This window comes from Haliotis rufescens, unplaced genomic scaffold, assembly GCF_023055435.1.
Source record: "Haliotis rufescens isolate VD_foot unplaced genomic scaffold, xgHalRufe1.0.p SCAF_66, whole genome shotgun sequence".
In the NCBI taxonomy this organism is placed as follows: Eukaryota; Metazoa; Mollusca; class Gastropoda; order Lepetellida; family Haliotidae; genus Haliotis; species Haliotis rufescens.
Window position 1 is genome coordinate 1,831,316 of NW_025964357.1, and position 56,937 is coordinate 1,888,252.

Below are 56,937 nucleotides of genomic sequence, written 5' to 3' on the forward strand. Positions count from 1 at the left end.
TGTCTGGTCCCCATACAAAATCCCAGGCGTGCCACTCAGAATATCAAATTGTCGGTCCCTAAGCAGAAATTATTTCCTTACATGTGAGCGGGTCCACAAGATATGCATTGCACAGGAACCAATGAATGATGACACACTGTTATTGTATGCGCATGCTACCCTTCTAGCAATCTCATTAAAATCATATATTTTACCTGTCTACAGCACAGAGAATAATGAATCGGACCAGTGGGCTATCAAACAGAACAATGGTAGAGCAATGAATACTTACACAAGTCAACATCATTTGATGGCATGGATTAGTGAGGCAAGTGTAAAAATCACAAGAAACAGTTTGAAATGACTAAATATGAATTTATTATGCATTCGTTGAAAAACCACAATACAGATAATGAGATGTAATTTGGCAAACAAAGGAAGAGCGCAAGTCTCTAGCACATGGGTTCACCTCCTTCCAGATGAATTTGGACACAAAGCAAACTGGGTACTCCAGCCTCTAACACAAATACAAACATAACAAGCATAATTTACTATAAAAATCATATAAAATCAGCTCCCACCCTTTCAGTGATTCACACATTCTCAGTCACACACAAACATGCATTCTACTGGCTGCTGCTGGCTGGCTGGCTGGACGTACATGCAGGTATGGAAATAACATCTACATCCATGAATGTCAAAGTTTAAAGCAAGCCCCTGTCTGAGAGAACACAACCACCATGTCTGAAATGGAAGCATGAGACAATTTCTTGCCATTCTCTTAGTGTATGTGTGCAGATATTTTGCTTTACAACTTGTACACTATAAATGTTCATGAAACATGAAAGACAATGTAGCTACTGAAAATGTGTCTACTGATACCAGCTACTTTCCTTGGACACAGATACTGTTAAAACTGAAAGACTATCAGGAACAAAAAATAATATTTTTGGAAGCATTTCAAAGTTTTCAACTGTATATAAAAAAGGTAAGAATGGCATTATTTTCATTCCATCTGAAATATTCAAAGAGGCTTCTTACTCCCTAAATCTTCAAGGTTTTTGCTGGGTTTACTGACAGCACATTCCAAAAGAAAGCAAAGTATTGTTTTGAAATATTGAAGAGCAACATTTCAATCCTGGAGACCATTCCTGCTTCAGCAGCAACAGCAACAACAGCAACAGCCATCACACAAACAATGGAAGGCCAAAACAAATGTCCTTTTTCTCTCGTGCAACATCATTTTCCAAACCTGTACCAGAATGTTCTTGCATATAAACAGGAGAAACAAATACAATTTGTTTTGGCCTTTGTTGTACACTGTAAACACTATCAGGCAGTATCTGCCATTGTTTGACTCACTGAAACTAGTAGCACCATCCGAAATATACAACATTTCAAAATGACTTCATCTACTTTAGCTGACTGACTTACACTACACAACATAAGTGCCATATAAATGACATTTGGGAATACAGTGTAGAAAAGGGAGGTACTTTGAGGTAACGCAACTTTCAGTAGTGTTGAGAGCAACATGCTTGAACTTGGAATATGTATAACATTTCCTACACAACTTATGGCAGTGAAATAATGTACCATTAAACCAGACCGTGGAACGTGAACAGTGTTATAGGTGGCAAAGTTCATGATGGGTTGTAGTGGTTGAAGTAATACAGGAGGAACTGATCATGGACAACATTGCATCCTTTCAGCCGAGTGCTTTCACTGTTTGTACCAATCATTAAATATCAATACTGTTGTACCAAAACAATATTTTCCAAAATTAACAAAACCAATCTACAGGCCTAAACAATTAATTTCCTGTATGGATAAAAAACTGGGTGAAAAATCCAAAATACTTGATAACTGCACCTAAAAGCCTAAACATGTACCAGTGTGTGAAACTAAAAGCTTTTCAAAACTAGGCTCTGCTTACAGAGACCATGCAGCTGGGCACCCCCAACAACTGTTCGGTAACCTGTCACTGACAGAATCAAATCAGGATTACAATAATCCATTGTTCCACATAATGAAAAGAAAATACTTCAATGTTACCTATTCCCAGGTAGCAAAAGGTATTCTGAAACCATACAGTGCCATACATACATATATCCAGGACTTGGCAACACAAACCATCTCCAGGCACCTGCATCAACAGGAATCCATCAATCTCACTGTATATTTCAACAACAAATCATTAAGCTATCAACACAAAAACATGAAGAATTTGATCCCAGTACATTCTGCACAGCACCATGATGAGACTAAAGCAATGTGTTCTTTCTAATCATGGCTATATTCAACCATTCTATATGAACAAGAACAGTCACAAACAAGCCTGCTTATGGCTTGCAAGCGTTAACATGTTAGTCACAATAGGGACACTGGTCTTTCTTCCCCATCAACTACACAACCACCATACTTCTACTTTTCAGTAGAAGCAGAACGGCCAGACATGTTAAATTCAGGGGCACACCTTCAGCGGCCCTGAAACAATGTCAACAAGCTAATTAACGCCTTTTATGGATACAAAATAACTATATAGGACAAGGGTTTGGAGTTAATAAGAGCTCTAGCCATTGAATATATCCCAATTGTGTGTACTGTATTGTTTGCTTGCCAACAAGGTCATGGTGAAGTTACTATCTAAAGGCTATCATTTAGTCAGTGTACATGAGGTTAAAGACGTTCCTCCTGTGGTGTGTGATGACAATATAGGTACAAGAGCAGCAGGGTAGACACCCCATCACTAGCCCTACTTCTTGCACTACTACTACAAGTACCTCCGCACTGTGTCACACATGTAGACTTCACTGTTGTCACAAACCTGGCATTATCAAGCATAATTCTCGGCATTAAATGAAGATAATTCGCTCCGACATAATACCTTTCTGCATGAAGATCTGACAAACCCTCTCTTGGAGGTCACCTCAAGTTAATTCTTTGACCACCTAAGCTAAATAAAGGATGTTTGGGCTCTGGCTTGGTTTCATATTTTTTACCACCTCAATCTGTAAATTTCAAGTTTAGCTGTAAAAGTCCACTCAACAGAAATATTCACTCTAAACCTTTGTGTGTGTAGATGTTATGGCACACAGAATGACAGAGGAAAATAAAACTACACAACATATATATCAGCTCAGCCTACAATAGTTTCATTGTGGTTGTTTATGAAATTCAAAATCAGATAAGCTGCTCTGATTGCTTAACTCACTTGGACTAGAAAGTTCACCTGAAACTCCTATAAAGAGTTTTCAGATCTTCACTTACAGAGGAATTGTATCAGAAGTTAAACTCTGATCTTAATGAGATTGCACTACAATATTCTGTTAATGAAATGCAAATTTATATCAATGCAATAAATGTAGTAGATGTGATGAAATATTCATCATTGAACCCAGAAGTAGGCCATATGAAAAGCCAATAAAATCTTGCATCATACCCCTAAACCCTTCATATCAACAATCTCACATGTTTTGCGTAAATACAGAGTTTTTCTATAGAATTATCTTAATAATATTTGGTTATGATGAAGGTATACTAATGATGAGAACTCAGTGTTTCTAGAGGTACATAGATCCGATACTGCTGCAAAGTGATGACCATGTGAATGGGCCTTGACAAAGTAACTCAATCAAAATCTTGATCGGTATTGAAACCATCTAAGCACAACGTATGACAAAGTATACATGTTTATTGTAAGATTCTGATCTTGGCGAGTCCTCAATCTGAGATCCAGTTTCATGGGAGGAAAACATCTACAGTTGTGAACTTCTTGTTCTACTGAGGGCAGACTACACAGTCCTGATGGTTCTACCTGGACCTTTAAAGTTAAGAACAGGCATTTCTTTCCTGAAAGTTTCTTCAATGAGACAGTAAGGTCATTTTAGTGTGAAGATTTGCTTGAACTTACTATTTGATAAATTAACAAAAAAACTCAAAACATGTGTGTTCCTTATTTGTTTCCCTCAGTGTATATAATGCAAGATCTTGCACATGATAGCATATATTACATCTACATTTAATGCAGTTTCAAGACAATTTGACAATGGTATAAGGATCAAAACTGAAACATCTCTGTAATAGTATTTGTTGTCCATAAATTGTGTCTACTTTGTCATCTGCTAACATCTACAAAATGCCTATCAAACAGTTCTTCCTAGAACATATCACACCTTTAGACATATGTGTACAAAGTAGGTGATCCAGAGGGAACCTCCCTGGGGTGCAAAACCGTGTTGCTAACAAGCCATGTTGGACCTAATACCTCCAGAGATCAATTCGAAAAATATGTTTCAAGAGTAATAGGAATCATTTATCTACTGAACGGCTAAACAATGATAAGCTAGTAGAAAGCACCTCCATGTGAAATGGTATGTTATTGTGAGGTAGTGTTCACTGGAAGTTCAAAAAGAGGGGAATGCCCAACAGAGACATGACAATCGCAGCCTACAGTGTATTCTATTTTTTCATTGTTCAATTTTATACAACTGTGTTTGGCATATTTGTTGATGTGACCAAATGATATGCAATAGAACCATGGTAACTGAAAAATTAATTGTGTGTGACCAGGTTTTCTTCAGATTTTCAAATTAAAATATTAGTATAGAAATGGTAGTGAGCTCCTGGTCGAAGTATGGAATTGTTTAGGATATATATTCAGGAAGTAAAGGAGTCTGTGTTATATCACCAACATTCTGATTTCAGCTCTTTGAGCTTAAACAGACATGTAATATGTTTTCTTTTTCTTACTATCCAGTACACAACACAAGATGTTCAAGTCATAATCCCTTTACTCTTTCCCCAACCAACCAAGAATAGGAAACATATTAATATAAGCATAAATTCACAGAACTTCATCGTTTGCGAGACAATGCCAATTTGAAATTTGATACATATACAAACAAATAAATAAATATAAGGCAACACGGTGACAACATAAATAAGACCTTCCTAGAAAGACAAAAATGTCCAGTACATACATGGGACTCACAACAGTGCAAAAAGAGTTATCTCCCCTGCACTATGGCAAACTGAGCAAAGCAACCCATTGATATAATTAGTATTCCTAGGAGAGACAAAAATTTGAGCACACTGTTTAAAACTGCTGCCTTTTGTAGTAGCGGACAGTTACAGAAACAACGAAGGCACTGCTAGGTCACAAATAAATCACAATGCATGCAGAAGGCTATGTGTCTCCTAAGGAACCGGTACTCATTTTGCGTTCTCGCATTGAAAATTTCCTATCTTTGACCAAAGGAGTGGAGTTTTTACGAGTACACACACTGACACTTCGCCGAAGACTGTCCTCGCGAGACTGTGCATGCTCGATACCTGCTTGCTTCACCGCATGCGTGGCAAGCATGTCGATTGTTGCATATGCAATTGGTGTGGTGGGCACAGTTTTCTTTGGCTTTCTCTTAGACTCTGTTGGAGATGCTGCAGCACATGCTGTGGACAAGTCTATCTCTGCATAATTTAATTGGGGATTCACTTGCTCTGGTGGCATGGGGGACATTGGCACACGTGGGGACAGAGGGGGCGAGGCACTCCTGGTACATGAGGGGGAGTGTCCACTACTGGAGTGCAGGTCATCTTGCATGTCTCCTTCAACAAGGGAAGTGTCTCTATCACTGTTAGCTTTCCTATCAGTACTCAATCTGTCTATTTCAGTGTTGACTGTTTCTTTCTCTGGACTCTCAGAATTTTTATCACTACAGTGCAAAACCATATCAGTATCATGCTTGTCTGGGGCTTGTCCAACCTTGTCCCTTTCAGGACTTAATTGATTTTTGTCACCTTTCAGATTGTTTCTTGGGCTATGTAAATGCTCTTTTTCACTGTTTAATCTATCTCTTTCACTATTCAACCTGTTTCTCTCACCAGTCACTTTCTCTCGTTCACTGCTTCGCCTATCTCTTTCACTGATCAGCTTCTCTCGGAACGTCCTCTCAGGAGAGACTTCATGATCAGACACATGCTTATGGCTAAACACAGAATCCTTCGCACCTGTTGTCATATCCACATTCATGTAGGCATTGTACTCTTCCCCATGTGACGAGTTGGACATGGTACTTTCAAAACTGAAGACTGTTCCAGAAGACGGAGAGTAGGGCGTTTGGGGACTGGATGTACAGCTCTCGCTTGCTGTGTGTCGCCGCTCCACAAACTGGTAGTCTCTGCCTGACCTGGGTCGCAGTATGGTGGAGGCGGGGCTACTCCGTACAGTGTCTTCACTGCGAATACTGTGATTGTCACTACTCTCATGGGAAGAAACAGATATGGCATCCAGTTTGTCATTGAGATCATCCACAGAGACAACCAGAGCACTATAGTGTAAATTCTGGGTGTCACAACATTTGGCACTGTGAGGGGACGAACCACTGGCGGTTTCTGCAACAGTAACTGTAGAGTAAGGTCATAGAATATTTCATCTACATTAAGAGCACTTTTTGTAAACATTGAAATAATTTTTTACCTGATACATAAACGCAATTTCATCATACTTGCAACTGTAATGATTACATAAATATCACAACTAACAATTGAATTACACATGCCATTAACATGCCAAATAATTATCCAACGCACCAAGAAAGCAGAGCATGAACAAACATGTAAATGAAAAATTATATAATATTATTACATAATAACATCCCATGAACATGGACTATTTACATGAGGATGTCTTCTAACTTTCAATTTGATAATGCAAATACATATATAAGACACTAAAGAAGTTATAAAGAAGCAATCATATCAACCCATTTGAACCAATGATGCTACAAGTGATATTGAGGAAGTGAGCTGCAGAGGTGTGTTCATGCAAAAGTGTTTAGTAAGCAGGAAAACAGGCATACATGCTGTCAGGGCAAGCTTATCCTATTATGTATATAATCTTAATTGAAAATCTGTACTTGTAAAACTAGCAAGACTAGCTCAAAGTATCTAAGAATCATAATTCTAATAAAGTAAAACAAGTAACGTTTTTTTCCGGTATGAGGCGTACACATGAAGCAGTGTGTTAGTGGTGTACATGTTGCAGCTACATGCAAACAATGCTGTAACATGCACTGCTAGCTAGTTGGACGTGAGATAAGTAAGAAGTTACTATTTTAGTCAGTCTAACAGGAAGATACTTATCGGACACTCATCAACCAATACACAATCTAGAGGTTTTTCTCAAGGCCTGTGTCACTGCATCCTGTCATATGCAAACTCTCTTAGTAGACAACACGGAAACACATCACACAGTCAGGTTATAACAGAACACATGACATACAGATTAAACTACAAGACAAACATAGCCTGTCTTTCTACTTGATGCCTTAATGGAACTCGGATTATTGATGTGCTTTTCTATCAGTCCTTCTTGCAATAATGTCTACATATTATAGAGCTCTCTCCAAATCTCTGTACATATGGAATAAAGTTAGTTGCAATTAAGTGAAAAAAAGGCCAATAAAAGTATAAAATACATGAAAAACTGCAGACTACTATGAAGCTTCTGTGCGAGAGCAACATGATGATGCAATGGACAATTACTGTCATTCTCATGGCAAGCAGTGCACTGAGATTTGGAGAGGCAGTGGGCTAGCAACAGAAAGAAGTGGCAGGCTCCAAATACCAAGCTATCAGCATTCCAAACAATGCAAACCCTCATGCTGCACATACCTGCAGAGTTCAGGTTACTACGAGGGACCCAGATTTTCCCATTCTCATCCTCCACCGGTGGACAAATTCGGAGTGTTGCACGGGCTTTGTCCTTCTGGCCTGCAGGGTTTAGGGCAAAAGAGTCACTGGTGCTGGATGATCTTTTACTTGGGAGTTCTTTCATCTCTACATAGATTGCATCAGAATCCATCCCTCTGGGTGATAACTGTGATTCTATCACCGGAGACAAAGTTGAAGGGTATGGCTTTGTCTTGGGTGGGATAAATGGAGGCAGTGATGTAACATGGCGAGCAATCTCTGCTGCTTTTTCACTGGCACTGAGTTGTTTCTTAACAGGAAGTGGCAAACTCATTTTACTCTTCAGTTCTGACAAACATGCATAGTTTCCTTTCTCTTCCATTCCTAGCCTTGAACTACCACCATTCTGTAATAGTTCAATCAACTTTTCATCATCTGTTTTGGAGGATTCTGTCAATTGAAGGTAAGGATTTGTCAACTGAAGTTGTTGCTGTACATGCAGCACAGTCAAGACTCTCATCTCGGGTTTGGTTTCTTCTACCTTAAGAAGGGGTTCTGTGATGTTTCTCTTCAACCCTTGACAGTTACTGGACTTACTGATGATTTCCACAGGGGCACCAGGCTTATCATCAAGAGATAGACTTTTACTACCTCTGTATTCCCTGGCTCTGTTCCTTTCAGGTGGAAGAGGAGGTGGCAGGTCTTTGGGGGAAGGTGGCATTTTGATTTCAGTGTTAGCCTCCTGGTAGCTGAGTCTGTTGGGGAAGCTTGATGAACGCTGTCTGCCAACCTTTATGTGAGGAACAGTTTCTGGCAGTTCAGGCTTACTCTGTTCTCCTTGGTCTGACTGACTACGTTCTAGGTAACTGGCTCGACTTCTTGCCCCTGTCAGGTTTTCTTGACTTTGAGATGCTGCTTTTTGGTCTCTGGAGCTTCTCCTCATAAATCTGGCAAGAAAGCCACCACCTTCTTTTGGTGTCTCTTGGGATGGTGTATTTTCAGCTGCCTGGCTCGTATTAGAGCTGATGTTGGATTTTGATGGTGTCTTCTTTTGATCTGATTGTCTCTTTTGGAAATTGAGCAAATTTGGAAAAGGCATTGCAGGTCTGGTCACCTCACTATTAGTATTCTGATTCAAACTGTCCCCTCCTGGTGTTGAAGATACATATGTCTGGAGTGTCTGCAGGTTTTGCAGGACTTGAGAATTTCTGTTACTCTGTAATCCAGTCATCTCCATGTAGTTGCTTTCTTGCCTTGGCTGTCGCATGTAAGATGCAGCTTCATCTATCGGCTCGGTTATTCTCAATTCAACTGAAGGTCTGGGACTAGAGGAATATCCATAAAGGTCACTTTCAGATGATGATGAGTCTGAAATTCTTAACTTCGGACATTCAGGTTCAAACTGCCCCATTTCCATATATTGACTAGAATGTTCTGTGTATCTCCCTCCCTGAGCACCAATTATCTGTGCTCGAGATGTGACACTGGTTCTGTGTGAATCAATGCCAACCCCAAAAGGGTGTCCTTCTGTTGGTGCCTTATGCTCTTCTTGAAATCCCCCCATAAGTAGGTAGGAATCTTGTGGTCCAACTGATGATGTAGAAGAGGGTTTTGAAGTCTGGAAAACTATCATTGGAGCATTGTCATATCCATGCAGCTTACCCTGAGACCCAACAGACCGACTCCTATCTCTGGAAGGAAGAGCTGGTGGTGTGAGACTCCCACCAGGGTGAGCGGCTACAACAGTAGACGTTTTTGACAGATTCTTTCTCAACAATGCTGGCCCTTTGGGTGGCAGCTCAGGTGGTGGAGTATTTTCCTTTTTTATGCATTCATTGGCATATATTGGCTCTCTCTGCCACTGAGGACCCCTCTCCTCCTCTTCCTCCCACTGGCTACTTTTTAAAGCAATACGGGACTCACTGGACGACCTTGCTCCCAGTTTCTGTTTGATAGCTTGTGTATGAGGAGAATTCTCCTTGTTGAACACAGACACATTGCTCAAGCTGCTGCTGCAGGCACTGGAAACGACAAGCTTGTCTCCGCTTCCTGGAACACATACATGACTGGACTTGTCATCTTCATCATATTTAGACAGGTTTACATAGGGGAGTGGAGCAAGAAGTTTAGAATGAGAAGGGATTTCTCTCAGCTTGCTTAACAAATTAGGACTGAGACAGTTGGCTTCCATGTTCTGTTTTTCGGATCTTGTGGTTCTGAGCTGTGCTACTTCTGTGTTACACTTCTTGGTGTCTACCCACAAGTCTTTCTTGGTCTTCTGAGGTAGACTGGAAGATTTCTCTAATATGATTGTAGGAGCTTTGGTTCCTTTAAGGTCAACAGTTTTAGTCTCATCATCAAATTTACACACTTGCAAAATTTCATCCAACAGAGTGATTTCTCTTTGCAAGGAACTCTCTTCTCTTTGAAGTTTCTGAAGGGCTTCTTTCCTTTTAGTCCTGTCATTTGCCATTCTTATTTCATCTTCAATGACACTAAGTTGGTAGTTTCCCTGGCTTCCCAGACTTCTTGAGTACCCATGATAATCTCCTCTGCCTTGAAGCTTGAACAGATCTTTTGCAGAGCAGGCTGTGGACAGCCCGGTGACATACGGTTGAGAGCTGTTCTCATATGGAAGGGAGGAGTAGGAAGCACCATGAGAACATACACGAGATGTGTCAGAACCTCTACCTAGGAGAGCAGAACATGATACGCAGGACTTAGCACTGTCTCTTTCTGACTTCTGACCTACAGCTTGGGACACAACATTTGCTTCAACTTTACGAATTCGTTTAGGGGGGACATCATATACTGCCAACAGTCTTTGTCGTTCTAGATTTTCAATGCTCATTAACTTTGACTTCTCTGCTAAGGCTCCCATCCTCCTGTAGTCCATGACACTTATGGAGTGTCGCTTCTGCCACCCCCAGTCCTCCTGATTCCGCATATCGCCACAGCAACCCAGCATGCTGGGTGGCAGGCCATGGTTGCCACTTCCGAAAGAAGATCCCACAGAGTCAAAAGCACCAGGGATCTGGGAGCCTGTGGTGGAATATAAATGTCCCCATCACATCATTGCCATATGTGCCCTCTTTTCATCACAACATCAACATACACAACAATATGTCATCAATTTATAAAGCTAGGAAACTCAAACAATTCCACTACTGAAAGAGGACTACTGACTTGAGATAAAGCAGACCTAATGTCACCACTGCTTCCTTGGCCTAACATGTTCTCTATGCTACAAACTTAAATACAAGCACAAACTATCTACACAGGTAGTAGATCTAATATTTGATTAAATGCTACCTACATCATTGTACATATTCATAAAAAGAGGAATACTTGCTTCTTATAGCCCATATTTGAATCATAGTTCAGTAATTTATCACAAGCATTTCACAGTTCCTGCCTCACAGTCACTGTGTACAGAAAATCCATGTTAGAAATGGTCTTTAGCAGCCCATGCTTGTCTAAAGAGGTGACATTGCTTGTTGTAAGAAGTGACTAATGGGATAGGGTGGTCAGACTTGCTGACTTGGTTGATGCATGTCATGGTATCCCAGTAATGTAGATCCATGCTCATGATGTGAATCACTGAATTGTCTGGTCCAGACTTGATTATTGACAGACATAACTATGGGTTTCAATTAGAGGAACTAGGCTCTCTGCAAACATTTGCAAAACAGTGTCACAGTACTATTGTTCACCTAATTATATATTACATTCACTTCAATAGTTTAACATGTTTCCAAAGTAGTGACTTGGTTGGGATTCCTTCCTGTCAGTACCAAATTTTTATTATTTTTATAACTTTAAACCGTAACTTATCATTACTTAATATAACTTAAAACCTTAATTAGCACTACTTAACATAACTTTAAACCGTAACTTATCATTACTTAATATAACTTAAAACCTTAATTAGCACTACTTAACATAACTTTAACCGTAACTTATCATTACTTAATATAACTTAAAACCTTAATTAGCACTACTTAACATAACTTTAAACCGTAACTTATCATTACTTAATATAACTTAAAACCTTAACTTAGCACTACTTAACATAACTTTAAACCGTAACTTATCATTACTTAATATAACTTAAAACCTTAATTAGCACTACTTAACATAACTTTAAACCGTAACTTATCATTACTTAATATAACTTAAAACCTTAATTAGCACTACTTAACATAACTTTAAACCGTAACTTATCATTCCTAATATAACTTAAAACCTTAACTAAGCACTACTTAACATAACTTTAAACCGCAACTTATCATTACTTAATTAGGAGATAAACCTACTGTGTTTTGAAATTCAATATAGTCCCACTGTAGAATAGATACCTCTTTGTTATAATTTTGAACCAAGCGCTTTAGTTTGATAAGCTGTCACTTCAGTTGGGACATTGTTTTCATGGACTTTCGAAGGGGAGTGTTTTCTGATGGACTTTCAATTCCCCTCCTGACAAATTCTAACGGTGGTGGTTGACGGAGATGCAACGAATATCGATCAGAAAAGGTTTGTAAACAACATGTTGTCATGAATAAAGTTTTTATAATGTTATATTTTACTTTCATTGTCTGTTGTTTCAATGAGGAAATAGCTTTAATTGTTCCCGTTCTGGTCACCATAGAACATTTCTCTAACAGTTTCATAAACATTTCATTTGTATGCAAAAGATATGCCTTCGTTAAATCTTTTAATGTCATCATCAAAGCAGTCAGGATTGCGGCCTAGAACGCCCCAAACATCCGATATCAAACTACCGTATTTCCACTGTTTGACACTATACGCCGTCTATTAATTTTGCAAGATCCCTTGACTCGGCGTGTATTAGAGACCTGGCTGGTATTAGAGACCCAGCGTGTATTAGAGGAAATATAGATACGTTTTACAGTTCATATGGGAGTGATCGATCGGCAGCCATTTTCTGTGAACCGATATGTAGGCTATCTATGTATTCATACGCACGTTTTTTTTGTGAAAAGGCTTAATATATTTGAAAGGGGTTTCCGTAGCAAAAAGGAAACCTCTTTTTAACCAATCAGAATCAAGCATTCATCAATGTCATGGTAGAATATAACTTAAAACCTTAACTTAACATAACATAATATAACTTAAAACCTTTACTTAACATTACTTAATATAACTTTAAACCCTAATGTAACATAACTTATAATTAATAACTACAGATTATTTGAAAACATAGGCACACATCACCTCTTTGCAGTAGAGTTTTTCCTATACAGAAACAGAACCTACCATAACCTGAGTGTAATGTTATGAAATGCTATACTGGTATGAGGTACATGTAACTGTATGTCTAGGCACTGGTTGCTAGTGCCCTGCCTGCTGCAGTGGTGAACAGCCTGACTCTGTCCTCCTCCTCCATGCTAGTTACACGGTCTTTATCTTGACTGCACCAAATGGTTGTGTTTTGACATAATGGATAATGTGAGCCTAAACATCCAATAAAGAAGACACTGGGTCCTTGTTTGCACTTCCCATCAACAGTGATGAGGCAAGGTGCTGCTTTAACTCCAAGTCTTTCATCACTAGGTATTTGCCTACTTAGAAACATAAACTGTTATGATAAAACATCTGTCCTCCCCACACCGAGATAAGAGTACAGGTTTGCCCACATCCCAACCCTACCACAATACACAACAGGGGGAATTCATTACCATTCAAGCATGTTAACACAGATCAACACAAAAAAACACCAGGTGCCCAAAATATTATAAACAGGAGTAAATAGGCAATCAGACTCTCCATTTGAAACCTGTCCCACAACTCAAAACAACCTTATATGTTTTCCACAATCTGCAAGTCCATGCCTATCATGTTACAGGATGTTGGACTTTTTCTTCCTGTTGGCAAACGAGGCTGCCCAGTACTGTTTCTGCAGACTGAAAGCTGACAATGGGACTAATTGGAACCAACAATAACCTGAGGTGTGAGCTCTCTTGGGAACTCATTTTCTTCCAAGGAGAATGTTTCCCCATCCAAGATGAGAGATTAACATAATTGACGTGACAGAGGTGTAATGGCCTAAACAAACAAATTGTCAACCAGTTAATTCGCTAATGCATGAAATCATAATTTTAATTATTAATAGGAATTTCAAACAATGATCTATGCTAGTCACTAATGAGGGAAAATCCGTACAGTTTGTACAGCTGTTCCAATTATTTTCCTATAAATTGGTATCCAAATATTCTGAAATTGAATGAATAAAGACAATTTAATAAGAAAATGTCTAAGACATTACCATGAGAAAAAACGTTGTGTGTTCATCCAAGCCTCATTTGCCTTGAATGTAACAACTTAGATCTAAGCCTTGACAGCTGTTCACTGCAAGATCTGAGCCTATCTTGTCCTGGTTGAAACAGATGAGTGCCTCTCCAATGGCCTCCATAGAAAGGGAGCCGAGAGTGCCTGACTGCAGTAACTCAACACTGAGGTAACAGGACGCTGAAGGAGACCCCCCCTCCCCCTTGAAACAAATGCAGAGCCAGTATTAACTGTAGCCCACTATAAATACTGGCTACTCGTATATGATAGATAGGTTCATATGTCAGCTTCTTTCATCATTGTCTACTACTGGATCCCTGATACGGTGATTTCCTCTACTTTAAACTAAAACAATGGTCCTATCATACTGTTTTATATTCTGTTAGTGTTCTGTGCAAATAATTATGAACCACAATTATGTTATTTACGTGTAAAATATTCAAATGTTTGTTGCTAGTAGAATGTAAGTTCCATCACCATTCAATACAAAACTGTTAATTCAATGCTGATTTCACATGACGTTAACAATGAGACATTACTAGCCGTAACTTGTTATCACAATTGCAAAGCTCTACAAGCAGATATCGCTTAAGCTGAAAGAAGAGAGAGAGCAGCTGAAATTGATGCCTTGTCTGAAGAAACGAGACAGCCACTGCTCCATACCAGGACATGGGTGAGACAGGGACAGAGAGAAATGTATAGCCTTCTGGTGAAATCAATGCTCACAGCACACAGCCAGACTTGCAATATAACACTTCAGAACTCAGTGAAGTTAGTCTGGTGGAAATCTGGTGAATATGATTACAAAGTATGAAATCAAATTGAAAATGGATAAACAATATACTCACTTCTTTTGTTTATGTTACTATGGCAACTGGGCAGTTTTCCCTGACTGGCCTGTTGTACAATGCTGGCAATTTCATCAGCCTGCTCAGACAGAGCCACATGGATTCCCATTCCTGGAAAACAACAAAGCAGTTTCCATCACTGTAACGTTGGAACTACAACAGATACTCTGTGGAAGTAATTGAGACATGTAAGATAAGCATGAAAACTATAGTATAAAGACTCTCTTCGTCCACAGTGTCCCTACATCCTTGCCCACATCTGTCCCACACTGTAGGACTCCCTTCACTCACAGTGTGCCTACATCCTTGCCCACATCTGTCCCACCCTGTAGGACTCCCTTCACTCACAGTGTGCCTACATCCTTGCCCACATCTGTCCCACCCTGTAGGACTCCCTTCACTCACAGTGTGCCTTCTTAGTGCCTGTAATTAGTCATACATCATAATCACAGACTATTAACAGATCCTATTGTCAGCCCTTAATATTTAATGTGGCTTTGTGCGGTGACTGACTTAAACTGTGGCAGTGCTATCTGAATGGTCGAACAAACAAAGACACTGGTAATCGGTAATGAGAGGCAGGATTAGTCCGACAGCACACTAGCAGTTCCCCTCTCAAGTCCATCAAGACATACAGCATCACATTGCCTTTTTACTACTCTTCCACACCATTAAATTTCAAGTCTGAACCATAATTTGTTTCTGAAATATTACACCAAGATATTTTTTCTTAATGGTGAATATTAAAGTGCATTAGTACCAGACCCAATTACAAGCTGCTGTCCAGGTGTTGACATAATAGAGAAGCTTGTGGCCGTACAGACCCCTACAGAAGGCCACCAGGGCGTGGGAAAGTTGGCATTTGTAAGCCATGTGGATGGGGTGTATCTTGTCACCTCTGCTGTTTACAGTGAACTGTAAGCCATGTGGATGGGGTGTATCTTGTCACCTCTGCTGTTTACAGTGAACTGTTAGCCACATGGATGGGGTGTATCTTGCCACCTTTGCTGTTTACAGTGAACTGTAAGCCATGTGGATGGGGTGTATCTTGTCACCTCTGCTGTTTACAGTGAACTGTTAGCCACATGGATGGGGTGTATCTTGTCACCTCTGCTGTTTACAGTGAACTGTAAGCCATGTGGATGGAGTGTGTCTTGCCACCTCTGCTGTTTACAGTGAACTGTAAGCCATGTGGATGGAGCATGTCTTGCCACCTCTACTGTTTACAGTGAACTGTTAGCCACATGGATGGGGTGTATCTTGTCACCTCTGCTGTTTACAGTGAACTGTTAGCCACATGGATGGAGTGTATCTTGCCACCTTTGCTATTTACAGTGAACTGTAAGCCATGTGGATGGAGTGTGTCTTGCCACCTTTGCTGTTTACAGTGAACTGTAAGCCATGTGGATGGAGTATGTCTTGTCACCTTTGCTGTTTACAGTGAACTGTAAGCCACATGGATGGAGTGTGTCTTGCCACCTTTGCTGTTTACAGTGAACTGTAAGCCACATGGATGGAGCGTATCTTGTCACCTCTGCTGTTTACAGTGAACTGTAAGCCACATGGATGGAGTGTATCTTGTCACCTCTGCTGTTTACAGTGAACTGTAAGCCACATGGATGGAGCGTATCTTGCCACCTCTGCTGTTTACAGTGAACTGTAAGCCACATGGATGGAGCGTATCTTGTCACCTCTGCTGTTTACAGTGAACTGTAAGCCACATGGATGGAGTGTATCTTGTCACCTCTGCTGTTTACAGTGAACTGTAAGCCACATGGATGGAGCGTATCTTGCCACCTCTGCTGTTTACAGTGAACTGTAAGCCACATGGATGGAGTGTATCTTGTCACCTCTGCTGTTTACAGTGAACTGTTAGCCATGTGGATGGAGTGTGTCTTGCCACCTCTGCTGTTTACAGTGAACTGTAAGCCACATGGATGGAGCATGTCTTGCCACCTTTGCTGTTTACAGTGAACTGTAAGCCATAAATGAGGTGCTTCAATTTTTTTCTGTTGGTTTACAAATTTTGGTTTGTTCTTACAATGTTCATTGGTCAAAATAAAAACATAGTCTTTAAATGAAAATGCCAGTGGTCGAAATAAATTGTTACAAAAATAAGTCACATGCAGTGCAGGACTGAAGCATGTACTTAATACCATGATGGTATAAATTTGAAGTGAACCCTGCAATAGATTACAAACACAAGTCCAGATATACAATGACCACTTTTCATAAGCCGTAATAACAGGATTAAATTGCGTACTTCAGACTTGGAATATCTTGTGTTTCATGCTCACAGTAAATTGTAGGCGTGTATAACGTTATAATATGAACCCTTTACCCCCCTCTACACAGATGTACTTCCTGAAAACTATACTCAAGAAAATATGGTAGGTGACCAAACCAGTATATTTATGACCCTGGTCTGCACTCATGCGATACATGACTGTGGCTATTTTCACACCTACACAACTGCGGAAAACACTTACTTATGAGTTATTTCATATTTTGAATGAATCTTCTTTTCAAAACAAAATAATTTGAGTGATATTTCTTGTTAACTTATTTCGTATTTTATTTTTAGACCATTAAAGTCTGCAGTATTAAAAAAATATCAGAAAGGTCACTTAAACTGTATTTTATTTTGCTATTTCTCATGTCGGCAGATCTGTAAACCAACAACAACAAAATTAATCGCCAAATGCATATCAATATGTGAAACCTTGCAGCTATATCGAAAGTTGTGATAACCTGGGATATAATATAGGCACATTTCAGAGTATTTTCAAAACAATGAATATTTGATGTATTATTGATCAGCCATTATTACAGAGTGTTAATGTTTTCTCTGCTGGGATAGAGGAATTTTGTATTGTCGATGTCAATTGCTCCATGTAATATAAAATGAAAAGCTTTCTAGACAAAATGCCCTCTTGTAATTATGCTATTTAAACAATGAAGGTTCAATGGTTGGTTTTATCTCTTTTGCGGTTACTCAAAACTGGATTCAAGATCGGAAGCCACACAGTGGGTTTGGAGGTCGAAGAAATTCCACATTTTATCATACCATTGACAAGTTGAGATGGGTATTAAATCGAACAATGCAGCTTCGATGTATTGTTGCTGTGATTTTATTATATGTGAGTAAACTGCTAGATTTATATACATTTGTTTTTCACAACTAAAGCAAAATGCAGAATGGATGCAATCACATGCTGCTGGATACAAAGTATCATGTACATAATAGTTTTACAAATACATGTACTGAGACTGGGAATTTAATTTCATCACTTCATTTGGATTATCACACATTTTAGGAAAATTCTTGATGAATTTTTGGGAGCCAAGGGCGCAGTGCAACCGAGATATGGGAACAAGGCTTCCCAGTAGCAGCCAGTGGGTTCAGGTGTTTGTGGTACATACTGACTGCTTAACTCCAGACCAGTGTAGGAAGAGTACTGCCTTCAGTTGGACAAGCCCTCACAGGAAAGTGAAGCATCAGAATCCACAGGATATTCATGTACGAAGGGTAACCTTTTTCTGTATACGTGAGTGAATGAGGTTAACACTACTACTAACAGATTTTCAGCTAAATGATAACATGAGGAAAGCCGATTGCAAGTCATAACATCTTAAACTTCAATGATACACATCCACACAGGTATGATGCTTTCAGGCCAAGAACATGTTGGGCAACTTGAATGATGGGCGCAACTCAGGACAGCAAACTAGGGCTCCACAGATCCCTGAGTCAATCATGCAAATGCCTTGGTAACTACACTTGTGACTTTAAGCACAGCAATTACTTAACAAGCATGGTACATTTCAAGCAGAATAGGGTCACATTGGAGATTCTCTTATGGACTATCAGACTAAGAACAAACATATATTTATGATTTTATATAGGAATAGTTTAATTGTGTGGAATATGGCCCTTGCAAATGTATGTATGCTATCAGCAGCCTTTCAAGCACTGTCAAGATACTTTATCCTCACTACACCACGTAATAGTGTGCAAAAGCTCTGATTATGTATTGAAAATAGTGTTAGGCCAAAATTTGAGACTGAACATTACAGTGTCTAAAGAGATCCCCTCCCCTGTGTGCTACTGATTGATTTCTCAACAGGATAACAAGAAGGCAGAAATAATTGGTATCAATGTCTGTTTAATTCTCAGTTTTATGCTCAGTGTTACCAATAATCTGCACCTCAGATAAAGATTATTCTGTGTCAGAACTAGAAAAAAGTTTGCCAAACATGCAATGAAGGAAGCAGCCTCACTAGCAACTCTCTGAACTCACCAAAACTCAAAACATATCCTCAGCCTATACTCACTTTGACCTTTGTGTTACATTAAACATACCTTCATCTTCTTCCAAATGTATTACCCAGGTACAAGCTGTACATCTCGAGTTCCGTACAAAATGTCCAATTGAGAATTGTTTTACTGGAGCCATGGCAAAAACTCTTAGATGCATGCAAAAAATGATATGATCATGCATACACTGAAGTTGACAGAAGCTTTAACTTTACTCAAACAAATAAAAGTCAGAAGGAGTGTGTGCATAGACAGAAAGAAAAGGGAACATTTGGTGACTTATTGTGTAACAATGGAGTTTGATTGTTATTGTCCTAAAAAGATATATAACGTGACTAACCACAGGTTCGGTTAGTCCCGTGGGTACCCGGGTCCTACTCAGGACTCATCCGACCTGAGTACCCCATCCCTGCCCTACCTTCCCACCTTCACATGCATCCTGAATCACTTGGCAGTCAGCTGGTCACAGCTATATCTGTTAATATCCAAGTTGGATTCCGTTTAGACACAATTGAGGGATGATACTTTAATGCAACAAGTTGGTAATTGTGGAAAACAGGAATCCTGGTGTTGTAGAACTTCCACACAAAACTCCCATGTACTGTAACATGGCCTGTCATGACACACAACAGTTTAAGGTATTCATAACTGTTCACAACTGACTAAAGGACTTGTGTATTCTTATGACAAGAAACCATTGTATTTCATGAACTGTCATGAATTCAAACCAATAGATTCTACAAAATAACCCCTGGTTCAACTTAAGGGGCGGGTTTAGTATTTTATTGCAAGATCCACCAGCAATAAAATGCCAGGTGACATCAGCCTCGTAACACTGTTGGGGTCATTGATTGTCCACAAGCTCCTCTCAGTGATCTCTCATCTCTTCATATGTCGTTGAATAAGCCCAGGGATGTTGGGAATTCTCAATATTTGTTAGTGAAACCGGTTTGTGCAGTACATAAGCACAAGCTTTGGTATTACACAATGAGAAATACAGCTATATATTTATTAAACGGGTGATCACTCCACGGGCGAGTAATAAAAACTTGTACAGAACTCAACCAAAGTGTAGTTATGTGTGTCAAGTTTGGAAAGGGACATTGGTTCGAGCTTTTTATTATGAGTAACCTTGACAATCCATGTCAACCAATCCATATGCTAGAATATTTCAAAGAGGCTGATAAATTTAGTAAAATCTAAATATTTTTTACATTTGTATACTTATCCTGCATTACTCCGTATTGCATTTACTGCTGTCTTTGACAGAGAGACAAACTGTGTGAGATCCAGCTGCTGAAGAAAGTGGTCCCAACCAGCTCAGGAGGCAGCGCCCTCTCACAGTCGGCACGTGACCCGGAAGTCATGACGTCACACCAAAACACATAACTGCTTTAAACATAACATCTGAAACTTCGTGGGGAGGTAGTGTAGCGAAAGGGAGGGCTTAGACTTCGTAATGCAGGATAAGTATACAAATGTAAAAAATATTTAGATTTTACTAAATTTTTTAACTTATCCTGCATTACTCCGTATTGCATCTTTATCAGACGGCATGGCCGGTGGGCATACCTGCAGATGTGAACCATAATAAACCCTTGTCAAGGTCCGATGAATCTGCACCGCATACAAGTGATGACCGGAACATCTACGACCATTCCTGTCTTCAGGAAACAAGAGTCGATGCAAAAACGAAACGCCCAAATAAGTAACCGAAATACAATGAGGCGTGTAGCTAAAATATAGAACTTACCGAAGAGCGAAAGCGAAACGCAGTAGAGCCCTCTAATCTGAGGTGATAAACACCAGAGAGTTTGACGGGCCCCGCTCGGGGTATCGAAGAATCAGCGGCGTTGGCGGCAAAATCTACGACCAATCCCAAGAGCGAATGCGAAACGCAGGAGCGCACTCTAGGCTGGAGGCAAGGAACACCGGTGAGGTCGACGGGCACCGCTCAGGTATCAGAGAAGCAGCGGCGTTGGCGTCGGCGCCGGTGTCCACATCTACTACCATTCCTGTCGTCAGGAAACGAGAGTTGATGCAAAAAGTAAAACCCGGATAGGTGACAGAAATAGAATGAGTCGGGTAACCCAAAACTAAAACTGACCTAAGAGCGAATGCGGAACGCAAGAGAGCCGTCTCGTCTGGGGTGATAAACACCAGAGAGGTCGACGGGCCCTGCTCAGGGTATCGGAGAATCAGTGGCATCGGTGATAGATGACCTGTTGGGTTACAACCAGGGACCAAAACTGTGAACGCCGGCGGCAACTTTCAAGGCTACATCACGGAAGTAGTGGTTGGTGAAGGCGGTGTCCGATCGCCAAGAACAGGCTTCCCTGAACGACTGGATGGAACAGTATACCGTGAAGAACCAGTGTAAATATGATCGCCCTGATCTCGTGTCAGGTGATAGCCTTTGGGGGGAGGGTCCAATCCGCTTCATAAGCTTTAAGGATGACCGCCCGGAGCCACAGGGAAAAGTATTCCGGCTGACCAACGACTGCGACGAAGGGGAGACCGGCAGAAAAAGGTGTTTCCTAGACTTGCGGCAGGCTTTAGATCGTCGTAGAATAACCTTCAGTGCCCTTACTGGGCATAATGACGCTCTTCCTCATCCTCGGCACCCACAATGGACGAGGGGGGAGGGGACAAAGAATGATCTATCAGGCTGTCCTGGGAGTTGAGTCGAACCGGGCACGGGAGACGTCGAGGGCGTGCTGTACATGGACTCGAGCGGCAGTAGCCAAAACCAGTAGAAACACCCGTCTTCTTCTTTAGGTCATAGAAGGAAGACGAGGGGAGTGGTTCGAAGGGCGTTGAAGACCACATTCAGATCCAACGCAGGCGGTCTGAACTTGGCCTTCAGGTCTTCAAGACTGAACGAGCGCAGCAAGGCCCGTAGGTCGGAAATTTTCATCTTTCTCGATCGTCCGGGATGGCCAGAACGGAGTAGATGGCGACCAGGTATGTGGGGGTGGTAAAGCCCTTCAACCGACGGGTGCTGCGCAAGTACAGAATGAACTGATCAAGGATCTGCGGTGACGCTGTCATCGGATCCTGGTGTTTGTCAGAACAAAATGCCTGGAACGAGCATCATTTATCAGCATACAGTCCCCCTGTAGATGGGCAGTGGGCTGAAGCAATAGCCTTGGTCGCTCTAGCCGAATAGCCCTTGGCTTTCTGCAGTTGTGTCAGGCGTGCAGACGATAACATGCGGGTATTAGGGTGTGGCAACAGACTGTGTGGATGGAGCAGAAGGTTGGACCACACCGGAAGTTCCAGGGGTTGTCTCTGGCTATGTTTCGGAGGTCGATAAACCAACTTCTGGCTGGCCAATGAGGCGAGACCAAAGTAAATGGCAGGGGTCGAGTGGCCTGGATCTCTGAAGAACCGTGGGAGGGAGAACCGGAGTCGGAAAAGAGTACGCGCGTAATCCTTCTCAGGAACGACGGAAGGCTTCGACTGCCACAGCGGTCGTATCCGGCACTGGTGGAATGGAAGACGACAGCTGGCAACATTCAGATATGAGGCAAACAGATCTAGGGTTGGGGTGTCGACCGTTTGACATAGTCTGGCCAGAGGCGCCAGAGAGCGTGAGGCGTCGGAGAGCTTGAGGCGCCTGGAACGCCGAAGATGGTGATTCTTGGGGGCGCCGGTCGAGTTTGTAGCGCCGGGAGAGGGGCGAGTACCCTGGGTCCTCAAACACCACACTACGGTGACGTCGTCAGTGAACACGATCAACAGGGCGTGACCGAGAATGCACTGTCAGCAAGTGACGTCCTGGATAAGCCTTTATCTCCAAGGCTGTTGCTGTGTCAATGGTGTTGATCTCCGGATCACAGGTGGTCACAATGTGGGCTGCATGGTGTGGGCCACTAGCCACTGACAAGGTGGCAGTGGAAGAACTGGAAGTCATGGTAAATGAGGTCGTCTACAAGATTGCAAAATGGAGAAGTCAGCAACAGGGCTCTGCGATAACCGGGTAGTAGGAAGTCGAGGCAATATGTCCATTGCACGAAGTAATGAGATCGTTTTCATCCCTGAAGCGGCGTATAAGTACTCCTGTTCTTATAGTGAGGTGACGATGGAGGACTACAACACAATACGAGACAGGTATGCAACAGCGGTCAGCGGGACGGTGGAGAGACTTTAAGTATCAAATCAACACTGTGTCCGGTAGTCAAGGGGGAAGACAGGAAGGTGTCGTAGTCTAAAAGATCAAACCGGACGAAGGAAGGCGATCTTTTCCATCCCTTGAACGCCTATAGGCGCTATCGTTCTTATAGCGAAGGGTTGAAGAAACAAGGTTCCTCGTGACAGCCGTGTTGGTAGAGGAGGTCTATTGTTTCCAACATCCGTGCATGGATGGACTGCGACAGGCGCCTGGTTGAGTGGTTGCACCAAGCGTACAGGTAAACATGGAAACCAATCTGTAGAAATACATGGCACCCCTTGCCATGGTAAGTTGACCTAATTCCGGTCGGAGTTAATGACAGTCGGAGTACTTGACACGTGACATGTAAATCACTCTGCGCAGTAGCCGAGAAAGCCGCATTGGAGTCGGAACTGAGGTGCAAACTCCACACACAGACAATCCTCAATGAACTGTGTGAGAGATGAACAAGTGGCGTACCCGAGTTTTGCGATAAAACGCGGAACCCCCATGGGCGTCGTGGAAAACCCAGGGAGCGCCGAGGAAGAGCGCCGGAGACATCAGAGGCGCCGGAGACATCAGAGGCGCCGGAGACATCAGAGGCGCCAGAGACATCAGAGGCGCCGGGAGCACCAGAGGCGCCGGAGACATCAGAGGCGCCGGGAGCGCCGAAGACATCAGAGGATGCGGAGGCGCCGGGATCGCCAGAGGTGCCGGGAGCGCCGGGGACATCAGAGGCGCCAGGAGCGCCGGAGACAGAGGCGCCGGAGACATCAGCGTTGTCGACGAAGATGGTGTAGGAGACCGTGAACGGTCGTATGTCGTGCCATGGGAGGCAGACTCTACGTTGGGAGCGCCGGAGCCGTCGGTAGTGTTGGGAGCACTGCGCAGCTCCGCTGAGCGCTGCTGCCTTCACATAGATGGGGGTCGACGAGCACGTTGAGCGAGGTGTGTCCTGGATACTCGCATGAGCTGAAGGATCACAGCGACGAAATAACTGCAACCTCGGCACTGCCTTGTGTAAGTACAGGGCGTCGTACAATCACGGCAGAAAGGGGCGGCCCCGACCAGATTTGTTACCGCGGCAACAAGTGCAGCGAGGCAGAAAATCTGGAATTTAAGCAAAACATAACTATGTGGCAAAACCACAAAGTGCGGGAAGCATAATGTGACTCAGAAACTTTGTATTTCAATGAAGTTTATGAGATCAAACAATGACGCTAAAAGGTAGCGAAAAAGCATAGCTTTAAGCAAACACATAACCATGTGGCCGAATCACAAAGTATGGGAAGCATAAAGTAACTCAAAAACATAATATTTATTGAAGTTTATGAGATCAAACAATTACGCTAAAAGGTAGCGAAAAGGCATAGCCTTAAGCAAACACGTAACCATGTGGCAAAACCACAGAGTACGGGAGACATAATGTAACTCAAAAACGTCGTATTTTATTGAAGTTTATGAGAGGAAACAATTACGCTGAAAGGTGGCGAAAAGGCAAGGCTTTAAGCACACCAAAACAACATACATAAATGTTATGTATTACCCAAGCCAAAGAGAGAATTCAAAACGCAGAACACGAAATTACGTGGCCACGTGGTGAATGGCCAAAATGGCGGGAAAGAAAACAAAATGGCGGGAAAGAAAACAAAATGGCGGGAACAACATTGCGCCCGTAAATTACTGTGACGTGAGCCACAAACGAGCGATAAACGTTACAATTTACGAATGGGAAGACCCTAAGGTCACGGCCCATAACAGTTAACAATGTAGCAGCATATAATGAATGTAGAAACACGCAAAATATAAAAAACAAACAATAGGCTTTAATTTCCACAAGGGATACAAAGTACGTCCGTCCGTGGAGGTGACAAAGCAGTTATGTGTTTTGGTGTGACGTCATGACTTCCGGGTCACGTGCCGACTGTGAGTGGGCGCTGCCTCCTGAGCTGGTTGGGACAACTTTCTTCAGCAGCTGGATCTCACACAGTTCGTCTCTCTGTCAAAGACAGCAGTAAATGCAATACGGAGTAATGCAGGATAAGTTAAAAAATAGCTAATATCAGATATGTGAGTGACAGTTGTATAGTTTATAGAGACTGTTAATACATGGCATTTATCAGGCAGAATACTGCCATTGTGACCTGGCAAAAAACGCCCCATTAGCTGGTATTTATCAAATCAACTTTCATAAGGAGAACTTCAAGGAATAGCTATGAAATGTCAGCTTGACGGGTAGGTCAAGATATTTACTTGGTGAAAGAAAATATCTGAACCCTTGGAAACTCGACTGAAACATCCTGGCAACTGAAGTTCTCCAAACTGCAGCCAGCGCAATCTGTAGGCTCCAATCTACATGGCAAACAACAAGCTGCCCCATTCTTTTGTCCTACCCCTCAAATAATGAATCACTCAGGAAAACTGAATTTATCAGCCAATTACATGTGTGTACTTGATTGCCGGGGTAGGAAGCTGATGCTGCCCTCATAAGCTCAAACTCTGAATTATTGTCCAACATCCAGCTTCATTATCATCAGCATCAGTCATCACACTCCTCCCACACCAGCTTCAAGTTTCCAATAAAACTAACAGTTTTTTCTGCCACAGTATTCACACATGTATATATATGTTTAAAGCCTTACATTGAACGTTTCATCTAAGCCTGTTGATGTGGAAAACAACTGTACTGTTCATCCCTGTGGGGATCTAACAACAATGAGGCAATCTCCAGTGGGCAGTTTCTTCAAAATAGGTCACAAAAATGGGTTGACCTTTGATATTACATTGCTTCGTATTGCTCTATGTGCACTGATTTACCAACAGAACAGTAACAGAATTTAGCTAAGATATAGTCTATGAATCTTTTATTACACAATACATTTCCAAAATTATGTTTCTAATGCTGTTTTGTGGAATACAGATAGCTAAGACTTGCTTTTTCATTGGTTTTGATTAAATTAAATGCGATATCCCATAGAATGTGTAACTTTCTAAACCTATAGACCAGTATTTACACATATGATTTAAATATTGATCTTTCAGAAACAACACAACTGCCATAATCCTGTTTGAACACATTAAAAACACTTGCTCATTCAAGAAATTCACTAAATTTTCAATGCGCAGTGAATTTCCATAGCAAAGCCCAAAAATAATGCTTACATTTTAACTGGAAAGATGTTTGCATGACACACCAAAAAACAAAAACAATTCTAACTTCCATCTTTATTTATAGATATTTGTCAAAATACCATCAGACGACCTCCCATTGATGTAGTAACAAGCTTAGGGTATTACACAATCAGTGACTGACTTTAACCTTCAGTCTCAGCCTACTTATTGCTGGAACATTTCAAATGTCAAACATAGGTCATGTCACAACTGTACAGTTTCTAAAGAATAACTGCCAACAGTCTGATTATTACTATTAACTAGTTTTGCAATGAGAAAATAATCTGACAAATAACAAATGCTGCTTGAGTTATCAATGAATAGTTTTCCTTGGTTTCATTTTCTTGAATGTTACTTCTAGTTACCTAGAACTTATAAGAGGGTCACCAAACATCTAATCAGAGACATATCAATATAATATATATCAATTTTTGTAAAATTACAAGCGTAAACATCATAGACATTGAGTATACAAGTTTTTATGCTTTGCAAAGAAAACAGCCATGTCTTGACATTGAACTGCCTTCACGTCTACTGGGACATTATTCTTGATGTTCGCATGTGTATTGACATACTGCATATAAGGTTTTGATAATGTTGGTGATCAACAAATTCTGAAATATTTCAATCAATAGAAATTTTAGAAAGAAATACAATAATGCCCTCTATCAATGAAAGCTTTAATTAAAACGTATTGGGAAATATAAGCTTTCAATGGGAAATCTATGAGCACATTCTTACCAATTATACATTCGCATTTCAAATTTAAAAGAAATATTTACCAGAAAGTCCTGTCATGGAAAAAATGTGAATGCTCACCTCGTCCACATTTTGAACCTCCTTCAAAGCAAAACTTGCCATCCACAGATCCAAACCGCCTCAGATCACATATCTGCCAAGATTGAAGGATTTTGGGTGGAATATATGCCGTCATACAGAACTTCTGTCCATGAATGTGCAATCGAATCAGCTCCAAAGGGAGACGACTGTTGTGAGGAACTTTGGCCAGTCTTACCGGAAACTGATGTTCTGAAAGGTGCATATGTTCTAATAAGACCAACAATGAGTAGGAAGTTTTGTTTCCCTGGTGGTTACAGTAAAACAGAGAGTGTAAGAGGAATATGTCTCAATGATAAATGTGGCGTGTGTAGTAAGAACCTTGTCATGGAGAGTTACTTCACAGAAAACATCTCCACTTCCTGTTGTACTTGTCGTTTCCAATGAGCTTGAGCTATTTAAAGTTACTGAAACTTGTACATCACAAACACAGAATCAATTTCTATTATTTCTGTCATCAGTTTCAAACATGAGAGAAACATGAATAGGTTCTTCTAAATTCAGCTCTTTTGATGTCAATTTGTTTTGAAGTAAGCACGAGTGTTATTTTTAACCTTGCAACTTGTCCAAGGCAGTTTCCTGGAGGGGAGAGTCAGTACCGCAGGGTGTACCTATTTGTGCTCACATCCAACTAACATCAAATAACCTCAAACTTGGTCATAAATAAACAGTGATAAAAGCATAATATTGAGACTTGGACTTGATTGGCAGAATGAAGCTGGGCCCCATGTAGGGCGACATTTTGAATGCAGTCCACATTGTTATAACATTGATATGTACAAGTGCAAGTATTCATTCCAACTGGTCACAATTCTGTATCTATCAGAAAACCCATAATTCTCAGTGGGTGTTTACATGTTTGTTTGTTATTTAACACCGCACTCAGCAATATTCCAGCTACATGAGGGCAGTCTGTAAATAATCAAGTCTGGATCAGACAATCCAGTGATTGACATCATGAGCATCGCCCCACGCAATTGGGATACAATGACTTGCATCAACCAAGTCAGTGAGCCTGACCACCTGATCCCATGGTCGCCTGTTAAGACAAGCATGGGTTGCTGAAGACCTATTCTAACCCAGATCTTCACGGAGCTGTTTACATGTAATGGTATTTGCATGAGTGAGGAATTGCACCTTGATGCACGAAGATAACCAGGGTAAACACAAGAATGAGTGTGTTCTGGAAGCCTGCTTGAACTCTGGAACACTGAGTATGTAATTCATGTCCAATACCTACCCTGGCCAAGACTTCTGCGTATTTTGATTTCAAACTGTATCATGTTTTCTCGTGACTCGTAGGCCAGGAGAGTGACCTGTTTTTGGCACACCAGTGCCATAACATTGGCCTCCTTGTCCAACTGGAACGACTCAATACCATAGAAGCCTTCCAGTGGAAACACTGACTTGGGCTTGCCACCATCACGCATTGCTTCTTTGACATCCTTGTATAACAGAACCTGTAGGCGATCTGAAATGGAGAAAATTGGTATCTTTGTATAACAGAACCTGTAGGCCATCTGAAATGAAGAAAATTGGTACCCTTCATAACAGAACCTTTAGGCCATCTGATATGAAGAAAATTGGTATCTTTGTATAACAGAACCTGTAGGCCATCTGAAATGAAGTAAATTGGTATCTTTGTATAACAGTATTTGTAGGCAGACTGAATTGTTGGATTGACATGTTTGTATAACACTTTACACATTCTGAAACCATTGCAGCAGTATCCCAATTGGATTGCACAAAAGTACTCATGTTGTGAATTGAAGCCTTAATTTGGGGATGACTCATGCACACTGTGAAAACAGGGCTACCCCTTACACCCATAACAGGTAGCAGATATCTGAATGATGCTGGCCTATTGTCCTCATTGTCATTGAAGAAGCATAAAATGTGCACCAAGTCTTGTGATCATCTAACTTGAACACATGTGTAAGATTGTGTTGATAGTAAATAACTGCTGCTGAATGCCCAGACATCTGGGATTAGCATTTGGTGTCATGTATGGAGGGCAATGTTCTAGTCTTTCACTTGAATGGAGTTAATAAAAAAATTGTATTACCTCCACAGAAAGACCCACAAACATACACAACAAAGTTTCAAATGTTCTTAACTAGGCTGCCATAGCAATGCCATCAAAGGAAATGAGTGACATCATGATGCTAGTTCATGACATAAATTCATAAATGTCCCTTCACTTGTCAGTGACGGCTGCAGCCAAAACAGAGATAGATACCAGGAGTCCCAATCTGCAGGCTCTAAAATCTACCCGTCTAGTATGTTGTATACTCCCACACTTTCTACACAGCATCTGTGTGCATCAACTCCAGTATGACCCATTCATACAGGCATGTGCCAAACAACATCATACTGGCTTGCATCTTCACATGCATGCATGCACGCAACCAACAGTCATGTGCATATGACATGTTGTAAGCCAATCAATCATATGACAGGTGTACAAATAGCTGATGTGACTGGAACCCAACACATACATGCACACAGGGCACACAGGGCTACTTAACAAAGGAACCCAAGATTGGAGGGAGCTTGCAGTTATAGTGTGTGGATCCACACCTGAACAAGGGCAAACAGAAGGTTAAAAACAGGCTGTTAAGATTGGATGGTGTCATAAACTTCAAGATAAATTTTCACATTTTCACCTTGCACCCCAGACACTGTTTTCTCAGGAACATTTTTTTTTAGTTACATGATATTACAAAAAATGTGGCACTGCCCTGTAGTTCACCTGGACATATCTTCAACAGCTTCAATCTGATTATGGTGACAAACATCAATGTATTATTGGTGCAATAGATTCTAGGAAAGAGTAAAGGACATAGCCACATCGTTGCAGTCAACAACTTTTTAGAACATGTGTTGTAATGCAATCTGAGAAAAAGAAAAAGATATCTTTACAATGCTCCACCAAAGCTGGCTGCCAATCACGATGCCTTGAGAAAACTTGAATCTACTCATTCCATACAAAGTTTCAGCTTTCTCCTGGTGGTTCTTGAGAATAAGGTTTCAAAACTCTTGCCTTGATCATCTCTCGTTATATTGCCAGAACGGTTTCTTTCAAGAAATTCTGGTTTCCATGGCAACCATATGTGAAAACCTACTTCTTGCCATTGCTCCTCCATGTATGCAGATAATTCAAGCTTACATGGTGGCAGGCATATGTGCACTTGGGTCAAAGATATGCTCTTCCAATGTTGATTATTATTGCCCATGATAACAAGAGTTCATTCTAAGCCTTGCCACTGTGCCAATTGCGCATTCAGTTTTCAAATGACACACATTGAAATTATGGAGCGACTATGATGGTGCCCTGTCTAATTCCAATCTAATAAAACAAATAAAGTATACCCATAACCAAAACAGCATGAGTTTGTTTTGCTTGTAACTCCAAAACATGCACTCACCAGTACTGCATTTTATCATATAACGGGTAGGTTTCTCGGCAGGATAAAGCCAACGGAAAGAAACGATATCTGTTGGGATTATATGCGGATAGAGATGCAAATATCAAAGGTCAAGTAGGCTACTTTCACTGTTTACAAACGAGCACGGGTATGTTGCTGACAAACCTAGAAACATAATCAGGGCGAACCGGGATTCGAACCCAAGACGACTGGGCCATTCATGCCCGCCCCCCCCCCATGGCTTAGACTGTCATATGAAACTCGTATGCCATGAGAACGAGAGGACAGAATGAAAAAGTTTGCTTTGTCCATGCGAGGTGATCTTTTCTGTTTAATCAGTATGCTAAAACTGGTACAGTTCTGGATCTATCTTCCTTATTCAAAATGGTACAGTTCTTAGTGCACAAGACTGGCATTTTGGAATGATGTATCATCATGTGTATTTCTGAATGGCCAACATTTTAGTAAAGTGGGCCATGGTGCCCACCTTTTTAAAGTCAAGAATGTAATTTGATTACATTTTGGTGACACCAACTATTACACTTTAAAATATGATCCTTTGAAAATGTTCATCAATTATAGATGGTGACCTATGGCCTTTCAAACCTACTAATAGCAAAAATCATTCACACACAGATTCAGCTTTCCATAACAATTAACATGTGGCTATTGAGAAAGAAAAATAAGAACATTGTGAAATTTGAATTTTGCTGGCATTTTGAAATAGGATTTGAACATCTTGAACCAGGAGTCATCATTGTTGGGAACAAGCATGTGAAGAATCAGCATCTTTACCACAGGAAATTTAGAGGAGAAGATGCCTACAGGTGCAGTGTCCAACCCAGAATTGAAAATCAAGGGGGGACTTGTCCCCCCATCATGTAGAAAATAGGGGGGATTTTGAAAAAGTAGGGGGGATAACTGCTTTCTTCAAAAATGTCTTATTTTGTATTATTTACTAGAACATCATCATATAAAAGTGTAACAGATCAGAATAAAGAACTGAAATGAATAACAATGCTTTGTGATTTTTTTTCTATCAAATTTTAATCAATAAATCCAATAATGATTGAATGATTAAGAAGTTTGAGAAGTAATTACAGTGACTGTGGTTTCATCATTGTCTTTTTTAGAACATCTATTTTGATTAAAAAAGTCTGTAATTTTTTATTTTTTTTGGCGACATTTTCACTATTCAAAATATCGTCTGCAATGACAGTCGGCGATTCATATTGTGTGATTTCAGAAACGAAACTAAAACGAACTAAAATGCTCAAAAATATTTTCAGAACTATTCAAGATAGAATATTTATTGTCTTTTAACATCTTGACAAAGGTTTTTGATTACTAAACAACAAAATACAACATAATTTTGATCAAAGTTTGATACGCTTTCTACTAAAGTAAATTAAATTTTGTTTCCTATGCAAATCCTGTCGATAATTTATTCAGCAACCCAAGGGACGTAAGTCGTGTTCGAACTTCCGGTTATTATCGATCGGTCTTCAACAGTTGTTTACAATGTTTGCTGTGAACTGTCTTTCTTCGTTAATTGATTAAAGATTTAGTGAGTATTGAACCTAAAGGTAGGGATAAACAGCTGATCAAGTAAGTGTATTTGATTTTTTTTAGCGTGAATCGCGCAATCGCGCGGTCTGGGTTGGACACTGTAGGTGTCAAAGGATGCCTGACAAGCAACAGGTCATGACATAAGCTCATGTGACCTTCTGTCGAGTGAGCTTACAGTAGTCAATGTTTTAATACAAGTGAATAAGTATTATGTAAAAACTTAAGGAATGAGGAATGTTTATCTGACATCATACTTTTGAACTGGTCCCAAGCATTGCTTATGGCAACATGAATTTGATTTCCCTTGAATATACAGTAATCCCTCGACTTAAAGCTCGTCGATGCACCGCAGGGTAAACCTTGGCTCCCAAAAAATGTATGAAGAATTTTCCTTAAAAGCATGTTAATGCAAATAAATTGACAAATAAAATGATAAAATTTAATTCCCAATTGAAGTACACATGTGTATTTGTAAAACAATTACCTTCATTGTATCAGGCTGCATGTGATCAAAACCATTCTGCCTTTTGTTCTGGTTGTGAAAAACACAATATTGTACAAATCTGGCATTATACTCACATAAAATAAAATCACAGCAACAAGAAACTTCGGCTGGATTGTTTGATTTAATACTCATCTCAGCTTGTGATTGGTAAGACAACACGTGAGATGTCTTCGAACTTCAAACCAGCCATTTGTAATGCAATAACAACAATAAAAACAATGGCGTCCGGTGTTTAATACATAAGGTGCATACAGAGAGCTGGCTGTGTCCGGGTTATTTTAAAACTTCAAGTAATATTTCTCCTTATTCAGATGCAGGCCATATCCTACCTATTCACCAAACATTATTATTTTGGTCTGTTGACAATTTCATAACAATATCATCACATCTATTTCGTAATTTATAATTTCAAGGCACTTAAATATATTACATCACTGAACCATTCATAAGCAAACCCATTTGAGTTATCATTCATATCTGTAATTTCAGCTGAAACGTTTGCTACTGTCAGGATCCCAGACCCCATCAAAGAGGATCCAAATCTCTTACATCATTATCAGGTCAACCCACCCTCCAGATTAACTGTTATCTCTAATACTTCACACAAACTCCCTCTTCCCACAGTGCACTAATCTAACTGCCATTAACTTGTTCACTGAGGAACAACTGGTGGTCAGAGTAGTGGCTGGGAAGGAAGAGCTTCTTCTCCACACAGCCATGTCATCTTCCTCACCAGCACTGTACTTCATGCAAAGGTCACACAATGGGAGCAGTGATCCTCTGAACTGGGGATTATGTTCTCAGGTCTAAGGTGTGCTAGGTGGTTAAGCCACTATCTAAAGCTCTACTTGAGGCACTCATTCTTCCAATGAGACATTAATCATGTGAAGTCTTCCACCTATTATGTGTTCATTCAGTTCATTTGGCTAATTTCCTACATGTTTGATTCAACTATTAGTTGATACAGTGTTTATATGAGGACAAGACTTGACTTGTAGATTTATAACAAATTATTCTTTCAATTGACATTTTGATATAGATACTTGTCCTTGAAGTATCCCTTGATTGATAAACATGATAAAGGTACAAGCATCTGTATTACAATGTCACATTGAAAGACCAAGTAGAGTATTAGAGGTACAGAAGCTCACCTGTATGCCGCCATTGAGTGGTGAGGATGTTTTGTCCTAAAATACTTCCCAACACCTGGATAAGATACCAAGAGATTTCATTGATATTTTTAAAGTTTAAGATATTATGATACTTCAATACTTTGGGATATTTGAAAAGAGAGGCTGTGAGATTTGATGTTGAGAGTTGAGAATTTTATAAGCAATGTTTAGTGTGAGGTGTGAATTTATTTTTTTACAATATATTTTTTTTTGCTTCAAAGGAATATATAATCATAATTCAAATCATTAATACATGTGAAATGAATTGAAATGAAAACCTTACAAAAAACCAATTGCACATAAAGAGACAGTACATCGATGGTCGCGTGATAAGCCTACACCCGCAGAGTGGTCACTGGAGCAGAAACGGAATAAGGCGAGCAGTGCCAAGTAAGCTCAGGCTATTGTTTACAAAACAGTTGACGTCCTGTCCCATTAAGGAATGCAATAATCATTCAAACAATAATATTTCAACTACTTTTATGAATGATGTAGATAAACTTCAAAGCAGTAAATTTTCTACAATCAATCAAAAGCACCACAATTTGAGTTGAGTGAAGTGTTGAACATCAGCTCTCATATTTTAGCACATAAGCGTTTATAACTTCACGTTCTAAACCTATGCTTTGATTATTTCCATTTTGAATTCTGCATCATGCATGATGTGAACTTGGCCTTACAAAAACAGAAGTCTAAACTAAACAACTGTCTAAGATGTCATGTGTGTCTTGTGGATAAGTAGCTACAATACAATCTCAAGTTATTCAAGTCATAAACTGTTTGTTTGCTAATTTTACAAACCTTGACCTTCACAGTCAACCAATCAAAGACCTTACTTTATTGAAAAGAAGGATGTTCTGACCATCCTTGCTACATCTGAAAGCAATATTACCAATGGTCCTGCAGAAGAGGCTGGTGCAAAAGCTTTACTCCGCACTAAAAGTGCTGTTTGACAATGGACATTTTGATTTATTGAAAAATCAAAACTTGCTTTATTACAGCCAGCGAAATGTAAAATGTGTGATGGGAATATAAAACTGATGTTCACTGGTTGTAAAGATGATGATTTTTAAAATTCAGTGCTCCTTACAAAGGAGACAGACAAAGATGGATGAAGATCCATGACATAAGCTCTCTTTGGCAAAGTTGAAATCAGACAATCCAGTCCTAATTGATACTACTGCTTCTAAAAGCCACTGGTATCTTAAATCTTGTTATCTTTCAGGTTTAGCTTGTTCAAAGAACACAATAAATAGATAGATGTATCTTCTGTTACAGAACAAGGAAATCCTACTCAAGTATTAGTCCATAATCTAGTGGAAAATGAGCGCACACATTTATTCATACTGCATTCAAATTCAAATTTTCAGTTACCATTTTCCAACAACTACTATGAATGAATTGTTGATTACTTTAAGGCAACATAACCTCCAGAAGAAACTACTGATTGTGTGTCTTCTTCCAACACACAGACTACCTTGTCCTGCAGTCATGTGACAGCAGGTAACAACCACAGCCCTCCACAATGTGGCACACCTCAGTCCCAGTCATTAAGTCATACAACAAGACAACAAGGTCCACAATAACACCCACTCATCAAGCACAACATACAGCAGGCAGGATTGGCAGTTTGTACACAGCCTTCATAACAGGTGTGAAGTGCTTGGCTGTCCATGTCAGGAGTCACACACGTGCAGTGACGGGGATGTTTGCCATGTCAATACAAACATGAACAAGTATGTGTTACTTATATTGTAAGTAACTGGTGTCACACATCACTGCATGCATGGGAGTAAAAACATATTAAACAAGTATTTGTCACAGAAGTGACGAAATGTCCCCCGCCTGTATATACACCAAAATACCAAATATGAAGACAATCCAGCGATTAGTTCTTGAGATATCGCGGCAACACCGTTTTCCAACTCCAAAAGCAGATTTGCCTGCTGTGACCTTGAAAATAGGGTCAAGGTCACCAAAACCGACTGGTGTCTGCGGTGTCTGTATATACACCATAGTTCCAAATATTAAGACAATCCAGCGATTAGTTCTTGAGATATCGCGGCAACACCGTTTTCCAACTCCAAAAGCAGATTTGCCTGCTGTGACCTTGAAAATAGGGTCAAGGTCACCAAAACCGACTGGTGTCTGCGGTGTCTGTATATACACCATAGTTCCAAATATTAAGACAATCCTGCGATTAGTTCTTAAGATATCACGGCAACACCGTTTTCCAACTCCAAAAGCAGATTTGCCTGCTGTGACCTTGAAAATGGGGTCAAGGTCACCAAAACCGACTGGTGTCTGCGGTGTCTGTATATACACCATAGTTCCAAACATGAAGACAATCCTGCGATTAGTTCTTGAGATATCGCGGCAACACCGTTTTCCAACTCCAAAAGCAGATATGCCTGCTGTGACCTTGAAAATGGGGTCAAGGTCACCAAAACCGACTGGTGTCTGCGGAGTCTGTATATACACCATAGTTCCAAATATGAAGACAATCCAGTGTTTAGTTCTTGAGATATCGCGGCAACAAACAGGTGGAAGTACGGACGTACGGACTGACGTACGGACGGTCGTGAATACTATATCCCCCGCTTCGCGCTTTCGCGCGGCGGGGGAAAAAAAACCCAGGTTTACTCAGAGCGATGATAAGTGTACACATACACAAATCTCAAACAGAACACAGCCTTGGCAAGGACACACAAGGACTACAATAGTAGGTGAAGTCATTCAGTTTCATAAAAGCCATAAACAACTACAATGACAGCTGTTGCTGACATACAACTTGTAAAAGTGATCATAAACAACTATTCACTCAATTGCTAAGGGTAAGGCTTGCTGGTCACACTTGATTGCCTGCCTGCCTGCCTGCAGAGAGATGTCCAGTCATAAGGCCTTGGCCTCAGCATTGCCTTGTCCTCATACTGACACCTGCTGGAGATTCCATTGTCAGTGTAGGTAATTGCTGGCATTCAAGGCATGTGTCAGTCATCAATAATAATATGTGCTGGGGCCTACGCAAAACGTCACCGGTATGCCAGGAATGACATTACATGAAAAACAAGAACAGACTGATTAACATCATGATTGGACTCACACATTTGGATAGAAATGGACTAGTGTAAGAATGTTGACCTTATCGTAAAGTATTCCACATTATTTTGTATTGATATAACTTATATCTTAGAATAAAACCATTTCTATTTCAACACATGCAGATATGGTATGGTTTCTACGATTTGCATCTTGAAATATTCGTTTACGGTTGATTTTGAGTGGAGAAACAAACAATACATAGCCACCTAAGAATAGGGCTGGGACGATACACAAGGTCACGATACGATATGTATCACGATAGTGGGGTCACGATACGATACGATACAAAAAATAACGTCACAAGCTGGTGGAAGATGATGAAAGTTTAATGTAAAATAGTTCTCATCAAATAACTCAAATTTTCCTTCAGAACATGTGTCAAACACAGCACATGTCACTCAATAGCAAGACTGAAAACACCTGAGTTAAGGAGCCTGACTAAATACCTGGATTTTCTGCAATAAAAATGCATTCTAAATGTCATCTGAACAGCAGAACTATTTGGTAAAAACAACCACTGGTTTGTGATTTTCTCACAATGATCAATGAAAGGCAAATTGTCTGAAACTCTGAACTTGAATAATCAACATCACACTAATTAGTAAATCACAAAGTCAGACATGTTTAACTGATGTCTGAACATTAACTCTTTCAACACCAGTCAACCAGAAGTGTTTACTGCTGGGACACTGAGTTCCCAGAGACTCTTGTGTGACAAATGAAGCCAACATTTATCAAAGAAAATATCTGCTTGTAAAATATATTTGCCACTACATGTTCTACACCATTTGAAAGGTCGATGCTTCTTGGCTGGAAAACCAGTTGCAATGTTTGAAGGCTGAAACTAATATGAGTCATTTGATTGGTCGGACTACGAAAATCAACCAATCATATTGGCCCTTGTATCATCGCTTTATTTTCTTTACTGACTGCGTTGGAACAAAACGGACAATGTAAACAGCGGCAAATACGTTGTGTTACTCGTAGTACATCAGCTATGTATCATTTTGTATCGATACATAGACCCACGAATCGATAGTTGTATCAAACTGTAATGTATCGTGATACATCAATGTATCGGTGAATCGTCCCAGCCCTACCTAAGAAGATCTTTATGACAAAACATGGGTGTAAATGTGCTGGAAACAGCTCAATAAAGTAAATGTGTAAACACATAAGTAAAACCACATAGAAGCTTCTTACTCAATTTGAAGCAATTACACTGTAAGATGCAACATACATTGATGTGTCACAAAATGTACCCATATCAAATTGTCTGGATTTGAGAAAAAAAATCTGAATACCTATCACAGGAAATTACTGTGGTAACCAGGTAAGCTTCATTCAAAATCTACGATTACAGATAGTGAAATGCAAAGTTACGCACATCAAAGTTTGTTTGTGCTAAATGAGATGGCTCTCTCAATTATACTTTTGGAAAAAATAATTGAACTCATTCGAGCGTAGTTTTATGGACACTTTAAGCCACATCATAAAAATCAATAAATCCAAAATGCAGTGATAATGGCTTTGTTCAGGACATCTGGCAGCAACAGCAGTTTGATGCAGGTTATTCATGTAACACTTTATTCAACTGCTAACCCAAACATTATGATCAAAATCAATCCAAGCAAGGATGATTACACTAATTACATTGAAACAATGTCTTACACTGACCTAATTACAATATCTAGAGCTACACAGACAATGGTCAACAGCCTTTTGAACCTTTTCTCCCTTTGCAGTTTTGTAAAACACAACAATGGTGAAATGTATTCTATCGTGGCTAAGTTTATGGGTACAGGCCTACCATTCTCAACTAGGCCTATATTTCTATCCATACTATCAGCTCCATCTGGCACCAAATTCCACTGTAATTACTGAGCAATATGACTCATAAGCATGAAAAGCCCTAATAATTTGCCTGATCTCTAAAAAAATAACAAGCTGATAGAACCAGTAAGATCATTCAACCAAATTTGCCTTACAAGGACAGTGCTGCAAAAAGGTCTGAAAAATCAGCCACATTATATGAAAGATATTAACTTAAACAAATATAACTGATTAGTCAATACAGCACTATACAATGTGTTTGAAAACTAAGCGATATGAATTATATCCACTTAGGACCATTTGAATGGAAGCTATTAACTGAAGTGCAATTACACACTTGTAGAGAGAAACTGAATAACATAATCAATGATTATTTAATAATAATGTAATGTCCACATTAATGCTACAAAAGAGACTGCCTGAATTTGATTCCATAGCATTAACTTCTTCCATCTGAATACCAGTACACTACTGATAATTTTCTCCAAATATCAAAAGGGGATTGCTTTGATCCTGCAATGACGTGGCAACTATAACCCTTTCATAGTTGTTGTTTGAAAGCTGCTTCAATGGCTGTGGAAGGAGTACCAGGCACAGCAGAAATTCCACTGGCATATTTGGATGCCCTCAATTACAAAACGATATGCCATATTGCATCTGCAGCTTCCGGTGAGGGTGTTATTTTTGTTTCTGAGCAGCTACACCCTTGCTGCTGAACATACACAAGCTCTCCACATGTGTGTCCAAATTTTACAAGGACCACAACTCCTCCTAACCTGTCTGGCTAGACAAGTCAGACATCAGCAGTAGAACGGCATCAACACAGCTGTAGATGCTCATGGTTATGTATTCAATTTCTACATAACAAGTGTCTCGTGTCACCAGCTGATTTGACAGCCGTCCAACTGATCATCAACTGACATGACGATGACTACACATCGACCCAACAACCTTGAAGCATCTGCTTTATCTTTATCATCAACATCTCTGCTCCTGAGAAATAACAAGTTAGACCAAGATAATGTTTGAAGAGTTACTACTGATGTCTGATTACACTCTAACACATTCACTAAAACAGAAGCACACTTACAAGTCCCTGCTTTCTTCAGATTATATACCAATAGCAGTCAATAAACATTCAGATATTACTGATCAGCTGTTACATAGTAATGCAGTCCATCCAGTATGGAGTGCTATACATACTGATGGTGTGAGTATGTGTGTGTATTTCTCCGGACTAATGCCGATTATATAGTGCTAGCCCACTGTGATACCATGCTGCAGTTTAGCATGAATACCCCACTCAGACACAGTTAACAGACACTGAGCCGACCAGTCCTTGTTTTAGTCCCTTAATGCCAAGTGCCAAACATCGAAACAACAAGTTTTTGGACTGACTGCCTGGGATCGAAACCAGGACCTTCTGCTCTCTGGGCAGACGCTGTATCCACTAGGCCACGGAGGGGGTCTCTAGACATACTTGAGAAGACACGACACTTGTCTGCTTCTTGTTTCTTGTGCAGTTCAGTGACACTTTCCACTGCAGTGTGCTGTGTCAGGAAACATGATAACTACACAGCTGTGGCAACACTGCACAAGTTAGGCGATGCATTTCACAATGGGATGATGGGGATGTAACTGAATCTGTGTGTCATCAACGCTTCATACATGATCAACTTCCTACAGAAGAAGCTACACCAAAGGTCATTGTTTCTGTAGTTGTCTGATCTTCAATGCAAAACATATATGTAATTACTGTCTCAACACTGCTTCCACAAACTTTCCCACATTATACATGTTACATGTCAGGCATGCAGTTAGAAGCCAATGTAGGAGGCATGTTGCCATCCTCTAGTGTTGCTAGAACACAAGGAACACCAACATAGAAGCCATGTTGTCATCCTCTAGTGTTGCTAGAACACAAGGAACACCCACATAGAAGCCATGTTGTCATCCTCTAGTGTTGCTAGAACACAAGGAACACCCACATAGAAGCCATGTTGTCATCCTCTAGTGTTGCTAGAACACAAGGAACACCCATGTAGTAGCCATATTGCCATCCTTAAAAACATGTTTGAATTCCATCCCCATTCTACAATATCTGAATTTATATTTCATGAGGTCATATTTCTATTGAAGACCTCCTTTATTCCATCTTCTTAAAAAAGTTGACAGTCTTAAATCCAAAAATACATATTCTACATATATGACAATATGAAATGGCAACTCTACAGAACAAAGATCTGTTTTATATAAACATGCTAAGGAGCAGCCCTGTCGACCACCTACACTGTACATGGCCATATCTACCATGAAATATGTCTGCCACCATGCACAATGGTTGATGTGATTATGATTGATTGTAGACAAAAACACATCACTTTGATCTCTGTCAACTTGACATTCCTTCCTTATGTGTCAACTGTTGAAGTACAAAAGATAACTTGTGGTATGTCACAAAAATGGTTGCAAACAATAGGCCATGTTACTCTTATTATCTCATCTCACATACATGATCATCCATTTCAAACTGACACCATCACAGCACACAGACTGTCACTCTGCCTCAACTACCACCTTAACCTGAAGCTCTCCATTATAGCAGGGTTACATAAAGCTTTTAAGGACTCAGTCATTATCAAAGTGGCACTGTTATTTGACATGCAAAGTGAAAACTATAAATCAAATGCAGAAGTATTTGAAAATGATTTTACTGGTCTGTTAACCTTGCAATGTCAAACTTTACTGGTAAATATTAATTCCATTGACCAGAAAACACTTAATGAGCCTGATACAGTGAATATCACAGCATGTCAGCATGTATGCGTATGTGGATGCTTGTACTCGTCCGGACTAATAGTTTTATAGTTTTATAGTGCTAGGCCACTGAGATAACATGTTGCAGTTTAACATGAAACTGCGCCGACTAGTCCTTGTTATATCCCCTTAATGCTGAATGCCAGGCAGCGTAACAACAAGTTACTTTCTATTAACATGTTTGAATCTATTTACCAAATAATGCGACACTAAATACCACAGTGTATCAGTACTGGGCCAGCAACAAAATATTTCATGACCACACCCAAGACCTGATGACATGACATTAAGAAGTTTCATGGAAAAGTAAATATATGACGATTGCACCAACTGTAGCTCACCTGTCTTCATCTAAGGTAATGGTTTGGATAAAAACCACTATATTTGTTATTCTTGGTAATTGAATACCTGCAGGAAGTATATAGCTGTAAGCTGGTCCGGCTGGCTTATCATAATACCCAGATAGGCAGAACCAAGGTTCACCACACCCCAACACCATGACAAGCAGCACTGAGGATCACCATACCCCAACACCACGACAGGCAGCATCTAGGATCACCACACCCCAACACCACGACAGGCAGCATCTAGGATCCCCACACCACCCCAACACCATGACAGGCAGCAGTGAAGATCACCACACCCAACACCACGACAGGCAGCATCTAGGATCACCACACCCCAACACCATGACAGGCACCACTGAGGATCACCACAACCCAACACCATGACAGGCAGCATCTAGGATCACCACAACCCAACACCATGACAGGCAGCATCTAGGATCACCACATCCCAACACCACGACAGGCAGCATCTAGGATCACCACAACCCAACACCATGACAGGCAGCATCTAGGATCACCACACCCCAACACCACGACAGGCAGCATCTAGGATCCCCACACCACCCCAACACCATGACAGGCAGCAGTGAAGATCACCACACCCAACACCACGACAGGCAGCATCTAGGATCACCACACCCAAACACCATGACAGACACCATGACAGGCACCACTGAGGATCACCACAACCCAACACCATGACAGGCAGCATCTAGGATCACCACAACCCAACACCATGACAGGCAGCATCTAGGATCACCACACCCAAACACCACGACAGGCAGCATCTAGGATCACCACAACCCAACACCATGACAGGCAGCATCTAGGATCACCACACCCCAACACCATGACAGGCACCACTGAGGATCACCACAACCCAACACCATGACAGGCAGCATCTAGGATCACCACAACCCAACACCATGACAGGCAGCATCTAGGATCACCACAACCCAACACCACGACAGGCAGCATCTAGGATCACCACACCCCAACACCATGACAGGCAGCACTGTGGATCACCACAACCCAACACCATGACAGGCAGCATCTAGGATCACCACAACCCAACACCATGACAGGCAGCATCTAGGATCACCACACCCCAACACCACGACGGGCAGCACTGAGGATCACCACAACCCAACACCACGACAGGCAGCATCTAGGATCACCACAACCCAACACCATGACAGGCAGCATCTAGGATCACCACACCCAAACACCACGACAGGCAGCATCTAGGATCACCACACCCCAACACCACGACAGGCAGCATCTAGGATCACCACACCCCAACACCACGACAGACAGCACTGAGGATCACCACAACCCAACACCACGACAGGCGGCATCTAGGATCACCACACCCCAACAGGCAGCACTGAGGATCACCACACCCCAACACCATGACAGGCAGCACTGAGGTTCAGCGTACCCAAACACACCGACAGGCAGCACCAAGGTTCACTCAATCGAAACACCACGACAGGCAGAACCTTGCAATTGAGCATAGGAGGGGAAAATGAGACCAGCATTCCATAAATGATTTAGGGGTAAAAAATAAAACCTTATACATCAGTTTTCATGATTTGAATTCTTAAAGTGTATGTTCAGGCTCATGAACATGGACCCTTTCTTTTCATATGCAACAAAGTAACAGCTACCCTACACATGTCGAAGACCGCATGCACCAACTGCCCATATGTTATCCAGGGTACAGAGTATTCCTCCAGCTACACTGAACTGATCATTTGTAGCTATGTACTTGTGTAAAGGCCAAAAGCCAAGTACATAATCTCTCTAGAAATCAACAAGATATAGGATATGTTCTGTTCAACAAACACTGTAAGCTATGTAGTTTATGGCATCAGCTGTAAAGTTACACCTATCACCACAGCAATCTTTATACAAACCTCTTTAGTAAAACAAGCAGTGATGAAGACAACATTTTTCATTGGTCAGAATTTGAGGGTTAAACAAGCTGCTGCAGACAAACATTGAAAGTATTGAGAGCTGTCAGCCAACCACAGAATGAATTGTTTCCAGACAAGCACCTGGCAGTTGTTTCCCCAGTGCCAAGCTCCACTGATAAAGATCACCAATCAGTTAAAGATGTGGAGGTGAGAGGGGAGACAGGAGAGGGGAAAGGGGGGGAGAGGGGAAAGGGGGGGGGAGAGGGGAAAGGGGGGGAGAGGGGAAAGGGGGGAGAGGGGAAAGGGGGGGAGAGGGGAAAGGGAGGAGTGTGTGTGTGTGGGGGGGGTCACTGTCAGGGAGATCTTGAGAGGGGAAAGACTAGTGCTGCAATGAAGGGAAAGAAGGGAGGGTGGTAGTCTTGCGCAAGCCTCTAAGTCAATAATTATTAGTTTAAATCATAACTTGTAGATTATATAAACAATAAGAACATGTTGTCCCCCTAAGTGACTGACGTCCTTAGATTATACTGTCCACACATCTAGACTTGCCTTTTAGGAAGATAGAATTACTAGACATCCATGGACTTATCTGTAAGTACAGCCTTGGAGCAAGGCTAGGAGGGTGGTGGCTGCCGAAGATGAAACTAAGCCAAAAGCGTGTCTCAACTTGGACCTGCCAGAAACTTTAAGAGGCCACTGTGCCAATTGTGCTAATTCTGATATAAATCATGCTTGCTGGCAGGGGGCACAGGAAAGAGATGATAAAATATGACATGATTTGTCAAAAGTGATAAGCACTCAAGGCCTTTCCAAGGTTACCAGCCTTGGAACTAACATTCTTTGTGTGTATTAGGTATGTGTGGTGCTGATGCCACCTATAAGAGTTGAGAAATGTCTTGATGGAGACTGTAACCAACATCTGTAGTTCTAACGAATCATGTTATATCTGTACAGAAATGGTGAGGAGACTGAAACCACATGAACCATGCTTCCCAACCAGAATGTGGAATGCTCATTCTACTATCTACATATGACAAGTGGAGGATCAGTTTCGATGATGGCCAGATAATCCTGTTGATATCAGTCTCTTGATGCCTAAGAACATGTTTCATCCAAATCAATCTTATAAGAACCTGATGCCATAACTTTGTATGGCTACACAAAATTAACTCTCCACAAAAAGTTTTGTCCAAGAAATGAGTGATCAGTCATATCTCATTCATACATGAAGCTGATAAAATCCCCCCTGAACTGAGAGACAAAGCAACCATGTGTGCCGGGAGTGCAATGTGGTTCCAGTTGATGCCAGAAATGATACAGTTGATAAATAAACAGCCCCAGTTGTAGTCTCCATTCCCAGCACCACGCAGGATGTGGCACCCAGCGGAAATATACTGATACGTGGACATAAATAAATGCTATCAGAAATACACAACCATGTACACAGACGACTTGACATCTAAACCAAATAGGAGGTCTTTGAGCTCACCAGTGTTGATATATTTGATATCAAAAGACATGAGGGTGAGATTTTATTTATCATCCAACATCATCCTTCCAACTTTTGCAGTTTGTAACAAGCAGTGTCTTCATTTTAAAAGTTACTACTAACAGTTGCAGTAGCAGAGCCATTAGTGATGTCATTTGATTGTGACGTCATGTTAACCAAGGACGTCACAATGGTCTGCAAAGCATTGTGATGCAATTTCAATGCAGCGATATCTACAATGTCCACATCGCTTGATCTCACCCAAGCCATATCTCCTGTGGGAGCCAGTTTGGGATGATAATTACAGATACGAATGCATTTACATTAGAAAGCCTACTTATAAGGTCATAAATGAGTAAATATAGGCTACTTTTACTTGTGATTTCGTCTTCAAATTATACATGCAAGATCATATTACACAGTCTTGGTGATTCCCTCCCTACGTCTTACAGGAACTCCAAATGCTAGGCAAATCATTAAGCAGCTATTATTTTTTCTTTTATTTGATTGGCTAATATTCATCAACAATATCTCTTGCCGCCATCACAGATTTAAGGAGTATGCACTCCTGATGTTGAGTGATTCCACTGAACATGATGTGGCAGTGCCATATCATGTTCAGTGAAATCATCTTGTGATAATGACGGAAACTTTGAGAATTTACATATGGCAAAAATATGACTCTCGAATACAGGCAACACAGGGAATACAGGAAGTGAACACTTATCATGAAGTGGCCAAGATCCGATCTATCAAAAGAACACACAATCTGTTCCAGTGCAAGGAAGTTATCATAGACTATTACTTAATTATTTCCTGCAGTACCAAACCTGCTAAATACAACTACCAGCATCACGCTGTGAACATGTGGTTCCCTTCCCTTGCTGTCTCATATTTACCCCTCGCTTACCGTCTCATATTTACCCCTCCCTTACCGTCTCAAATTTACTCCTCGCTTACCGTCTCATATTTACCCCTCCCTTACCGTCTCATATTTACCCCTCCCTTACCGTCTCATATTTACCCCTCCCTTACCGTCTCATATTTACCCCTTCCTAACCGTCTCAAATTTACTCCTCCCTTACTGTTTCATATTTACCCCTCCCTTACTGTCATGTATTTACCCTCCCTTATTGTCATGTATTTACTTTCCCTTATTGTCTTGTACTTACCCTCCCTTAATGTCATGTATTTACCTTCCCTTATTGTCATGTACTTACCCTCCCTTATTGTCATGTACTTACCCTCCCTTATTGTCATGTATTTACCCTCCCTTATTGTCTTGTACTTACCCTCCCTTATTGTCTTGTACTTACCCTCCCTTATTGTCACGTATTTACCTTCCCTTATTGTCATGTAGTTACCCTCCCTTATATTTACCCTCCCTTATTGTCACGTATTTACCTTCCCTTTTTGTCATGTACTTACCCTCCCTTATTGTCATGTATTTACCCTCCCTTATTGTCATGTATTTACCCTCACTTTTTGTCATGTATTTACCCTCCCTTATTGTTATGTAATTACCCTCCCTTATTGTCTTGTTTACAGAAGCTGTCCTACCTAAACTCTGGAGTCATCATGGTCAACAGTAACAGTACTTTCTGTGACTTCACACTGCTGATAATAAATGAGAACAAACGTCTTTCCACCAGTCAAATGCAATCAAGAACACACCTTCATAAATATGATGTCCGCAAATGAAATATTCTGAAAGAAGCTATTACTATGAAACATTATGATGGAAGTGACAAACTTTTCCTTCATTCACAAATTAAGCATCAGCAAAGGGACAACACCCAAAGAAAAGCAGCTCCCCCACTCCATTATGTAAACACATGGTGCAATAAAGCATGGCGTGTCACATTACACCAGGACCAGCACACTGTAGTGTACAAGGAGGCCACCACCGACAGACATCAAACAGCCACCCACAGCCATGCACACCAAGTTTCTGTAGGTCTGTACAGCGCAGGGTAAACAGAATCATCATCAAGTTACACTTTCCTAATTACATCAGTGGGCCACATTGAACAATCTTGGAACATTAGAAGCCCAACTGTCTGTGTCTGACATCAGGGGCTTTACTGGTTTAGATTATAAACATTAAATATGCATAAGTCAACACAAATATTGACAATGTCTCAAATATATATGAAAAAGTTCTTATCAAATGTATTCATGTTATTGCAAATACTTCAATATTCCGTAAGGTTTAACAAAAACTTGTCGTCGTAGCCTCATCCCTAAACCATGTAAACAACTGCCCCACTTCTAGTTGTCATGATTATACACAATCTGTATCTGTTCATGGGGTTTGGCATTGTGTAACATGGAAGACTATTTGCACACAAACTGTATTTGGAAACATTCTACATGTATACTTCTGATGAACCAGTATGAGGTCAACAACCAAACGACTTATAAGCATAGGTAGCTTCTCATCATGGGGGAATGTGTGTCTCAGCAACAAGATCACAATTAGCTGCAGCCTATACTCACGGTTCTTCAAAACACTTGAAACACCAGAAAATAATGAGAGTAAACTATTGTGCACATTGTGAGTTGCAAATTGTGATAAATACTTTGAAGATTTCATTTTGTTTGAAAAGTAAGCATTAAAATATATGCATCTGAAAGGAAGGATAACCCTCGGTACAGGTCCTACTATAAAGATACACACCAAGCTTCCATCATCTTTCCCACTCCTTTCTAATGGAATGTTTAACAGGTATGAATGTCATGATCCCGAACAGATAATCTAAGAACAGGTGACGTCACTGTAGAGTCGCCATATTAATTACTAACAAGAGGTCCATTGGGCCTGTATTGCTCACCTGGATATTTACGCAATCATGACAAAATATACATTTGCATTGTACATGTATATAATACTGCAAATATTTCGCAATTTTGCCTCTGTCACCATGGGTGGATGGCAAATCTTACAGCATGAACATGTATTTCTCTACATACAAATGTAGCATAAAGATCTGATAAATCATATCAAAGGTAATACTCTCTTCATAACAAACAAATGTATACAATGTATCTGTTTCTTATAGGGTGGGGATAATATCGGTTTGCATGTTATGGTCAAGGTTCTAACTCCTTTGGGAGTGCCAGACAGATGAACAGAAGGGCCAGTCCTGGTAGCATATGTGCATTCCTCTCATTATACTCTCAATTGTACATATGGTTATAGACCCTTGAAGGTCCTTGTTCAGCCCCTCCATTTCTCCAGTTGGAATCCCCACCATTGGAGAATGCTTCCAACCAAATATGGTTGATAACTATCTCTAAGTTCCAGAGAGGAAGTCGTTTAAAGCAATAAAGCCAAATTACCCCTATTTGGCCCCGCCCCTCAGCCCCTAAATTTGTACAGTTTTGAAGCCTCACCACCTAGGGATGCTTCCAACCAACTTTCGTTAATTTCCAATTAGTGGTTCAGAAGAAGAAGTCGTTTGAATAAATTGTTGACGTAGGGACGGATGGACGCCACAGTATCCCATAAGCTAAACTTGATCCTTCGGACCCGGTGAGCTAATAATTAGACCATGCATAGTGAATAGTTTCCAATAAATAAAGTTGTCAGATTGTAAATATGATAGAGATTGATAACAAAATGCAATATAACACATTCCTCTACAGTAACAACTTTGAAGGCACTGCCTCCGAACTACTGTTCCACACATCCCACTCTCTGTATTACACACACTCTGTCACAGTCAGTCCCTGAGAGGGAGAGTCACACAGTGCGACAGGAAAGCCTTGAGAACTTTGTTTACTGAGCCTCACCCTGAAAGAATTTTATAGTAATGAAATTTTGACAGCCGTAATCTATTCATGAAGTACTGAAAAATATAATCATTCTGGTCATTTCTAGTAGATATGAAAGATGATTTTGAAAAAAAGTGAAAAAAAAAAGTCATGACTCCGACTCAACTCATAAAATTGCAAATTAGCATTACCCCAAAACAACCAATGCTCAGGACTTGAGACAATCTTGCTGAGCAGAGTTGGGGGAAAACAGGCCACAGCCTCAATCAGCACCCTAAACAAGTCTTGCTACTGACTTGCTACAACAGTTAGAAAACCACATGGCATGGTGTTCAGGGCACGAGAGGCAGAAACATGACACATGGCTGCAGCACATGTGGAGCTTACTCACAGAACTAGAGGAGGGGGGCAGAAACATGACACATGGCTGCAGCACATGTGGAGCTTACTCACAGAACTAGAGGAGGGGGGCAGAAACATGACACATGTCTGCAGCACATGTGGAACTTACTCACAGAACTAGAGGAGGGGGGCAGAGATATGACACATGGCTGCAGCACATGTGGAACTCACTCACAGAACTAGAGGAAGGGGGCAGAGATATGACACATGGCTGCAGCACATGTGAAACTCACTCACAGAACTAGAGGAGGGGGCAGAGATATGACACATGGCTGCAGCACATGTGGAACTTACTCACAGAACTAGAGGAAGGGGGCAGAGATATGACACATGGCTGCAGCACATGTGAAACTCACTCACAGAACTAGAGGAAGGGGGCAGAAACATGACACATGGCTGCAGCACATGTGGAGCTCACTCACAGAACTAGAGGAGGGGGGCAGAGATATGACACATGGCTGCAGCACATGTGGAGCTTACTCACAGAACTAGAGGAGGGGGGCAGAGATATGACACATGGCTGCAGCACATGTGGAGCTTACTCACAGAACTAGAGGAGGGGGGCAGAAACATGACACATGTCTGCAGCACATGTGGAACTTACTCACAGAACTAGAGGAGGGGGGCAGAGATATGACACATGGCTGCAGCACATGTGGAACTTACTCACAGAACTAGAGGAAGGGGGCAGAGATATGACACATGGCTGCAGCACATGTGAAACTCACTCACAGAACTAGAGGAGGGGGCAGAGATATGACACATGGCTGCAGCACATGTGGAACTTACTCACAGAACTAGAGGAAGGGGGCAGAGATATGACACATGGCTGCAGCACATGTGAAACTCACTCACAGAACTAGAGGAAGGGGGCAGAAACATGACACATGGCTGCAGCACATGTGGAGCTCACTCACAGAACTAGAGGAGGGGGCAGAGATATGACACATGGCTGCAGCACATGTGGAGCTCACTCACAGAACTAGAGGAAGGGGGCAGAGATATGACACATGGCTGCAGCACATGTGAAACTCACTCACAGAACTAGAGGAAGGGGGCAGAGATATGACACATGGCTGCAGCACATGTGAAACTCACTCACAGAACTAGAGGAAGGGGGCAGAAACATGACACATGGCTGCAGCACATGTGGAGCTCACTCACAGAACTAGAGGAGGGGGCAGAGATATGACACATGGCTGCAGCACATGTGGAGCTCACTCACAGAACTAGAGGAAGGGGGCAGAGATATGACACATGGCTGCAGCACATGTGGAACTTACTCACAGAACTAGAGGAGGGGGGCAGAGATATGACACATGGCTGCAGCACATGTGGAACTTACTCACAGAACTAGAGGAGGGGGGCAGAGATATGACACATGGCTGCAGCACATGTGGAACTCACTCACAGAACTAGAGGAAGGGGGCAGAAACATGACACATGGCTGCAGCACATGTGGAACTTACTCACAGAACTAGAGGAGGGGGGCAGAGATATGACACATGGCTGCAGCACATGTGGAACTTACTCACAGAACTAGAGGAGGGGGGCAGAGATATGACACATGGCTGCAGCACATGTGGAACTTACTCACAGAACTAGAGGAAGGGGGCAGAGATATGACACATGGCTGCAGCACATGTGGAGCTTACTCACAGAACTAGAGGAAGGGGGCAGAAACATGACACATGGCTGCAGCACATGTGGAGCTTACTCACAGAACCAGAGGAAGGGGGCAGAAACATGACACATGGCTGCAGCACATGTGGAACTTACTCACAGAACTAGAGGAGGGGGGCAGAGATATGACACATGGCTGCAGCACATGTGGAGCTTACTCACAAAACTCACATAACTAGGGGAGGGGGGCAGAGACACTATTTCTCTATGTGATAGAAACCAGGCAAGTTTCAAATCAACTTTTGGCTTTTCTTGCACAATGACTTCCTATACCATGTGTGTATTTTGTAGTTGACTTCAACCGACAGTCACTGGCAGCAATATGAAGAATGTTATCTTAAATAGTATCAGAGTGATATTGTGTGTGCAAGACCTAGTGCCAGTTTCCAACTTTGGACAACTATTTCTACATCGAGTTACTGTCACAACAATTCTCTGTTGGTACCATGCAGCTACCTAATTATTTCAAACTGTTTGACTGCCGCTAATATAGGTTACATTATTCCAGGTAGAACATATTAAAATAATGTTGCTGTCGGCAAATATATTCTTAAGGCTGGCCATGAGTGTCGTGGAAAACAGCTCAGGTTCTCCCCCCTTCCCCTCCAACTTTCTGTGTCATTAGGTTACGTCCATAAATATCAAAAGAAGTGTTACTGACTGCCATGAAAAGAGATGCTCTACCTTCTATGTACTCTGGAAGTACTACCTTCACATCATCGTTCTGTATGTTTCAATTAGCTGTGAAGTAGTCATAGTTCTTCACTACTCCCCATTTCCTGTCTGCTGGCTACCCAATCTCCATGCCGACCACAATCATCCCTACCAGTACCAGAGGAGTGGGTGCCAGTGCTGCCCCTAATTATATGAAGCTGATATGTTACTGAAGTAAGATGAAAGGGCTGGAGGTGTAACTAGATACAGAATGGACATGCCTTCTGGGGCAGCTCCTGGGTCAAGGGGGCTGGACTCCTCTAATCTGATGATTTGTGAAAATCTCCTAGGTGATAAACATATTTCTGCAAGATATGTTTCTTGTGATTATTTCTTTAATTTAAGGCTGTCATCTTTGTCAGCCTTCCATTTATACACACAAATCTAATTCCAACTGACAACACAGGCTCCTGATATTTTCCCTCACTACAACACAGGCTCCTGATATTCTCCCTCACTATATCACAGGCCCTAATATTCCCCCTTACTACAACACAGGCCCCTGTTATTCCCCCTCACTACATCACAGGCTCCTGATATCCCCCTTTCCTACAACACAGGCCGCTGATATTCCCCCTCACTACAACACAGACCCCTGATATTCCCCCTTACTACAACACAGGCCCCTGATATTTCCCCTCACTACAACACAGGTCCTGATCTTCCCCCTCGCTACATCACTGGCTCCTGATATTCCCCCTTACTACAACACAGGCCCTGATATTCCCCTTCACTACAACACACGCCCCTGTTATTCCCCCTTCCTACAACACAGGCCCTGATATTCCCCCTCACAACAACACAAGCCCTGATATTCCCCCTCGCTACAACACAAGCCCTGATATTCCCCCTTACTACAACACAGGCCCCTGATATTTCCCCTCACAACAACACAAGCCCTGATATTCCCCCTCGCTACAACACAAGCCCTGATATTCCCCCTCACTACAACACAGGCCCTGATATTCCCCTCACTACAACACAAGCCCTGATATTTCCCCGCACTACAACACAGGCCCCGATATTCTCCTCACAACAACACAAGCCCTGATATTTCCCCGCACTACAACACAGGTCCTGATATTCCCCCTCACGACAAGAGAGGCCCTGATATTCCCCCCACAACAACACAAGCCCTGATATTTCCCCGCACTACAACACAGGTCCTGATATTCCCCCTCACTAAAACACAGGCCCCTATTACACCCGCTCCCCCTCACTTTAATCATGTTAATTACTTTGTCAATCACTTTCACATAATGTCAGTTAAAGGCACAACAAATCTGATAAAGATTGTGTTTAATGTATTAATTAAACTAAACACCTTCCCCATTCAGATTTACACATGGGGTCTACAAGTACATCCAGTTGAGACCAACAGGTGTTGTGAGCTTCTGTGCTTATTCACCTACATCACTCACACAACCAGGCATCAAGCCAGCAAGAAATATCCTTCATCATTTCCTCTAGCCAAGAAACTAATAAAGTGTACTTGTTTTCAACCACAAGTCAGAATATCAAAGGGTGTAAGTCGAATATCACTCTTACGTGAAACATTATGAATATTACTGTTACAAATAACCTGAAATGGCAGTAATGTCTGGAGACACTAGGTTTAGTGTAAGTACAGTTAATCAAACTTGCTTACTATTTTGTGAGGTTAAACTAGCTAACATGGCTAATAACAGTAACACCAAGTTCAGTTCTAATATGCCTAATGGACAGCTTGCACAAGAAAAGAAAACGAAACCTAGTTGCTGAAACCTTCTCCCCTCAAAACAAACACATATTTATTCAACAATAATATGGTGTGCACCGTATGGCTTTAACATTTGTACAACTATCTATTGTGCAAGTGTCCCTGATATACTGGTAGTGTCATGCTCATGGGTTTACTGAAAGACACTGTCAACCCACAGGCTGTACTGTAGGGTGATCGGGCTGACCTACATACTCTATCTACAACTGCTGCCCCAACAATAATCATGTATCATGTACAGTATCTAGGCACACTAACTGTAATAGCAAAAATACCCCCCCCCCCTCCAAAAAGAATCATGTACAGTTTCTAGGCACACTTACTGACTTACTGTACTAGCAAGAATACCCCCCCCCCCCCCTCCCTCCAAACATGTATTATGTACAGTATCTAGGCACACTTACTGTACTAGCAAAAATACCACCACCCCTCCCCTCCAAACACGTATCATGTACAGTATCTAGACACACTTACTGTACTAGCAAGAATACCACCCCCCCTCCCCTCCAAACATGAATTATGTACAGTATCTAGGCACACCTACTGCACTAACATGAATGCCCCCCCACTCCAAACACAAATCATGTACAGTATCTAGGCAGACCTACTGTACATGAATGTTTTCGCCCCCTCCCCCACCAAGCATGTACAGTATTTATTAATTAGGATTTTAATGTTAACATGTAGCCAGAGCATAATAGTATTGTACTGAAAAACTCCAGCTATGCATTTAATGAAAACAACAACACTATCTGGGACAGTATTTTTCTGAACTTATTATTCTGAATACTCATGCATGTCTTCCATAGAAATATCTACTCCCTGTTACACACTTTAATAGGTTACAAACACAAGGACTGTTGAACACAATCACATGTTTTGTTTGTTTGTTGTTTAACGCTGCTCTCAGCAATAGTCCAGCTATAAGACAGCATATTCACATGTAATGCATAATAAATGTCACGGTGTCATAACATTGTGTGTCATGATTCAATTGGCAAAAACTGAGACATTTTAACAGAATACTACTTTAATGATAATACACAACAAAAACAAAAGTATATAGAAAATGACATGAAATCACATTTAATACCAGCAGATTGGATTTCCCCCAGTAAACAAGTGCTATTTCTTTCATGTTACATAGTGTAGCGGAGTTCAACAGTGTTGCGTTTGACAGCCCAGGGGTGCTATATCTCCTTTATCGGATCAGCATTGCGTATCCAAAAACATGGTAATCCACTCGTAAATAAGCAGACAATTGATTCGGACTATTGCGCTTTATTAAGTTATCATGAACAACATTTGGGGGGACATTGTTCCACATACAACCAATGACTCCCTGGCCTCACCCGACAACTTTGTTCATCCGACTGGCTCGCTATGATTTGGAAGACAGCGTAAACGATTTTCCATTTCCGTATTCACTGATAAGTAGTTGCTTTCCCTCCAAAATTGACCAGAGCGTTCACAAGGGCACATGTGAGTGTTGCGCTAGATAATGCATAGACAATGCACTCAACAACAAGCGACGGGCGTCTCAGTAAAATACACGTACTTCAATCTACAAACTTCGAAGCTCGGTCTCAAAGTTAGTAACTTGACTTACCAGCGACTGGAGAAGGCTTTTTCATAACACACCATCGCGACTTCCACTGAAAAACAGGAAATCACACTTGTAGATTGATCCCAAATAGTACCACAACTCGAACAACACAATTTACGACGAAAACTCACTTTTTTGCCATCTCTAAACTTAATTTTCCCCTCGACCACAACAGTAGTATCGGCCATATTGGTCCCATGTTCTCGCACTGTGAGGGAATCAAACAGCTACTTCGATTGGTTGACAACCTACGGAAACATGGATGGGTCATAACCTTTTCGCGTGTTAGCAGCGCGTGATGCAAGAATCGGGTCACTGAACTACATAGCACAACCCTGTCGACGCGCCATATACCAGCTCATATGTCCCCACATTCAACATAATAAAAATACAATTAAGAGTCACGTGATTTTATATGTAATTTTCCGTATTTTATAAGCACTGTTTACTTTTACGATAAAGACTAAATCTGGAATACATATTACATTCATTGGCTGCAGATTTACGTAACTATCAGCAACGTGTCGATCTGTACATTGTTCATGACCCGATATACTAGATTGATCATGAATGTTTACACATAAAGTGTTTTACTTCTGCTTACAACACTGTGGTATCACAATGTTCATGCCTTTGGATTTTAAAGTGTTAGATGTAAGGAAGGACCCCTACAACAGATCTAAATTATAAGTATACCATGTACACGTAAATACGCGCTCCCCTGTCATGTGAGGTCTTCCATATAAGTGTCCATATGTTGCTATAATTATAATCGCGTAGGTTTTTTCCATTGTTATGCATGGCTAGACATAACAGAGTATATGTTACAGTTAATTGTAAAATCAGTCATTGTGAAAAATGACAACAATTTTCATTTGGGCCATTTACAATACGTCAAGATATTACAATTATTCTTCCATTAATTATATTATTGATAAAGAATTCCTAACAGTTTATGTTCTATTTCATCACTCAGTGACTGAAAATGGTTGGATTAAACGAAAACGAAAGTCAATGTATATTTGTAAATATTTTTGTGGCTTCTAATCCTAGCATACTTAGTCTATTGTGGTGTGTTTAAACCCCTTTGAACTTCTTAAAAACTTTTAGTCAATCTGACGGGAAAATAGTTGTAAAATGACTGAAACATTTTAGGGTTTTGAAAATTGCCTAAGTGAAAAGTACACCGTTGCCAACGACTTTTGACCCTGCCGCTGCCTAACAACTGTATATATGAATTACATAAACATACATACACAGCGCTTATCTAAAGTTGCGTATCCATGTTTTACTGACAAACGGAATCTTCCCGCGGTGTAGCGGCATGTCCGTTCCGTGACATGTACATTAGAAACATTTCAAAATATTAAACATCATTTCTATGCATGAAGCAAGACTGAGTACCAATCAAGCGAGATGAGTTAACAAACAGACGCGTTGTCATCATGTGCTGATTGCGAGAGCGATCTCGTCTAGAAGTTGACGAGGTGAAATGCGTTCACCCGCAC

General features: G+C 41.1%; 1 protein-coding gene across 1 annotated transcript; it reads right to left on the reverse strand.

Annotated features, from left to right (window-relative positions):
• Window positions 1-333: 333 nt before the first annotated feature.
• LOC124113708 lies at window positions 334-55,721 on the reverse strand. The gene is made up of 7 exons (XM_046474195.2): window positions 55,561-55,721; window positions 55,433-55,478; window positions 28,548-28,778; window positions 27,290-27,499; window positions 14,829-14,939; window positions 7,654-10,713; window positions 334-6,372 (listed from the first exon to the last, which is right to left on the reverse strand). Exons 1-7 carry the CDS (start codon window positions 55,615-55,617, stop codon window positions 5,168-5,170), a joined length of 4,920 nt encoding a protein of 1,639 aa, XP_046330151.2. The 5' UTR covers window positions 55,618-55,721; the 3' UTR covers window positions 334-5,167.
• Between the last annotated feature and the right edge of the window lie 1,216 nt (window positions 55,722-56,937).

Excerpts from the sequence above, each read along its gene's own strand:
- LOC124113708 (XM_046474195.2), bottom strand. The coding sequence starts at position 55,617 with ATGGCCGATACTACTGTTGTGGTCGAGGGGAAAATTAAGTTTAGAGAT. Across the intron at positions 14,940-27,289 it reads AGGTTCAAAATGTGGACGAG|GAATGGGAATCCATGTGGCT; the intron begins GTGAGCATTCAC and ends GTTGTTTTCCAG. Across the intron at positions 6,373-7,653 it reads TAGTAACCTGAACTCTGCAG|AAACCGCCAGTGGTTCGTCC; the intron begins GTATGTGCAGCA and ends TTACTGTTGCAG.